Genomic DNA, 72,089 nt, shown 5'->3' with positions numbered 1-72,089 from the left:
ATACTCAAAAACTGTGTTTACAAATGTCATGTTAAGATCGCCTCGTATCGTTCTATGTGACTATTTACCGTGCGTCTAGTTTTGGTCATTTAAAGTTTCTTTGGAATTTACCCCAGATTTATTTTAAAAAATAATCTAAAAATTTCCAAGTCGAGTCAAGTACACGACACTGAAGACAGCCTTACAGTTGAGATCGAAATACGCGTACCTGTCAAAGGATACAAACTGTAGTGGAATCAAATAGTATAGTACTAAATTCGGTATTTTATTGACTGATAATTTCTGAAAAAATCCTTGATGTTTCTTTGGAAGCATCCTTAAAAAAATGACTGGGAAATCTTATTTATATTCAGATGAAATAGCTAGTGAAAATCATGACAAAATGCATACAAAATAATACAAAAAGTAACACTTATGGTAATGTCACGAGCAATGCAAAAAATCTCCAAGATGCTCTTGAAGAAATTCCTTGTCAGATTTTATGATAAATCGATCTCATATCCCCTATTTCTTGTTAAGTTTCTCTTTGTTTTCTTAATTTTTGTTTGGTTTTTAATTGTTTTTGTTTCTGGTTCCAGTTTGGTGTCTTTTTTTCAGGAATGAACTAAAAAGTTCCAGTGCTATACCAGTCCTGGTCATGAGTTGACATGGCAACGGGTCAAAGGAATTGCATTTTTTTTTTTACTAATGCAATTGTCCAGGACTCCGACGCGTTCGTGCGAGGAAAAATTCCATAAACTTTAAAGATAACGTTAGGAAATTGTGTGTTATAATTTGTATAATGAACGCCCATAAACGCGCAGTATGCCGGGATAGCTAGGTTCTAATGTAAAAAAAACGAATGGATTAATAGTAAAAATTCTATTAATCTTTGTCGTTTTACTCCTAGTAAAATTGTGGAGAAAATATTCAGAAGGTAGAAAATTCTGAAGGAACTAAACAGAACTTACCTGAGAAAACTGAATATTGCCGATGTTAGCTAGAAATTCCCGAGTCAATCTAAATATTTTCAGTCGGTATTGAAAATTCTTGAAAAATAATCAAAAGTTCATTTGAAAATCGTCATTTCAAAATATCCCTAAAATTTTGTTACAATCCCGTAAACATTCAAGTGGTTCTTATAAATACGAATTGTTTTACAAATTCTTTTAATTATTCCCTACAATTTACAATGAATCATGACACAAAATATCAATGGAAATTCGATCAAATTATTTTCCAGAAATAATGGAAGCAAAACAAAAGTTTTCTACGAAGCTCATTCATGTATGTTCTGCATGGGTCATGTCTATGTGGGTTTTTTCTTTATTTCTTTAATAGAAATCATGGAAAATGGGAGAAGGAAGGATTGGGAGCAATTCTCAAAATTGTTTTTCAATTAAATTTCGGGCAAGTTAAAACGGCTGGGGTTACATGAAATGTAAAATTTTACTACAGAAACATTGTGCTAAATAATGTAACAAACTTTAAGGAACGAAAAACCTGCTAACACTTATTGGCATCATGTTTAAAACTTAGTATTCCATTTTACCTTATGGCAGTAAGAACTCATATTTACAGAAAAAATGTCGATTAGTTCGATTAATCGAAAAATACTAGTCGATTAATCGTGATCGATAATCGGCATTCTTGGACTATAATCGATTACCAACTAATCGATTAATTGAGATTTTGCGACAACCCTAAGCACACGGGACGAGGTACGGGCTGTCCTCGACGGTACACGTGATCCGAAGAACCGCTCACTGGTACTTGTGGATGTGTGGTTGGTCTCTCACTCTCTCTGCTCTTACGCTATACACACACTATAGCCGATGAACACACTGCACTGCACACAGGTAGCACACGGGACGGGGTGCAGGCTGCTTTCAACGATGCACGTGATCGGAAAAATCCACGCGTTGGCGAAAACGTTTAACAGTTTTGCGCAAAACTCGATTTAACGGCAACACAATGGCTTCGCCGAAAGTGTTCCGCTTCCAAGCCGAACTAAGGCTTTTCACTGCAATAAACACACTTTGCACTAACTAACAACCAAATATTTGGGAAGAACGGGGGTGAACCCGGACACACGAGAACTATCGACTGTCTCGCACGGTAGCTCAACAAGGAATGATCTGCTTAGATTTATCAGCAACTTTGGAAAAAACTGCTCCACTGACTGAAGTTTTTAATAACAATTTACTTTGAACACAATACTTTTCTATTTTTCAGCCATAAAAACGGTAGGCTGCATTTGACGTTTCGTGAGAGGGGAATCTGGGCTGCATATGACGTTGATATTTTTCCTCTTCGCGAGTCTCTCTCAGGTTACTACTAGAAGCATCCAAACGTGAAGATTTTACTTGAAAAGAAATTTCCAAGAATTTAGCAAGCTCTTGTATTTTTTATACATTATTTATAGAACCAACTGACTCACCCGAGGAAGGAGTTTCCTTTGGCGACGCCAACGAAGATAGTGGTGAAACTTGTTCCTCAAATGGCATTACTTCTGAAAGATCCGTTACGAGAGCGTTCTGGTCACCGGTAATGGAGCACTTCACGCAAATTTTCATCTTTTCCGTAATCCACCGAACTCCCTTCGAATGAAGCTTACTGATGAGGCCTTGGCTGATCGATCGTAGATTTGTCCTTACTGATTTGTGGCCGTCCAGTCCGAAGGGGTTACAGCATAAAGAATTGTATTCGTAATATTGAACTTTGTCCATTTCAACAGCTTCGGGAAAACTTTTTTCACTTTACAAAAAATAATAACGAGGAATATACAGCTGATAGACAACACTTGCACTTTCTCACTGCTCTTTGTTAGTTTTTGGTAAACTTATGATTCTCAAACCATTTCAACGCTTTAAACTTGAATTGTTAAATACCTATTTGTCATATTGTCTACCCATTTATTTAACTGTCAATTTTGTAGTTACCTAACAGGAAAAAATTGCCTACATACTGATTGAAGAAAACTTTGTTTCTATGTAGTTTCGTTCTTAAGAAATTTTGTTTATGAACTTATTAATTTGTAAATATATGGTTCAAACAGCTCATCCTAGCAATATTTGATCATGTTTTAGGAACGAAAAATGAGCGTATTGAAAAATATTGTAGGATTGGATCTTATTGATCGCTCTTTTCAAATATACTTTGTTTGAAAGCTGGAATAGCTAATCGGGTTTTCATTATTTGTTTTCATAAACAGTAAAAAATGTCCTGGGAAACTGATTCCATTTCAAAAATTTCATATTTTTGAGATAATTTGAAACCGGTTCGACAAGTCATGATGAGTCTTGAGTCATGATTTTTAAACGAAAAGGCATGTATGGCAAATTTTTGCATTTTTTACAAAATTGACCATAGATCAGGAATTAAAGAAAAGTACATCCTAAAAGTTACCAGAATTAAAGTTTATAAAGTTTCTTTCTTAAAAATATTTTATTATAAAATTTCCGCGAGTTCGGGCATAGATTTTCCAGCTTTTCTTTATGAATTTCCCCAACGGTGAAAAATTTTGTGGAAAACTTTTTCCAGTTCATATTTTTTTTTTGAATTCTGAGAAAATTTGCCTAAATTTTCATATAAAAACTTTGTTTCTACAATGTTTCGTTCTTGAGTTATGATTTTTCAAAGAAAAGTCTTATATGGCACATCTGGACATTTTTCACAAAATTGGCCATAACTCAAAAACGAAAAAAAAGTGCATTCCAAAAATTTTAATGATTAAAGCTTATAAAATTACCTTCTCGAAAATATTCTTTTGAAAATTTTCCACGAGTTTGGGCATAGTTTTTCCGGCTTTTCTTTACGAATTTTCCCAACGGTGGAAAATTTTGTGGAAAACTTTTTCCAGTTCATATTTTTTTTGGATTTTTGAGAAAATTTGCTTAAATTTTCATATAAAAACTTTGTTTCTAGAATGCTTCGTTCTTGAGTTATGATTTTTCAAAGTAAGTAGTGTCAAGGGAAAACAAAAAATTTCCACCTGAGTTTTCCGGAAAAATAGGCGACCCTGAATTTTTCTCAATTTTTTTTTATTCATATATTTATTCATATATCCAAAAGTTTCATGAAAATCTGACACCCTTCGGCCCAAACCCGTACGGTAATAAAAAAAAATCCCCAGTAGCGTAGCTAGGGGGTGCGGTGGGTGCGGTCTGCACCGGGCCGCGAGCTCCTGGGGGCCCCAAAATTGCAGGGCGGAGTTCTCATAACATTGAAAGTTCGACATAGCTTGTTGGAAACTGACAATTTGTAAGATCCTAAACAGATAATGAACATGACAATCATAATTTTTGGAGAAGACTAGGATTAGCGATGTACAGGGGCGCCTTGAGTATCCCTTTTTTAATACTTTAGAGCTAAGTTTAGAGTGGGTCTAGGGGCCCGAGGGACCATGGCTTTTGGCCTCCACAGTTTAGGGGCCTACACAAATATTTGTTTAGTAAGTTATTTTCCTTGGTATTGTTCAATCGATTCCACTCATGAGAAAACTGAGACTTCGATAAGCGACGTCGGTGGTGTAGTGATAAGCGTGATTGCCTCTCACCCTAGTCGGTGGGGTATCAATTCCCGTCGACGCCGTCTGGAATTTCTGAGGTATAAATTCTCTGATCACGGCTTCCTTCGCAAGGGAAGTAAAGCCGTTGATCCCGGCTCAAGGTTTGTTGGGTTCGATATGCAGGGTCTCAGGTGTGTGTGAAGGCCTCCCTGAGCGTCCGTGTTTAGGCTCAGAACCAGAACTAAGCTGACGTAAAACTACAACTGATGTCAAAAGGTGTCGGTTGACCAGAAAAAGAAGAAGAGCCTTCGATGAGGGCCGCTTTTGGCTTTACCTCCTGTAGATACTTAAGTAGGCTCAAATACCTATTTTAGAAATGTTGAGTCTAATTACGTCTTTGAATTTATAAATATTTATTTCATGAATTCTTATTTCCAATCAAATCTATCTTAGTTTGTAATATGATGAATGAGTAAAGGCCTAAAAGTGTACAGTTTTTTAGATTTCAAAATAATGAATTTTGTAAAATGTGTAAGCCAAAGATTTTGATTTTTTTTTAACTATTTAGACTGATGCAAATACTAATTTTCTTTCATGTTGGAGACCACTTGGGAGGCCCAAGGCCCAAGGGTGCAAACAAATAAAATACATAAAAAGGGTAATTTTAACAAATTTTAATTTCATTTTTTTTTCTTGAAATGTGACAGAACAATACGCTTTTCGTGTTTCAAGGTTCTTCTTGGGGTCGTTGTTTTATGGGGTTATTTGAATTTAAAACGTCAATACCCTGATATGGTTGAACAGAGCAATGAATCTCTTTTGGTCTCGTCTTCAAAATTTTCGATTTTTTGAAGTAAGCGGTGGCGAAAAAAAAAAAGAAGTATCAGCCTTAACTCAAAATCAATCCTTCAGAAATTACTACAGATATTTCTCCAGGGTGGTGTCTGCTATAAAGTATACCAATGACTTGTTGAAATTATTTTCGGAAGTATTTTGATTATTCTTACAATAATCTCTTATACTGAACAATCCGCAATCCCCCTCCTGCTCCATAAAATTTACTGTTGATCAAAATTTCTTCAGGTATTATTTTGTGAATCATTCTAGAACACCAATAAAAAATCATCAAAATTTGTTGTCGGTTGACCTTAAATAATTCATAAGGATATTTCTTTAAAAATTTCTCCTGGCAATTTATACGAAATTTTGCCATGAATTTTACCAACATTTATTTTTTGTTAAACGTTTCGAGAGATTTCGTTAAAAATACGAGTAAATTCGTTCAATAGTTCGCTTAGAATTCTTTCAGGAATGTTTGCAGAAATCCTAACATGATTTCTACAGAATTAAGATTAACCATAAATCTAGGATTTTTTTTCCAGTGCTTTCTTGTAGAAACTCTAGAGAATGTTTTGAGCAATGCTATCAGGATTTTTCCTATTAATTTCTGAATGATTAATTCGGGTATAAAATCACTCTGATAAAGCTAGTAATAATCTATCTGGCGTTCCTATATGGACGTCAATTCATTACGGGATTAAAACAAATTGCACAGAGATTCCGAATACGTCTAGTTTATTTCTTTTCAAAGGATTATTTAAGACTGCCTACAGGAATCATTCTAGGAATTCATCAAGATTTCAACCAAGAATTTCACTAAGACGACCTTTGAGCATTTTCCCTTGAAATCCACTGAATGGATTTCTTGGTGTACCTTTGGCCAAGCCCGTGGTTTTCGCAAGTATTTCTTAACCATTAACTCCAAGGATTCTTCTACGAATTATTTTACTTATTTCGAATATACCCCTCATTTATTTACTGCGATTTTTTTTCTGGTATTTATTTTACATATTTGTGAGAATTCCTCAGATAAATGGAAATCTTTTGGGATTTGTCCTTCATTTTTCTCCAGTGAGCTCTTTTTGAATTTGTTCATTATTACAAGGAGTTCTTCAAGTGGTTAAAGCAGAAATTTTCCCAGAAACACCTTAGTGGTTGTACCTGTTTTTAAGCATTCTTTCAAATATCCTTGCAAAATTTCTTCTATGACTTCGTTTACAAAAAGTTTCGAAAAATTTAAGAATGTAAGGAATTTCGACAGAGTTCAAGAAGTTCCAGATTTTTACTGCAGACAAATCTGTGCATGTTTTATTTTTCATAGAATTGGAAAATTTCTCTATAAGTTTGGCTGGGAATTCCTCATAAAATAACATAGCATAGCCTATTAAATCTGCATAAAAAAACTCCAATAAAGAATTTATCAGTGATTTGCACAACACTAGAATTTCTGAAGTTTGTCCAGCGATTTCATCAGACATGGTTCAAGAATTTTTCACGAGTCTTCAGGAAGTTCAGCTATGGATAACCGTAAGCATACTACTTAATACCGTACAATATACAGAAAGTTATCCAAGAATGTCTCTAAAAATCCTTTTAAACAGAAACATATACAAACTTATGAGGCAATCGTTTCACTTTTTTTTTTTAATTCCACAAGACGTAGCAGTAAAAACTATTTCCTGGACGAAACTTTAGTTACGCCCTGGTATTGGTGATTTCTCACCGGCAGAGATTATTTTGACCATTTAATCATCGATTTTTTTTTTACAAATATTGGGTTTGCATTTTAAACTTGTAACCTTCTGAGTTATTGAATCGCCAAGTGGCTCGGTAGCTTAGTTGGTAAAGCACTCATCTGGCATACAAGAGTCGTGGGTCTGAATCTCACCTGAGCTCATGAGTTTTTCGTGATGTCACTCATAATTCATCCATCTTTACCACGCGTAATGGAGGGGCCCCAAAATCTGGCTCCGCACCGGGCCCCAAAGACCCTAGCTACGCCACTGACGAGCTGTTTGTTTTTCAACGGCTAATAAGATATTAATACATAGCAATTATTGCTGAAACTTATTTGAAACCTGAATCCAAACTCAAAAGAGATTCAAACTTTTTTGTTTATCGTAAAGATCGACTGGATGGGGCAGGTGATGGAGTTGCTATCATCATTCGTCGACGCATAAAACATCAACGTTTTACGTCAAAAAATTTTTTTTAAACTTTGTGTGTTTGTGTTGAAACAGAGCTTGGTGAATATACTTTCATAGCTGCCTATTTGCCTTTTCGATACACTGGGCAGCAAATTAGTTTGCTTCAAAATAACTTGCAGAAATGGACTCGCGATAAATAAAAAAAATTGTCATTGCTGACTTTAATGAAAAACATCGCTCATGGAATAACTCACAAAGCAATTTCAACGATAGAATTTCATTCGATGAGTGCTCTTCAGGATATATCTTAAATTAATACTCTGATACATGTTTTTCCTCTTCTAGAAACTCTTCTACGATTGATTTCAGCTTAAGATTCAAGCCACCTTTGTAGCAAACTGATTACTCATGCTAATTTTGAATTGAGGCCTATTTCGTTACTGATCAAGTCTTCACCCAGTAAACACACGATGGTGTGTTGATGGGATATAAGAGTACAAATGTGGAGGCGATATACGTAATCTTGCATGCAGCCTTATGGCGCATGTACATATATCGCCTCCACATATGTACTCTTATGCCCTATCGTATACGAGTTTGTGTTTACTGGGCAGGCTTTTTCCATCAGACACATGATGGAAATTCTGGCTACGTCCATGCAAGGTTCAAGTGCCTGGCCGTGCATTGTGGCAAAGCGAAGGCAATTGCAGCCTCTCATCAATCATGCACGAGCTATAAATTCACAGGAAACGTCTTTCACATTGTATCTGGGATCTACTGTGAGGGCTGGAATCACGACGAACGACGAGAAAGACGGACGCGGTATTATGAATATAAACAGCCAATTTAATCCTGTTAATAATGAAATACAAACAGAGGAAAATGAGGCGTGATGTGAGAAGCTAAGCACTAAATCCATTTTGTGGAATGTACTGGAAGCTGAGCTGCATTCATAAGTATATTAGCAGATTTGTCGATCTTTAGAATTGTTGCATACGGTACGTGGTTTCGAGAATATCATTTTTTTCTGGCTATATCCACATCCAAAGTCGAGTCTAGTACACGACACTGAAGACGGCCTTATAGTTAAAACAATTCGAAACCAGCAATAGCAAAGGAGTAACAAAGATTTAGTAAATTTTCTATGATTATTAACTGTCATATATGTCTAGGGTAAATGTGACAATAATGGAGGTACTAAGCACGATTGAACTTAATTTAATCGCTCAAAATTCAAGAAGCGCAAATAATGTCCATATTATTGTTGGGAAATAACGACCATCTACTTAATGAGAAAAATGACTTCATCGCAGTAACCGTCTGCATGTCAGTGAAAAATAATACCTCCACTATTAGTACACTGTTCCTTTAGTTGCGGTAAATTTTTAATTTGTGTTCCTATAGTTGCGGTAGATATCATCTTGTTTCTAATAGTAAAACGATAAATTTGTATAGTTCTATCGCACAACATTAAAGGTAGGGATGTTATCTAAAGCAGCAACACGAATTCAGACGAAAACAGCTTAATTTTCACATATTTTAATCGCTAGCAAAAGCTATGCAAACGTTCATTTTACCTGCACTATGTGGGTAAAATAAACAACTGTTGGTGGTCAAATGAACATCTTGCCAAAACCGTGAGCAAAACAAATATTTTTGAAAATTTTCATTGCTTTCCCGAAAATATATCTATTAATGGTTGTAATACATTCAAAAAGAAATTTAAAAATAACAGAATTGACATCATATCATAACGATATTTACCTCACTGAAAAATCTCAACACCTCCGAGCAAAAATTTACGTCAGTTCTAATTTTCAAACGTGATTTTCTAAACTCTTAGTTTTCGTTGATATTTTCACTTCAATTGACCTCCGTATCAATCTGAACACTCCGATTTACGCTCTAAATCGTCCGTACATGATAAAAATTCATTAAAATTTGATTTTTCTCGATAAAAGGCGCGGTGTTCATTTTACCACCACTTCCCCTATTAAGCATTTTAGGCATATCCAGAGTTCGGTTTGATTGTCGATCGGGTGAGGACGCGTTTGTTGCGCTCCGGTTCTATTCGATATTTGGTGCACATCGGTCGCGAGTAGTGGAACTTGTTAAGCTAAGTCTGCGATTTTTTTTCCGGTTGCTATGATGTCGTGTTTGAGTCGATTCTATGTATTTTGGGACATTACAAAATCTTATTTGCCAGGGCGTTTGTGTAAAAAAACAATGACCGCCGCGGCGCGCTGTTGGCATCAGTGGTCCGTGTGGTAATATTGTGAAGAGGAAGAGAAGTTGAAGCACAACCACTAGGTGGTTCTAGTAAGAAATGCAGCAGTGAGCACTAGCCTGGGACACGGTTATATGAAAAATTTAGATTCTCGCTCCAGTCCACTTTTTGGATTGCATTTAGGTTTTTTCGCAAGTCGTGGTCTTAGGCAATATTTTTCATCGTAAAAATACCTATTGAGGGTTGTGTTCAGAATTTTTATAAAGGTCAATGGGCGACCTCTGGCGATTTTTCTTTGTAAAAGTAAGTTTTCCCATAGTAAATCCCATACAAACTTTGAACGGCTGGCGCTAAAATATAGTTTCATCGATCGAGCTGAAATTTTGCACAGTTGTTATGGGACCTAAATGCAATCCGAAAAGTGGACTGGAGCGAGATTCTAAATTTTGTCCCACACTAGTGAGCACCCTACACGGTGCTCCAATTACCGTTATTATCAAATAAAATATACCATTCAAACGGCAGTCAGCAGTTGATTCCTTACGTTGTTCTGCACCTCTGGGCCGATTTTGAAAAAAATCCTTAGACAGAATTTTGAGTTACGCCCTTTTGAAGTTTATATCATAGAAATCACTTAAAATATGCCATTATTACTTGTTTAAACAAAGAGATTATACAAAAAAATGTAGTTTTGATTTTTTATCTGGTTTTAGATATTGAAAAATATTTTCATAAAAAAAATTCTAGACCGACATTTGAAAAGGGCCAATGCTATGTTTAGTTTTTACTTATCAACCAATACACGAACAATTATATCTAACAATCTAACTCCTGATAGTGATTTTAGGAAATTGTCCAAAGCATTCAAATATGAATGAATAATTCTTGGACAGGATATGCAGATACGCCCTTTTGAAGTGTATGGAAAGAATATTGCATGGTGAATTCCGTTTCATCTATAATCAACAGTTAGGTGCATACATAATTTCTTATTTCATTCAATTTAGCAAGTCGCACAAAATTTACACGTACACATATTGTCTAGATTGACATTATAAAAGGGCCAAAGTATAATTGAAATATATACACATCAATATAGCTGAACATCAAGTTGATCGCAACATTCGAACATAACATATCTGTATCTACATAATTCTATATTCAATATTCTATTCAATTCTATATAATTCTTTTCTATTCTAATCTGTTCTATTCTATTCAATTCTACTCTACTTAAATTTATTCTATTCTGATCCACCCTACTTGTTCTTATACATATTTTTACAAATGCCAATGTTGTAATCAACAACTGCGCGCAAAAGAATTGAACGATACACTTTCGATGTTTGTTCGACTTTATAGCGCTGACAGGTCTGTGAAACAGCGCTATGCACAGACTCCGACGCCAGCTCATTATGTCAGCCTAGTCCTCGACCAGTTGCATTGCAGAAGTCTTTTACATTAAACATGGTGATATGATGTTTCGAAGATTTTGTCAGACTCTGCTCTTCCCAGCTCTCGACAAACTTGTTCAAATTACCTTTAAAACGAGGATCCAGCTCAAATGAAAAGCATTTAATACAAAATGCTTAAGTTCCTTAAAATACATAAAAACTAACATATATAAGTTGAAACCCTTATTTGGACTTACTGTGAAATAATAATTCAAATCTTCATTTTTATGGATCATATCAAAGCCGTACAAATATCGAAAGAGTACCGTTCCAATCTTTTGCGCGCAGTTGTTAATTTTTACAGTGTCCATTTGTAAAAATATGTATAAGAACAAGTAGGGTTGATCAGAGTAGAATAAATTTAAGTAGAGTATAATTTAATAGAATAGAATAGAAGTATGTATGTATGAATATATAATATAAATAAGGATAAGTGATGTTCGAGTGTTTCGGTCAACTTTGATACAGTCATTATTCAGCTATATTGAAATGTGTATATTTCAATTATACTTTGGTCCTTTTTCAATGTCAGTATAGACAACATGTGTACGTGTAAATTTGGAATCGTTCAAATATTACGTAACGAGGAGGTTCGGTAGTGTTACGGTTCATACATTTTCCATACAAAAGCTGTAACGTGGGGGAAGAAATGGGGTCTCAAATTGGAAAATTCTGCGTTACATTTGAATACAATTTGAATCATTACTTCTATGCAACTTGCTAAATTGAATGAAATAAGAACAACCGCAAAAGTGTAATGGTTATGTATGCATCTAGCTAACCGTTTATTACAGATGGAGCAGAATCCACCATATCCCATATTCCATATTCTTTCCATACGTTTCAAAAGGGCGTATCTGCATATCCTGTCCAAGAATTTTTCATACAAATTTGAATGCTTTGGAAATTTTCCTAGAATCACTATCAGGCGTTAGATTGTTAGATATAATTGTTCGTGTATTGGTTGATAAGTACATTGGCCCTTTTCTTATGTCGGTTTTTATTTTTATTTTTTTGAAAATATTTTTCAATATCTAAAACCATATAAAAAATTAAAACTACAAAATTTTATTATAATCTCTTTGTTAAAACTAGTTAAAGTGGCATATTTCGTGTGATTTCTATCATATAAACTTCAAAAGGGCGTAACTCAAAATTCTGACTAAGGATTTTTTCAAAAATCGACCCAGAGGTGCAGAACAACGTCAGGAATCAACTGCTGACTGCCGTTTGAATGGTATATTTTATTTGATAATAACGGTAATTGGAGCACCGTGCCCTAAAAAAATAAAATAAAAAGAAATTAAAATGAAATAAAAGACCACACACGCATAGTGCCAAAGATGTGTGTTTGTGTCTCAGCGCATCTAATTGCTTTTGAATTGAGTAACTGGCAATGAGAATATATACTAAGGTGTGGAAGAAGAAGCAATGGCTATGTATTAGTAAAGAGAAAAAAACGTAAACAAAAATAACTACGTCACTAATTTACACGGCTTCTTATAGGAGGTCGCTTGCTTGTAGTTGTGGAACATTTTGCACCGTACACGGATGTCACGCACACTAAATGTCTTCTTCCTCACCTCGGTATATATTCTCATTGAGTAACTGGGCGATAGTGATTGGTATGCGTATGATTCGTGTGCGCATGAAGTGCAGAATCAGGATGGAGAGTTGAGCAGATGCGGTGTGGTCTCCGCCAGCGTCATTTGAAGTGAGACAGGTGAGAACGGAGAGCGGGTTTCGCGGATGGAAATCTGAGACTCACTATTCTCAGTCACGTGAGTATATGTATTGGTGTGACCAAAATGAAAAAAAGTTGTGGGCATCTCAGGTAAATATGTGTACGTAATGCACCCCACAGACGCTCAGACGGTTTGACCAACATTGACTCCACCCCCCAGGTTGGTGCTCATGTTGGTGCTATGTTTGACCGTGTGGGATGCTGATTGACGAACCAATCTGACAGTTTGTGAAACCGATTTGACGGTTGGCGAATCTGTCGGCCAAAATCAAACGAGTTTGATTTTGCTCAAACCACCGGTGGGCGGAGCCAAATGTTTGACGAACTGATCGTACCGTCTGTAGTGATATTGCACGAACATCGTCGTCAGCATGTCAAATTGAAGCTTCGACATCCCATGAACTGCTGATGCAGATGGGTGGCAAATAAAAATGCGTGAATTTAAACAGCGTCAACGACATGGTGATCTAGCAAATGTGCGCTACTGTGTTGTTTCTGTATATTCCACTGGGGTTTACTCACAATCTCCAAACTATTTCTTTAGCAAATACACCGTTGATTCCATCAAAAGTTCAATACAAAATTCCTCCAGGCATTGTACCAGGAATCCTTACAAGGAATCAATCAGAAATTTAACCAGGAATTCATCCAGATGGGGATTCCTTTGAAAGTTCTTCCAAGGATTTCATCAGAAGAGTTTCTATCAGAAGTTATTGTAAGGTTTACACCAAGAATTCCATCAGAGATTCTACCAGGAACTCCAACCAAATTTTCTCTAGGTATTCCATCAGAGGTACTTATACAGATTCAATCATTCAAATCACATCAGGAGTTTTATCAGGGTTTCCATTAGGAATTTCTCTAGGGATTCCATCGGAAGTTCCTCTAGAGATTCCATCATGAGTTTTTTTTTATGTTTGATGATGTTTTTTACGGATTTCATCGGGAGTTCCTTCAGGGATTACATCTGGAATTCTTCCAGGGATTCCATCAGGAGTTCTTTCAGGAATTCCACCTGGAACTCCTCTAGGAATTCCATCTGGAGTTCCTCTAGCAATTCTATGAGAAGCTTTTCCAAGGATTTAACCAGGATTTCCTTCAGAGATTCCACCTGGAATTCCTGCAGTGATTCTATCAGGAACTCCTCAAGGGATTAAAACAGGAGTTCTTCTAGGTATTTCATCAGGAGTTCCTTCAATAATATCTTTGGGAATTCCTCCAAGGATCCCATCAGGAAATCCTCCAGGGATTCCATCAGGAGTTCCTAAAGGGATTCTATCAGGAGTACCTCTGAGAGTCAGGATTTCCTCTAGAGATTGTATCAGGAGTCCCTCGCGGAATTCTATCAGGATTTCTTAAGGGCAAATCATAAGGAATTCCTCTATGGATTTTATCAGCAGTTCCATCAGGAATCTTATCAGGAGTTTCTCCAGGGATTTCATCAGGAGTTTCATCAGGGATCAGGGCATCAGGAGTTTCCGTAGGTATTCCATCAGGAGCTCTTCAAGGGATTTCATCAGGAGTTCCTCCAATGTTTCCATCTGGAATTCCTTCAATAATATTTCTAGGAGGAATTCCTCCAATGAATCCTATAGGAATTCTATCAGAAGTACCTTTAAGGCTTTCATCAGAGTACTTCTGGGGATTTCATCAGGAGTTGCTCCAGGGATTTCATTAAAAGCTCCTTTTGAGATTCCATCTTGGATTTTTCCAGAAATTCTATCAAGAGTTCCTCAAGAGATTATTACAGGAGTTCCTCGAGAAATTTCATCAGGATTTCTTCTAGAGATATCATAAAGAGTTTCTCTAGGGATTCTATCAGGAGTTTCATCAGGAATCTCATCAGGTATTCCTGCAAGGATTTATGAGGAGTTCCTATAGAGATTCCTTCAAGAGATTCTCTAGAGATAACATCAGAAGTTTCTTCAGAGATTCCACCTGGAACTCCTATAAGAATTACATATTTAGCTCTTCTAGGGATTACATTATGGATTCTTCTGGGGAATGCATCTAGCGTTCTTTTACGGATTTCATCAAGAGTTCCTTCAATGATTTCATTAGAAGTTCCTTTAGATATTCCACCTAGAATTCTTCGAGGGATTATATCAAAAGTTTCTGTAGGAATTCCATCAAGAGCTCCTTCAAAGATTCCACCTGGAATTCCTACAGGGGTTCTTTCAGAAGTTTCTTTAGGCATCCCATCAGGAGTTCCTTCGGAAATTGCACTTGGAATTTCTCTAGAGATCATATCAAGGATTGTTTATGGAATTCTTCTTGGGATTTTATAAAGAGTTTTGCCAGGCATGTATCAGAAATCCTTCCAAGGATTTCATCAGGAGATCCTATAAGGATCCCGGCCGGAGTTACTTCAGAGATTCTATTAGGAGTTCCTCTACGGATTACATCAGAAGTTCCTCTAGGAATTCCATTCCTTCTAGGGATTTTATCAGGAGTTTCTCCAATGATTTCATTAGGAGTTCCTTCAAGAAATTTCTGTAAGAATTCCTTTAGGAGTTCTTTCGGAGATTCTATCCGGGATTCCTACAGGAATTATATCAAGAGTTTTTTTTCTGGGGATTCTGTCATAAATTCCTCCAGGGATTACATCAGAAGTTCTTCCAAGGATTCCATCAGAAGTTTCTCTTGTGATTTCATCAGGAGTCTTACAAAAGATTTCATTAGAAGTTTCGCAGGGATTCCATTAGAAGTCTTTCCATGGATTTCCTTTGTAATATTTCTTAGATTTCATTACAAAATCCTTCTGGGACTCTATCAAAAACACCTTCTGGGATTCCATCAGAAGTTCTGTTTGAAATTCTATCAGAAATTCTGCTAAAGATTCCTCTAGGAATTCCTCTAGGGTTATTCTACGTTCCATCAGGCTATTTACTACTGATTCCTCCTGTAATTAGAGAATTTTTCAAGGGATTCCTCCTTCAAAGAAGAACCTCCCGGAATTAAGCAAGAGAAGCCTCCCGAAATTCTTCAATAAGGATTTCATCAACGGAATTACTCTAGAGATTCTATCGGGAATTTATCAAGGAATTTCTCACGGAATATCTCCAGAGATTCTTGGGGGTTTTCAGGATTTAATTTAGCAATTTTACCAAAAAATTCTTATAAATATTTCACAAGTAATTTTGGAATCCACCAGTATATCCTCTAGTGACTCTATGAGGCGTTCCGACTAGGATTCAAAAAGGGAATTCCTTCAGGGAATCCTCTGAGAATTCCTTCAGTGAATCCATCAGGAATTGCTTCGAAAACTTCGCTAGGATTTCCTCTAGGGATTCCAGAGGTTCAGCCATGGATTGGATTCTCAAAGGGGTTCCACTAAAAATTCTTTCAGAAACTTCACCAATATTTTCCCGATATATTCTAGAAAAAATCCTTCAGTTCCTTCAGAGACTTCATCAGTATTTTCTCTAACTATTTCGTCCTAAATTTTCCGAGAGTGGAGTTTTTTATGAAATTTTGCCAGGAGTTCTTCCAGAGTTAACACTGAGAATATCAATGGAGTTTCGCTAAAAAAAATTACAGAAAAATCTTATCTAATACTTCACCAGAAGTTCTACCAGAAAATACTTCAATGCTTTTTCTAGGATTTCTATTTTTAGAATTTTTCAGGATTATTAGAAATTCCTCTAGGGTATCAATCAAAAAAATCCACAAGTTCAGAAGACAACTTCAAAATTCAAAAAGATTATTCCTCCATGAATTCCACTGATACTTACCCAGAGGGTTGTACAAAGCAATTCTCTGAATGCCTTCAGGTTGAATGCCTTAAAGTATTTTTTGGAAAATTGCTGAAAAAAAAACATGGAATAATTTATTGTGAAATCCTTGGAGGAATTACTAAGGAAAACACTGGAGAAATTCCCTGGGAAAATTACTAAATACATGTCTGGAAGAACTTTCTAAGGTAATTCCTGGTGGATTCCTTGAAAAAAATCCTCCAAGAAATATTGGATGGAATTGATGGATAAACTTCTTTAGGAATCCGTGGAGCAATATCTGGTGGATTCTTGAAGAAATTTCTTCAAAAATTTCAGGTCGAATGCTTCGTAGGTTCTCTTAAGGGATACAAGGAATACTTTTTGAAGAAAACACTGGAAGAATTTATAAAATAATTTATCGAAGATTCCCTAGAAGAATCCCCTGAAAGTAACCGGGGGTAACCTCTCGAAAAATTGCAAACGGAATTTTAAAGGAATTCCTGGTGAAATCTCGTGTATGAAGTTTTTTTTAATTCTTTTGCTGTACTTCTTGCTGAATTCCCGAAGGCTTCCTGGTTGAATCCCTGGAGAAATTCCCTAATGATTCCTTGGAGAAATTTTGGGTAGAATCACTGTAAGATTTCCTGAAGTGAATCTCTGTATGTTTTTCTGTAGAAATTTTTGAAGGAATTTCTAGCAAAAATCGTGTAGGAATCTTTGGAATTCCTGTCATAATTTCTTGAAGGGGAGGGTTGGTTATTCATTGGGCAATCTCTCTAAAAATTTCTAGAGGAATTCCTGGTGGAAGCGCAGGAAAAAACACTTATAGAATCTCCACAGAATTTCTTAAAGTTTCGCTGGAGGAATTCCTAAATAAATCTTTTGAGGATATTTTGATGGAGTTCTTGAAGGAAGCATTGGATGAATAAATTGGGAAGTTTTTGGATAAATCTCTGGAGGAGTCTGCAGAAAAACATACAAGAACGAATCGCTGAAGAAATTCCTTTTGTTGGAATATAAGGAGAAGTCCTAGGAGAAGCCCTGAAAAAAGTTCTGGTGAAATCCTTATGGGAATTTCTGGTGGTATGTTTATTGAGAAGTATCAAGAATTCGTTATGTTATTTCTGAATAAAGCTAAGTATGTTGTTCCGCTCAAGAAAAGTAAAAAATTCTGCCCAAGAAATGGTCAAGAAATTTCGTACAGTGAGCTCCATTTGAATTGACATTTATTTTCAACTGCGTACTGCAATGAAAGAAAAATGCTTTTCTTGAGCATTTCTTGCAAGAAATTTCCCACGCATCGAAATATGCGATTACTTTTCTGTTGAAGTGCATACTTCGCTTAATGATGGAATCCTTGGATATAAGAGGAATTCCCAAAGGAATCTTTAAAAAATTGTTTAAGAAATCTCCGGATGAGTTCTTGGAGTCAGCCTTGAAGTAAACTCTGAAAAATTACTGAAGAAATCACTTGAGGATTTTTTATCTTTGAAAGAATTATTGGAGGAAATCCTGAATAATTAGTAGAGGAACCTTTTAAGAAACCTCTGGAAGAAAACCACCTGAACGTATGCCTGAAGAATTTTTCCCGAAGGAATTTCTGGGTTATTCTTTGGATAAATTTCTGGAGGAATTGTTGATAAAATTCCTGGTAAAATCCAGGGAAGAATTTCTGGTAGAATCCCTAGTATAACCAATGGTTTTCTGGAAAGACTTCAAAATAGAATTATTAGAAGAAACCACTAAGGACTCTGGATAGAATCTTTGAAGAAATTACCATAGCCATTCTCATATCGATGACTGTTCAGAATAATCCCCGACAGAGATCCCTCATAATTTTAGAGTTCTGCCGGAATAATTCGTGCAAATTATAATTGGAATTCCTCATCAATATAATTTTTTTCCGGTACTTAAATTCTAAATGTTCTGCTCTTCTCCACTACGATTACTGCCGTAAAAATATTTACCCCCACACCCACAGAAATAAATAAAAAAAATAACAATCACATATTCACTAGACTTGCTGAGATCATTCAAAACATGCGAAGAAATATGGTGTTGCTGCAACGAACTTTGACAGTCGATCAAACGATTGCAGCAACATAAATCGGTTTGACTAACTTGGGGGCGGAGTCAATGTTGGTCAAACCGTCTGAGCGTCTGTGGGCTGCATAATGCGTTATGCGCAGTGTTGCCACAAGTACAGATTTATCTGGAAAGGTACAGATTTTCTGATAGTTTTTGGTACAGATTCTGTATGGTACAGATTACAGATTTTTCCGATAAGTACAGATTTTTGGAATTGGAGATTTTTGTAACACAAAATACAAAAGATGCTTTGCTATGCTATTAAGCATTTTAGGCATATCCAGTTTTGGATAAAAAAACATTTGCAACTTTTTCGATTTTCGCTACAAAATAATCAACATTGGTAAGCTAGATCCCAGTTATTTATGGACCGATTTAAATAAAACTTTATACAGAACATCAAAAATAACATGAATTTCAACAAATATTTCTGAACATTTTTTCCAATCCATTTTCTTCGAAAAATTCAAAATTGTTTCTCTGACAATCTAATAGCCCTATACTAAAACTGTCTTGAGCAAACTTGTTCATCCAATCAAAATGTATAACTTTGATGAAGATTCCATGAGGCTATTCCTGCAATTTGTTAAGTTATGTCAATTATAAAAAATCGTCAAAAAATTGATTTCAGTCAAACCAATAATGCTTTTGCACTCGTGGTTGGAAAAATCACTCAAAAATGTATGTGGCCACCATATGCGTTTCTTGTTGCAAAATTTCAAACAATTCGGTTGAGAAAAACCCACTATGCCAAAAAGAATAATGAAAGTGTCCAAGTAGTTCTTCAACATATAAAAAAGAGATTCTAATAATCCCAATAAGCCCAACGAGCAAACATTCATGCGCCACTGCACTTGAATATTAATCACCTTGAATGTTACCGTGCACTGAACGTTGAAATCCCATCAATGGGAATACTTTTATTTGTCTTAAGTTACTCCGCTTCTCCCACCTAGAAGATGCGCCGCGTGTCGTTGGAAGAATTTCCTCAGTTCGCACATTTGCGCGGGAAGCAAAAAAAAAAACACTTTCAAAAGGACAAACGGAATCCAAACAGAATAACGGCGCCAATTGTTCCGAGTGGAGGAACTTTTTTTGCACTCGGACCAACTAACTGCCAAGTGTGACAAGTTGACCCAATATTACAAGAAATGCCGACTTGCTGCAGTTGCTTTCGCAATCGTCTGGAACGACTTTTTTTTCTCGACAAGTCGTCGGAATCAAAGTAGGGTTTCAATGCTAGTAATGGACCCCTTAGTAGCTGAAATTCATTCTAGACGCTTTTCCGCAATGATATCTCAGACGCATATACGTTTTGTGGAGTCTAACAACAAATTCAATGTTTTTATTTCATAGTACGTCTATAATACATACAAAATCATTCGATTTTTCCAGCGAAATATGCATTTGGAAAACTGTTGTCCGAATGCCTATTATGGACCCTCCCGGGGTCCATAATAGGATTGTTTACAAATTTGACGTTGCGTATTATGGACCCTCCATTTGATTCCCATGTAATCCGGCTCGCTGCCGACGAGCCTATTATGGACCCACCTGGAAATGCGTATTATGGACCCTCTTGTGTGGTTTCATTTACAAAACTGTTTAAATATCTGTATTTATGCATCTCAAACCAAATATTTTACCTGAAACTGCTGACTAACAATGTAATCGAAGTTCCGCCGGTGGATTTTCATAGGAATAAAGTTGTTTTGAGTGTTAATTTTATGTTTTTCTGTAGGGGGTCCATAATACGCAAAGGGTCCATAACCGGCATCGACTCCCTAAATTGTCTACTCTATGAAAGATTTTTATTTGTTTTACTTTTCTGTAATTTCTCATTTTTTCAACGGCAGTGGCTAGATAGAAGTGCAGTTTAAACTGTCGTTACAAAAGTACCTAACTGTTTGTACTCAAAAAGTGGCCTGTGTTATTTTCAGCTCAGAATAGACAGATGCAATTGTTAAATCTACAGTCGATGAAGTTGGCTGATTGTTTTTTCCTGCAAATTGATTTCTGAATAGTTCCTCACGGAACTGTGAATTATTTCAATGTTTTTGTATTGCTGCCACAAATTTACTGTTTCAAGCAATTCAAATTATTTTAATACAGAAAAGCTTAACAGGGCTCGTTCGATTTTGGCAACATTCGCTCTTAGCACCCAGGGAAAATCGAACAGTTTTCCAAAATTGTTTGAAAGGTAAAGGCACGTTTTGTATTGAAAAGGAATGTTATTACCTATTTTGATGCGTAGGAAATAACTTGCCAAGTAGCCAAACGGTACTAATTCACCCTGTGTGCTAATAGGACTATTATAGAGTTGACAAAAACCATATACTTGGGTTGTCTGAAGTGATCAAAAAAATATATTTTTCTTTAATTATAGTACGCAGTTGGGAAGAAATTGTATATCAAATGGAGCTATCTTAAGATAATTTGTTGACCCATTTCGGCATGATTTGTTTTACATTTGTTGAACAAAACAGCATAGGTTAGGTAGTACCATACCTTAGCTTAAGCAATTCAGTCAAGGAGAGCACCTACAAATGAGAAACAATGGAATTTCATTCGATTTAGATTATAGACCAATCCAGTTGCCTGCGTAGTAGTGCAATGTTGACAAAATTTTCTTTGTTTGCTGTGAGAACTGTCACAACATTGCTTTTGTTTGCTGTGAGAATCCAAATATAAACAGAATTGCTGCAAAACAACCACTTCCTTGTTGGCCTGCCGTTGACCGAAAGCTCAATGACGTCAAACAAACATCGATACGTTTTCATTCTGAGGATCTCGACTTGTGTAAGATTGATTGTGCGTTGGTGTTCGTGGCAGTTTGCTTGGGGACCTCTATACCCGATGTTTGACTCATGTTGGGTTGACTTCGGATTCAAATCGGGTAGATGTCAGTTCGATGTTGTTGGTCCGACATCGTGTCAAGTATCACCAATGTCGACTGTACTTTTGAAATGTATAACACCACCAAAAAAGCTTGTCTTTTGTCAGTTGTGACTCATTTGAATAAAACACATTACTCGTCAGTCATAGGTGATCATCAATTTATGTTTGAAAATGTGTGGTTATTTTGTTCAAATCCAAGAAAAATAAGTTCTTTTAATTCTAAGGCATTGCAGAAATACTTCTGAGATCACCTTTAGGAGCTTTTCGAATATTCCTTCTTGAATTATTTAAGAATATCACTGACAACCACTGCAGCAATCCTGTCCTTAAGGGTAAGATAAATTGAAGCCAAAGTTCAAATTTTCAAGAGTACGAATCTGAAGAACCAAACATCCGTTTGAGCTGAAAACTTAATCGATTGGTCACCACCAGCTAGTGATCAATCGATTAAGTTTTCAGCTTGAACGGATGTTCGGTTCTCCAGATCCGTGCTCTTGAAAATTTGAACTTTGGCCTCGATTCATCTTCACCTTAATCACTCAAATTTCTTCCAAGAATTTCTGCAAGACGGACTTAGGAACTCTTGAATTCCTTATCGTACTTCATACACTACCCGCACGGAAAAAATAAGTATTATAACACTCAATAGGGCGATATTCAAAACTGGAAAGGCAACAGATGGCTCTTTTTCAGTGGTAGTAAAATCAAAATTCTGAAGCAAAGAAAGCACCACGGAACATGAACTAAACACAAAAAGTTATGTATTCACTTTACACTTGATTTCTAATCAATACTTTTTTGATCCAGTTTCCTAATTGAAAGTAATTTACGTTTTTCATTGTTTTCCATATGTTTTGACAGTTCTTCGACTACCATTCATCCATGCGCTTGTGTTGAAAGTTTGAGAAATTTGAGAATCCAGCGTAGCGTGATCAGTGGGAGGAATACAAACAACAGTGTCGTCGCTCGGCGGCTAGTGAAAGAAACTGAATGTTCGAAAGGTTGTTGCCTGTACTTTTCGTCGCTGGCGCCAACTGTTAGCGTTCAAGAACGAAATAAACAGTCGTTACCCTATTTGAATATTGAATCACCCCCCAAAAAGTTTCGCATCACCTAAAAACTGGTAAATTAACATTGCTATACCTCGAGATCCTTATGATTAGCAAAGAAGTGATCTTCAACAAAGTTGTTCAGCAGTTTAAGAACATCCGGATGGTAAACAGCTTGATTCGTAATTTTGCCGCTAGGTGGCATTTGTGAGCATGTAAATTTGAGCATTTTGCACATGTTCTATCTTTTGATCCACATGAGATATAAAGTTCGAGTGTTCGACAAAATAGGCCTTTTCACAAGACGTTTAAAATCAGCTGATCCGGAAGCTCTTTGACAGTTCTTCTATTAAAATGACAGGCCCGTGTTAGCACTGGTCCTTCGCCGATGTAAACAAATGCATAGACGGACCTGTTACATGAAAAGGCCTATTGCTCAGAAATCAAAGACATTCGGAAGAAAGACAATTTGGTTCGCAATTTTGCTGCTTGGTGGCGCTAGTGAGAATGTAAAATTGAGCTTTTTAAGCATGTGCTATCATGTGACCCACATGAGATATCAAGTTCGAATCTTCGGCAAAGTTATTCAGATGGTCAGGGACATCCGAAAGGTAAACAGTTTGGCTCAAAATGTTGCCGCTTGGTGGTGCTAGTGTGCATGAAAAATTGATAGTTCTTAACAATTTAGTTCTAAATTTTTCCGCTTGTCATAGGGTCGCCATCCGTCCTGATTTAGCAGGACATGTCCTGATTTTGAAATTCTTTTAAGGCGTCCTGATTTATTTTTCATATTTCTAGTTTTGTCCTGCTTTTTCATGCTTGGCGAATACTTTGGAATGTTCAAGATGTTTTGAATAATAAAAAGCTATCCTAAGGGGGGTCGGTAGCCTTGAGGTAACGCTTTCGCTTCATAAGCGGAAGGTCATGGGTTTAATTCCCAGCCCCTCCACAAAAAAAAACCCGTTCAGCCACCAGAAGACGCCGCACGGAGGACCGTGCTTTGGGGAGCACATCCATCCTCCGTCAGTATCAGATGGTGACTGAGACAAACTGACCCACTTCGCAGGCAGCTAGCTTCAAACGACTCAGGAACACGGTAAAACCAGAGTCTTTGAATGGAGAGTTGCGCAAAGAAAACTGACAACACGTTCCCCAATCACAAATCATTTAATTATTCTGGCCACCTATTTTATTGCGTGCGCTTTCCCGTGACTTCACTCAAATGCACTTTCAATTCGAATGTTTTTTTTTACAAAGTCGCAAAGAACAAAATTAAAATTTAGCTCTGGTTTTGTAATTATAAAGTTATAACAATGAAGTGTTTAGTAGCGAATTGCAACAACACATACGACAAACAGCATGAAATAAAAACTTTATCATTTTCGCACGACGAGCAACTAAAAAACAGTGAATTTCTCTTAGTCGTAAATCTGGGTTGAATAACTATTCCCAAGTAACATTTTTAGTTTTTTTATTTACTACAAGCTGTTGTTACCACCATATCGTTAAAACTCATTTTAGAACTTATTATTCTTAATAACCTTAATAAACCTTTGAAAAAACTCCGTTAAGCCCGAAAAGGCCCACACTACAGGAGGTTGTTAAGACTATACCTTAAAACCGTTTCTAAACTTCTTAGTTTTGTATGGTATGAATACATCTACCCTTGTAGTATGCTATAAAACATACGTAAGAGCTATTGTATAGCGTTATTGAGCTCAACTAGCGGTATTAAATCTTTTACGATATCCTAATACACGGAACAAAACCAATGTTAAGAGCTTATGATTGAACAAACATCAACCAATAATTTGTTTATAAACCATAACCTTTTTTTGATATTGAAACCATCATGATGTCTACCGACTCATAATAATCAATTAAAATAATCATATTTTGCGTGGCAGAAAATTTCCTTACGATCGCGTGAAATTCCTGCCAATAAAAATTTACTGGTGGAATGACATAAAATTTTTCGATTTACAGCAACACGCCACAATTACGACATCATTATTGGCTATCCAATATTTTACTCCATTCCATTTTCAGAATGATTTCATGCTCATCTCAATCATAAATTGAAATTTCCCACGCATATTGTAATTATCAATCCGAAACGACGACAATAAAAATGGATTCCATCTAGTTAAATCTTGCTGGTCTTGTCTGTGATGGTTTAAGATCAATTGGTGATTTTTCTGAACAATATAATCATTCATAAACGCATTTGATCTTAAGAACCCATGTGCAAAACCCTCACTGGCTAAAATATTCCTAAATCAGAATATTTGTTCTGCACTAAGACAAATTGGTTTTTTGGGAGCCTTGACTTAAACTTAATGCACTCAGGAAAGCTAGTGCTGTCAAAAAATTAAACAAATCGGAAGATTCAATTTTGTGATGCAATTCATTTTATTAAATTTGTGTCGTTATATATCTAACTGTTTTATTGGAATGAATTGTTAAAATAAAGCCCGTCGTGCTTGATCGGTTGTATTTATGCAGAAAACGGTAAGTGATAAGTGCCTGAAAAATGACAGCTTTTTTCGTGTAGCTCAGCTGTTGTGTCCAGCATAGTTGTCCCACTAGAACGGGAAGTTCAGGCAAGTATGGGAAAAGTATGCGATAGTCTGTTAATTCTTCGAGAGGAATATTTGTCATTTCTATGTTTGCGTTCTGATAAATACATAATTCACTACGTGATTATCATAACCAACGTAATGATATTGATAACCACACGCAGACTGCATTCCAATAACATGCATTTAAGATGGCTTTAACATGACTTAGCGTAGTCTTAGAAGTTTTACTTATGCCTTGACAAGACAAGCAAGATAAGGTTTTAAGTATAGGTTTTAATAGACACTACACAGCTCCTTCAAAATACAATTTATTATCAAAAAATGTGGCCAGCAAATAAGTTTTAACGGGAGCTCTTGTAGATATCTACAAAGCATTTTTAAGTGGGTTTTACCGAAAAGAACGTTTGGCACTTTGCAATGCTTTGTTAAATCTGTTAGGAATGAATACATCTCTAATAAAACCTCCATAAATAACATCTAAGATCAAAAAGCACTGAAATTGTTACTTGGGTTATATAGTTTTCAAACTATCCAGTTTTGTATTTAGTTTATTAAATTTCAGTTGCATTTGAACTATGAAACGGAGCTACAGTCGAATTCCGTTCGTTGCGCTATCTTTAGGTGGGCTTCGTTTTAATTGGGCACCCGTTAGGTGGGCTATACTGCCGTGAATCGCAAGTCAGTCCCATCTGCATTTCCGTCAAAATTGTGTTGAGTTCAGTTTTCAACATATCTTCCAATTTTCTATCAGCTACACTAATGAGGTACTATGATTTGTTCGAAAAAAATAGGAAAAAAACAGCAAGTCAAATTGTCCCATAATGAAAAGTAATCGCATATCAGTCCAAGTACAGATTTCCGCACCGTGTTACACAAAAATGAAACATGTTTTGATCATCTTTATACCGGGTATCCCCGTTGGTTTGACCACATTTAATCTGAACACTTTTTAATCTGTACCCCGCTAATTTGCACATCGTTCAGATTAAAAATGGTTCAAACGTCATTTAGCCCATGGAACGAAGTGATGTGAGATGGAACGCTGTAGAACGGAAAGCAGAATCAAAACAAAACAGTGAAAGAGGTAACCAGAAACACGTTTCTAGGGTGACTAGATGTTCAATTTAAAAATGAACCCCGATGGTTTGCATAAGGTACCGTTCAAATTAGCGGGAGTGCGCGGTATTTTCACAGAAAGATATCGCAGTGAAAAGCAAATTGTGAAAGTTTCATCAAGATTTGAGCTTGTTCCAAACCCCTGGATTTTTTTTAAATATTCGTATGGAAAACGGGTTTAGAAACTTCACAGCCCATTTTCATAATGCCTACTTCTTACAGATGAGACTGACTTGCGATTCACGGCAGTATAGCCCACTTAAAACGAAAGCAAACGTCACTTTTTGACATAAAGCTCGATTTATCAATGTTGGTAGCCCTGAATTTCTATTCTATTTTACATTTTGACAGCTGAAAACTCAGCTCGATTTGTGAAAGTCTTTCACTAGGTGGGCTACAGGTTTTGGGCAACGAACAAAAGTTGACTGTATATATTTCCACTGATGGAGATTACTTACATTACCGTTACATTACATGCAACAAAAAGGAGGTTCATTCACAAATTATAGGCCTCAAAGAGCAATTATTTTGCGACATCGTCATATCACACCGCAACTTAAACCGTGGCAATTTTTTTTATTTCGTCACGATAACAATACTACTCTCGCCCCAAAACGTTATTGTTTATTTTGCTCGATAGGTTGACGATTTGACGGTTCAATAGGTAGACTTGGTTTCAGTCTTCGCGCAACTCTTCATTCATAGACTCTGGGCAAAACGAACCACCGCAAGAGCAATGGACTATGGCTTATGGAAATCGATTGGACTAACAGCAGAGCACTCTCCTACCTGCTCGGTGTGAGAGAGCAAAAGAGTAGAAGAGAGTGAAAGCAGATGAAAATATAGAATAATTAGAAAAAAAGATCTGTATCGGTAAAGAAGATACAGATCAACTGATTCCAGCACAGTAGTGGCCACGAGCATTGAGCTCTCGCCGAGCGGTGTCACGAACACATGCGCAAATTTGCTGGTTGAAAATACTGCCGTTTGATTTTGCTGGGAACAGCTGATCTTTGTTTATATTTTCAACCAGCACTCTTTAAGTAATGTTAGTGACATGTAACGTATATGTACACGAGCGCAGAAACCATAATGGAGCAGTAGTGCCTTAAAAAAAAAGAAAAAAAAGCTATATTAATAAGTACAAACAACAACAAATGGCATCTATCCCGATATCCATGTTGTCTTTTGTAGTTTAGAAATCGACTTCAGCCACATAGAAAGTATGGAATGCATTTCATACCGTATCACAACACCTTAAGGTTCAATCGATGCTTGACGATTCTGGTGTTGTTAAAAGAATCATTTTGGACCCGTATTAAACACAAGCTATCATCTTTGGTGTATTTCCACAGAACTTTATAGCTATCAGAATGAAAGAGCTCTCCGAATAACTCCACCACAGATGGTAGCAAACACGTGAACATAAAACAGATTCCAATCTTTGGTGCAATATTTGTATGCATCGTAATAAGATATTCTCTCATTCTTTTGCCATATTTTTGAACCTCAAAAGAATATCATTTCAAAAAGTTTGTACGTTTGCTGCTATCATGGAAGATGTTCTCAAAAAGCACAATGTGAAATTTTAGTTTAGTTTTTTTTCCTGTGTTGAGGGTACTATTAATTATTGTGACCATATAGTTAATTTTTCAATGTACTTTATATCTATGAAAACCATGGTCCTTAATAATTCTTTGAAAAGATTTTTAGCGGATTTCTTTGAAAACAGATAAATTGACGGAGAGATTGTTGCAGGCTTTCCTGGACTAAGGAGATACATAATCACTTGGCTATAAAGTGAATCCTGAATCCTGTATATACAGTGAACCTGACATGATTCACTTAGACATGGAGCCAATCGGGGGCCCAGATACCCGTAGCGGTAAACGCGCAGCTATTCAGCATGACCATGCTGAGGGTCGTGGGTTCGAATCCCACTGGTCGAGGATCTTTGCGTAAAGGAAATTTTCTCGATTCCCAGGGCATAGAAGTATCTTCGGACCTGCCACACGATATACATATACAAAAATGGTCAATCGGCAAAGAAAGCTCTCAGTTAATAACTGTGGAAGCATTGGCGTAAATAGGGAGGGGCCAGGGGGGGCCTGGCCCCCCCGAACCATGAGTTTGCCCCCCCGAAAAATAAATGGAGGAGAAATGAAAATACAGTTAAAACTAGTTTTAAGTATCAAAAACTTATGATACTAGACGCATTAAATGCATTTTGAATATAAATTTATGGATGATCATTGTTTGACAGGCAATAGCAATATGTAATTTTGAAACGTCACATACTATTTCTTTTTTGCCTTTCTCGATATTGAAATTCATTGAAGCATGTTTATTATTATTATTTATCTTTATTAGAGTGGCTTTTTGCCCTTGGCGAGTTCACCACTTTTAACGACGAAAAGACTAGCCAGATGGGCTAGCCTAGACGAATTACATTGAAAGTTTTCACATATTTAACGTTACTAGTTACAGTTAATACATTCAAACTAACAAGTAAAATGAAAGGAACAATACTACAAGTTAAACTTGGAATTAAACAAACAAAGAAACAACTACAACGTATTTTTCCATGTTTGGATAGTTTGCAACTAGCCACCATGAAGCATGTTTTAGAATTAGAAAGTCTTTTCATATTTTAAAACAAGCTGCGATATTTTGTGATCAATTATCTAGAACGAGTCGTCGTTACAAAAAAAAAATCTCGAAAATAAACAATGGTGCAGTACACTACTCATGTTAATAGTTTGCACTAACGTAAGAACTACACAACATTCACGAGACGCGACGGAGACAAGACATAACACTTATCGTTCTTACAAATGTTTGTATACATTTTTTGCGAACTTTTAAATGTTTCGTATTCAAATTTATGAGCTTTTCGATAAATTTTGACTCCGAGACGTCGGGAACAGATATAAACTGCTAGAAAGTAGACGACAGTGAAGCAGTTACATTCAAATGTGACAGCTGTGAACATTGATTTTTTTTTACATATAGTAAGATAGTGGCGGATTCTTACAAAAAACCACATCGAACCGTGTAAAATCGTAGATGTCGCAACAATTTTTTTTTTCAATGTTATGTTGACACCAATTTTCTGAAGTTTTTAGATTGAAAAGATAATAAGACCATGTTACTATTTGTTTTTGTAGAATAAACGTAAAACCTTATTCATACTGAAAATTGTTTTAAGACACGCATTTTATTCTTCTATAAGTATTTATAATACGACCCTTTTTTATTTATTTTTATTATTTTTTCTTGCGCCAATTTTAAGGCGTCTTACGTAGTTTATATGGACATTACATCATTTTTTTTTTGTTTGTCTTTGTTAACGAGACCAACAGCTTCACTTCCCTTCCAAATGAAGATGGATGCGATCCCAGGTTCTCGACGTGTGTTCTACACCAGCTCCGTCACCACATCAATTCGGTTCAGAGATGTTTTTTTTTCGTTATAAATATCTATATGCATTCATGTAAAATTTCTGTAATTAGAAGACGTTGCGTTATTTGTAAGAAAAATAGATAAAACTTGTTTCTAGATTAATGATAAGATATCAAATGTTTAGGATTTCTATCTCAAATCAAATCAAAGCTTATAAATGCCATAGTGTTCAAGTAAGAGACTTTCACTTCAAATATCATAAGAATCGATTGAGATTTGAAAAAAATAATGGCTATTTGTTGTTTTTTGACGTAAACATTAAAGTTTTTGATCAAACTTTCATTGCATGGACATAAATAAGGATAAAATCTTCTTTGATTTTTTATGTGAGGGTGTTTTTATGCATCATAAGGATGCTTATACAATACACCTAAATTAGTTACTACATAATTGCTTGGAATAAATTTTTGGCCCACAGTGTGGCAAAAGTTCAAATCAGCGGGCCAAAAGTTCGACCCATATAATCTAGCAGAGAAATTTACAAATTACCCCAGATTCACATATTATCTTCAAGTTTAGCTAAATTTGCTTGATAGTGCGAAGAAAGTCACCAACATTTCACATTTTTACCTAGTTTTGCGAAAAACGGTTTTATGAGCTTTGGGCAACTTTTTGATGAAAAATTAGAGTGAATTTATAAGTTTAGAGCCTCACCGATGGGGCAAAAGTTTGTTTAAGATAATCAGCGAAATTAAAGCAAATATGTTGAAGGTTCACTGTATGGTATTTATATTCAACTGCTATTGTTTTTATAAAAAATTTGATTATACCACTAAGGTCGAACTTTTGCTCTGCCTTACTATGATTGGATATTAATAAATCCATGAGCAAAATACCTTCCATCCTGTTTTCTTCAAACAACTGTTATCGTACGAATTTGCTGACGACAGCTTTATTTGAATACAAAAAAAACCTTCAATCCTTCAATTTGATGGTAGCCAAGCAGCTTAAGGATTTAAAGTTCCTAACAAAAAAAGGTATTACAGTCAAACCTCCATGAGTCGATATCTGAAGGGACCATCGACTCATGGAAATATCGAGTAGTGGAAACAAATGCTTTGGAAAGCAGTTTGAGGGGACCATCGTAGTAACCATGAAATTTTGGTTTTAGTATGGTTCCATGAGTCGATATCGAGTTATGGAACATCGACTCATGGAGGTATCACTGTATTCAATCCTATGTACAAATTTTGGTTTCGAGAGGTTTAGAGAAATGAATCGTTTGCTACAGAAATGCTGAGCAACAATAATCCATATTTTCAAACTAGCAAGCATTTTTTTCTTCAAAGGCTTGGGTGAGACATTTAAATCTTTATCTTGTTTTATAACTTTGCAAATATCTAGTTCAAATCGAATTAAAAAAAAGGTAAATCCTGATTATAATCTGTTTATAAATCCTTGTATTCTATTCGAGATCTATAAGTTTGGGTTGAATACGTCATTTTAGCAATATAAAACGAAAACATAGATTTTTAAATAATTTTTTACTATTTTTCCATAAAAGTGACATTTAATATCTAAGAAAGTTGTTCAGTCGGTTTTAGACGATTTTTAGGTTTTGATCTACCTCTGTATGAAAGTGCGCCACTATAATCGGTTCATAAATATAATCGACACAAGCATTGTTAACCCTCTATAACCCAACCCCGCATTTAGACGGGGTACACTTTGGAATTTTGTGTATTTTTTCGTAGCTCGGAAATCAAAATGATTTTATTTTTGGCTTATACCTTGACTCAAAACACGCATATAAGAAAAGTTGTTTAAGACTTTTGAAACTTTTTTGTAGTTTTAGAAATTGTTTGAAAAATTGCATTCTTATATAACCTACAAATGCCAGGGCTTCATTTAACGTGTAATGTAAAAAATCGTACCTTTTATATTTTTCTACGATTAACCAATCACAAAAGAAGAGCCTGGTGGTATTAAAATCATTTCAAACCTGTTTTTACGTTAGTTACACGGAAAATAAAATACGCTCTGGAAAAAAATTAAAAATTTAATATTTTTCAAAATACCGTAGCAATTCAAATTTTTATTATTGCCAAAAATCAAAAACTAGAAAAGGCTTCAAGAAAAAATGAAAAAAGCTAGGGATGTTCAAAAATAAAAATTATAAAAATCAAAAACCAAAATTTTAAAATTTGCGGATAAAAATAAATAAATGCCCAAATCGTGTTCAGAACGATTTTAGATAACGAAAAATAATACTTAAATCGAAAATAAAAATTTGGGTATTAGAGGGTTAAGTTATCTAAATCCTTTATGACTTTTATCTCTCATGAGAAGGGGCCGTGGCCCCCCTCAAGTCTGATGGCTTTTTACGCCCATGTGTGGAAGTGCTCATAAGAACACTAATCTGAGAAGCAGGCTTTGTCCCAGTTGGGACGTAACGCCAGAAAGGAGGAGGATGGAGCCAATCAAACATGAATCACTGCAAATCAATCTTAATCTTGAATGTTAAGTCAATCAGTCCTGAATCACTTGAACATAAAGCGAATCAAACTTCATACTGTTGAATTTGAGTGAATCAGATATGAATCACTTGGATATGGAGCGAATTGAATTACTGGGAAATAAATCACTTGAATATAGGAAGTGAAACAATCCTGAAACACATGAATATAAAGAGAATCAGACATTAATCACTTGGGTAATATGAAGTGAATCAACGTGAATCACTTGAAAATAAAGTCAATCAATCTTCATAATCACTTGGTTATGAAGATGTTCCGACTTGAATAATTTGAATATGATGTTAGTCAGGCCTGAATCACTCACACATAAAGTAAATCATACCAGAAACAATATGAATCAGATCTGATACACTTGAATATACAATGGATCAGATCTGAATTACTTAAATTTGATATGATTCTCTTCCAAAATACTTTCACTTCCAAAAGCCAAAGGCATTCTTAACAACATTCTGGACAATCTATCTTCTCAAAATCATGAGATTTATTTTCCACAACTGGATACTCGATATCTCGATATCGAGTTGAAGAAAAAGTTGGTTTTCATGGCTACCTTTGACCGCAGTAACACTGATAATGTATTTTATAATGGAATCATCCCTTTAATACAAGCTCAAGATGCTCAATTTCACATGCTCACTAGCGCTAGCCTGCGGGATAATAACGAATCGAACTGTTTGCCGTCCGAATTCCTTTGACTGTCTGAACAACTTGGTCGAATACTTGAACTTGCTGTTTCATCAGGATCACAATACAAACTAGCTTAAAATTTTCATCTCAACATGTTCAATACCGCCACATAGTGGCAAAATAACTAAGTAAACTGTTTGCTTTTCGGATTTCCTTCACTTTCTGAACAACTTTGCCAAAAACTTGAAAATTCTTTCTTATCAAAATCATGAGATAAAACTAGTATAAACTACTCATTTGAACATGATCAACAGCGCCACCTGATGACAAAATTAACAACATTTAACAAACAAATCCACCATGAACCTCGTAATCGATGCTTGTTTTCCTCAAACGAAGAACCAGTTGTTACACAAAACGACAAAACGAATGTTGGGCACCATTTCTAAAACTATGCTTTGAAAGGACGGCTCAAGTTGTGGACAAGGTTGGAATAATTGTTCTCCTAAATCATTAACTCAGAGCAATCAGAAGACCATTATTGTTCGGTTCTCTGCGACATTTCCGAAGAGCATCGTTTACCAAGCGACTTCCCTAATTTCAAACAGCCAGAAACAACCAGTGTTGATAGACTCACACTCAAAATCTCAATCAATACGCTCTCCCGTGAGAGCAAACTCATTAGAGATCTGCTTCGCTAATCTCACGCTTGAGATTTTGATGCAAAATCAACTCAATCAAATCAAACTGTAAAAAATGATTCAATCGCAAAACCCGGCAAAAACTCGTGAAATCCGTATGCTGTTGTCTACTTTAGAAAGGATTAACGTAATTTTACCAGACTAACAAGAAATTATTGCCGTGTGTGAGTAAACTGTAGAAATACGAGACAATGAGTTAAAAAGGTGATCCAACTCATGCATGATTTTATGACTGCTGAGTTGACATGAAAAATCTCAAGCGTGAGTTGTGAGAAATTGAGTTTTTCGCAACACTGGAAACAACAGCTAAAAGTACAGAGTGGACACACAGAAAGTCATCAAAACAACATAATTTAACCTTTGCCATCCACAGTACCGTGAAACGGGGTATCATTGATCAGATGGATAATATTGATGGCAGAAGTACGAACATTTACGAAGTTTTATTAAAAGCTTTAGATTGTTTTAAGTCATCGTCCACAAAACCATGGCTCCGATTGTTGTAACCTCGATGCATCCACGAGAACCTCTTGTAGAACAGACCATGCCTAGTTGACCCACTCTAGAAAAGGCTTTGAAATTCAAAAATACGGACTCGTTTGAAAAAGTATCGCAACACTCAGCTGAATTTTGAATCAGGGTAATTGACGGATTTCACGCCAACTCGACACGCGATTGGCAGCACCCCTTCAGAATTCAATGAAACTTTCTGGATGTCAAAAGTGTGTGAAACTAAGATACTTTGCATATTTTGTTTTTTCAAAATCGATCTAGACTAACATTTGGAAAGGGTCAAAGTTTTTTCTACTTTTTTTTATAAACCCGTATAACTCAAAAACGGTAAGACCTACAAAAAAGTGTTGTATGAGGGACTGTCGTGAAATTTCCTGAAGTTTTATAAAATTAAAAAAAAAAAAATTTCTACACTGGAAAAAAATGATTCAAAACTTTAAAGTCGATTTTAAAAATCGGCCACTTCAGATTTTGATCATCCTTAAGCAAAAAGTTTCGTAACTAATTTAATTGTAATTAAGTCGTCCATACATTGCAAATTGGGCATATTTTAGAGAAAAAAGTTTTTCTAACATCGATTTTTCAAGTCCAAAATGAATATTTTATTTTTATTTCGCTTTAAATAGTCTAGTATGATCATATTTTCATATTTGAGTTTTAATCACAAAATAGATCATATTTGTTTTATTGGGAGTAGTTAAAAGAAATAAAACGGAATTATACAGAGTTTTTTTTTTAATTAAATTCAATTGATCTCGCACCAAACCGCTTATGAGAAAATCAACTCCGTCTAACAATCCGATGGGTTTTTATGGTTGGAAAGATATCCCAATAATATTTAATTTCTTATTTGGTCAAAGCCAATCTGTACAGGTGTCTGGAAAGGGTCAATATTATGCTTATGATAAAAGTCGTGGTTTGTTTTTAATTTTATTATTGCTATATATCCTAAAACGCAGTATCTGCACATGAATATTTGCATTATTTTTGGGCTTTACTGAATAAATTGAATATTTTTGGTTCATCCTAAAATATATCATAGGCATAAAACAATGATATTTTTGGGTACCAGGGAGAGTTTTAACCTTATCAAAAAATTCCACCAATTCCTCTGACATTTTAACATATTGTTCATTAGATATATAACAGAAATTTAATTTGATGATACATGTATCAGTTTGTTTCACTGCCCAGTCGAATAGTTCTCGCGGAGTTGCGATTGTGTTTTCATAGTATTTTGCAAGACTTGCTCTTTTTGCCATTCGCTTGAGAGTGCCACCAATAGCTTCACAGGGGCCTTTGCCGTGGGATGTGACAAAAAAAAGTGCCACTCTGCTTCCAATCCATGTATTTTCTTGAAATTACATAAGCTGAAAATTTTGTTTTTATTTTTATAATAAGCTGCAGCTCCATCTGACTTAAAAATAACTTTTGATTTGGTTAACAAAATTTATCAATTTTGAAATAAATAGCTGAACTGCCTGTGTCATGGGTCTGATATTATAATAAAACTAACATTTTCCAATTTATTATCTTTGTTATGGTAAATCTAGAATAGGTGTATCGTTGCTTGGGAATTATTGCAGTGATATCCTTGAGCAGCGTTATGATTTTCAGAAAAGTCGCTAATTACCAGTATTTAACCTTGTTTTAACTCTCAAACCCCCAACGTCTGACTTTTCATTAAAAATGAACTTTAAAAAATCATAACTTGGCTAATTATTAATCAATTTTGGATCTTTTGGTCTCAAACAAACCGCATACTCCTCAAGATTTATTGTGTTCCGGAAGAAATGGGATTGGCCACTTGGTTCCGGAGTTATTCCTGATTCAAATGGTATATTCGTTCCGGAAGTGATAGTTCTGTTAGATTAGCGGTAAGTAAAATATTCATTGTGTACTTTCTATAAGTAAAAAGCTGCCAGAAGGTCGAATGACATTGGTTCTCATTGATTCTGGCCATTTCGGATACCCGGTCACTTGGCACCGGTTCCTGAATGTACCCAGAGAGGACATTTTTTGAAACTCAAAGAATACTACCGTGCGACGGCTCAAAATTCCTGATTTTTTATCCGGAACATCATAGATATAATGCCAAAGACCAATATGAGGTTCTGGCCACATCCGGATACCCCGAAATCGGTTGCGGTGGGGCCTCAGTGGGACACTTTTGTAATCTTACTCACTCATATCGTGCGACGGCTCAAAATTCATGATTTTTTCTCCGGAACATCATAAATATAATGCCAAAGACCAATATGAGGTTCTGGCCACATCCGGATACCCCGAAATCGGTTGCGGTGGGGCCTCAGTGGGACACTTTTGTAATCTTACTCACTCATATCGTGCGACGGCTCAAAACTCATGATTTTTTATCCGGAACATCATAGATATAATGCCAAAGACCAATATTTGGTTCTGGCCACATCCGGATACCCCGGAATCGGTTCCGGGAGGGCCTCAGTAGGACACTATCGTAATTAAACTTACTCATATCGTGCGAAGGCTCAAAATTTATGAATTGTCATCATGAACATCATAGCTATATTGCCGTGGACCAATATGAGGTTCTGGTTACATCCGGATACCCCGAATTGTTTATCCAACAGCATCACTCCATAAATCAATATGACTAGATACTTGAAATCTTAGCGAAATGCTGAGGCTGGTTCGAAGGAAACAGAACCTGGACTAGGACACAGAGCCTGGACGCGGAAGCAGAACCTATACGTGGAGATATAGCCTGGAGGCTGAGCTGTGGTCTGGAGGAAGAGCATGTCCATGAGCTGTAGCATGGACGAAAATCTAATATAGATTTGAAGGTCAATACGCGTTGAACAAATTCAGCGTGATGCGAATGCTGACCCATCTAAGGAACTGGTCAACAGTGTTGAAAGGAACTTGGTAGTCTGGAGAAATTGATGCTAGGTAAATTTGGATGGGAGGAGCTCACGGAAGAGCTTGGCAACTAATTTCAATACTGTCGTTAGCAACTATAGTAAGGGATACAAGGTGTAAAAAATGGCTTCATTTCAACAACATTTATGAAAGGGACTCTATAAATTTTGATAAGGCATAGTGCCGTTTGATGTTGGCAAAGATGCAGAAAAAAATCATGTTGCCAATATCGAACCGTGTCAAAATCAAACAGTTGTTTTTAAAAGACAATTTACACCGTCTTCAGCCAAAGGCTGCCCAGACTGAACATTCACGAACATTAGGCAACGGACAACACGAAACACCCAGTGGCCCAGTGATGAATTTTTTGTTTGACGAAAAGTTTCCACCGACTGGAGCGGGAATCGAACCCACACCTCGTGACACAATACGCCTAGACGACTGACGCCGCTAACCGCAAGGCCACGAAGCCCACCATACTTTTGTATTTATAAACACGGATCAAATTTAACTATTTTGAAAAAAAAGACACAAAGAAACAATAAGATAACCAAGATCGGGGACTAACCCATGATGTATTTTTTTGTATATAAATTTCAGTGCAAGTCGGACTCGATTATTCGGGATTCGATTATCCGGAATTTTAGACTCTATTATCCGGAGTACGATATTTGATATTCTTGTTTTTCAGTATTTGTGCATAAATTTGAGATAATTTAGTATTGCACTATACAATATGAATGGTTTAGCAGTTTTGGACGTAGGTAAGAAAAGGGGGTTTGATAAAAAAATTTTTTGTGTACGTTGGTCAAAAAATGTTTTTTTTTCTCAAGACCCCCAAATGTTCCTAGAAATAATATCTTGCTACGCCACTCCATCATATAAATATAATAACGAATGAAAAATATTTGAGTTCTTTATTCGCAGATTTCAACTTTTTTTAGTGATTCGATTATCCGGAGGATTCGATTATCCGGAATGAAAAACAATCGATACTCGAGTCCGATCTGTAGTACCAATAGATAATTTAGTTGCATTGTTTAACTAATCTTAATATATCTGTAGATTCAAATACAAGTCGGACTCGATAATCGAATCGCTAAAACAACATTTAAATCCGCGATAAAAGAAATAAAATAGAAACACGGTTTTTTATCGTGTTTTTTTATGTTGACAAAAACGGTTAGCCAGAAATGTCAAATCGATATGGATCCAAAGCTATCTCAATGGATTCAACGAATATTACACAGAGTGCCTATGAGTCTTATCAGAATAATTCTGGAGTAATCGCATGTTATCGGAATATTATATTGATCCATGGCATAATAGCAATGATGTGCAGCATAAAAATCATGAATTTTGAGCCGTTGCAAGAGATGAAGGAGAATATTTACAAAAGTGTGCCACTGAGGTCTTGTCGAAACCGATTCCGGGGTATCCGGCTGTGGCCAGAACCTCATATTGGTCTTTGACACTACAGTGAAACCTCCATGAGTCGATATTGAAGGGATCATCGAGTCATGGAACAGCAATCCTTTGGAGAGCTGCTTCTAGGGACCATCATAGTAACCATGAAATTTTGCTCTTAGTATGGTTTCATGAGTCGATATCGAGTCATGGAACAACGACTCATGGAGGTATCACTGTATATCTTTGATGTTCCGGATAAAAAAATCAGGAATTTTGAGCCATCGCACGATACGAATTAGTAGGATTACGAAAGTGTCCTACTGAGGCCCTCCCGGAACCGATTCCGGGGTTTCCGTATGTGGCCAGAACCTCATATTGGTCTTTGGCATTATATCTATGATGTTCTGGATAAAAAATCAGGAATTTTGAGCCGACGCACGGTATGAGTGAGTAAGATTACGAAAGTGTCCTACTGAGGCCCTCCCGGAACCGATTCCGGCGTGTCCGGATGTGGCCAGAACCTCATATTGGTCTTTGGCATTATATCTATGATGGTCCGGATAAAAAATCAGTAATTTTGAGCCGTCGCACGGTAGTATTCTTTGAGTTTCAGAAAATGTCCTCTCTGGGTACATTCAGGAACCGGTGCCAGGTGACCGGGTATCCGAAATGGCCAGAATCAATGAGAACCAATGTCATTCGACCTTCTGGCAGCTTTTTACTTATGGAAAGTACACAATGAATAATTTTTTTACCGCTAATCTTGAAAAATCTAAGAGAAGTATCACTTCCGGAACGAATATACCCCATTGGAATCCGGAATAACTCCGGAACCAAGTGGCCAATCCCATTTATTCCGGAACACAATAAATCTTGAGGAGTATGCGGTTTGTTTGAGACCAAAAGATCCAAAATTGATTAATAATTGGCCAAGTTATGATTTTTTAAAGTTCATTTTTAATGAAAAGTCAGACGTTGGGGGTTTGAGAGTTAAGGAGTCTTTTTTGTTTCGTAGAAATGCAGACTGTTATTTGCAAATAAAATCAGCTTATCAACTTTTTTCAGGTAGAAAACAATACAAACATATTCATTATTTCTTATTCATCTGGCGTTTAACGCAGGTACGTTTAGTAAGATTTTTTTCACAAAACTTTTTCTAGAAGAGAATTTAATGGTATGGATAAGGTTGTTACTTTTCAATGTTTGCAATACTGTTGTGATACCTTTCAAACCTTTCAAAATCCGTCGGATTGTTAGACGGAGTTGATTTTCTCATAGGCAGGGGCGAAGTCCATTGATTGCCTGCATTTAAAAAACATAATCACTGTATAATTCCGTTTTTTAACTATTGTCAATAAAAAATACAATCTATTTTCTGATTCAAACTCATTTATCACTTGAAAACACAATCATCTTCTTCTTCTTTCTGGCGTTACGTCCCCACTGGGACAGAGCCTGCTTCTCAGCTTAGTGTTCTTATGAGCACTTCCATAGTTATTCACTGAGAGCTTACTATGCCAATGACCATTTTTGCATGTGTATATCGTGTGGCAGGTACGAAGATACTCTATGCCCTGGGAAGTCGAGAAAATTTCCAACCCGAAAAGATCCTCGACCGGTGGGATTCGAACCCACGACCCTCAGCTTGGTCATGCTGAATAGCTGCGCGTTTACCGCTACGGCTATCTGGGCCCCTTAACACACACAATCATATTTGACGGTTTAAAACAAAATCTTTGAAAAAATAAATTTCAGTTTGAGACTTAAAAAATTTTTAGTTAGGAAAACTTTTTTCCCTAAAATATGCCCAATCTGCGACTTTTAGTAAATTTAATTACGAAACTTTTTGCTTAAGGATGATCAAAATTTGAAATGGCCGTTTTTTTTTCAAATCGACTTCAAAGTTTTGAATAATTTTTTTTCAGTGTAGAAAATGTTTTTCAATATTTTTCTCTAAAACGTCAGGAAACTTCACGAAAGTACCCCATACAACACTTTTTTGTAGGTCTTATCGTTTTCGAGTTATACGGGTTTATCAAAAAAGTTTAAAAAAAATTGACTCTTTCCAAATGCTAGTCTAGATCGATTTTGCAAAAAACAAAGTATGTAAAGTATCTTAGTTTCACATAGTCTTCACACCCAGAAAGTTTCATTGAATTCTGAAGGGGTACTGCCAATCCCTTTGTCGAGTTGGCGTGAAATCCTTCCCATGACACCATGGAGATACAGAGATGATCTCGGTCTCTAGTAACAATGGATGTCATACTAATATTCTTTCCCTTCCTCGATGACCGTAAGGACCGTACATAGGTGACAAATGTTATCCTAAGTAAAAAAATCGAATGAAATTTTTTTTTTTTCAAATAAGCCCAAAACTTACAGGAAACAAAATACAGTATCCAAAACGTCTCATCAATGTTACCCCAAATTACGGTACCTACCTTTTCGTCTATGCACTTGTTGTGCCGATCATCGTCACTCTGTGATGATGATGGTAGGACCCGTTTCAGGTAAACAAGACAGACAATGGCTACCACCCGAGCAGTGAGGGTGTGCTCCCAGTTTGAAGTTGATCGGCTTTCGTTCAGTTGTTAGCTACCAGCATCAGGAGCCATTATGTGGTCACTCTCAATGAGGAGCACGTCTGCCCCGGGTTAGTAGTCCGACTGATCCCACATTCGTTGCTTTTCTAAACAACCGCAACCGGTTAGCTTTGTTTGGTTTTGTAATTTCTATATGCTTACCTACCGAACCAATCATCTGATACACATGCTTCGGGATGTGTATAGGAAATTCGTGCTTTTTGAGGAAAAGTAAGACTACGTTTTTGTAAGCCTTATGAGGCACAATACAATGCATTTGAAGCTGTAAACGAGGATTTTGTTTCTTACGAATCAGTGGCTTCCAAAACACGTGGAGACGCATGGTAGCTTGTGGGAGTACTAGATATCGCTAGCCAGAAGAGTTACCTTAAATTGCATGATGAATTAAACAAATTCCTCCTAGATCACCTCTTGGGATTTTTCAAGAGGTAAATGCAAAAAGAATCAACTGAAAAGCTATTCGTCAGAAGCAGCAAAGCTTCTCGTCAGAAAATGGAAAGCTTCTCGTCAGAAGCTTTCCAGTATCTGTTGAGAAGCTTTCCAGGTTCTGTCGATGAGCTTTCCAGCTTCTGTCGAAGTTTGAATAAATTCTGCAGGAGTGCTGCCATTTGCGCTTTGAATGAGAGCGGGAAAAACATTTTAGGTAAGCACATCTTAAAGCAAACCCCGTAACAGACCATACGTGGTTAATGCAAGGATAATGTCCATCCCTTTCCAGTTAAACTTTTTCTACGCAACCGAAAACTTCCCCATAGAAAGGAGACAAACTGTTAAACATATGTTCCACATTGCACTCCGGAGCAAAACCAAACTTCTAGTAAAACAATGGAAAAGTTTTTTCATCATAAACTTCCCCTTTTTCTCCACCAATAGAAGCTGGCAAAAAGTTCCAACACACCACCCAGAAAAAGGCTTACCTTTCTTGTCAAAGGGGGCATTGTGATAAGAGTCCCTCGCCCCCTCCAAAGCCTTTGTACCGCAAGGTAATCCGAAAGGTATACGGGGATTCAACACGTTGTTGCTAAAACCCTATGTGTGATGTGGTGTATAGAATGTACATGTGGTAGGTTAAAGCTTTTGTTCGGACAGACGATTTTATAGCACAAGGGTTCGATCTGTATTCGCTTCAGGCCCAGAAACGTGACTGCTACTGGTTCATGGAAATGCCTTCCAGACAAGTGCAACGATTTCTCTTCTAGAGCTTTCTATATTTAGTTGTCTTGCATTCATCCGCAGTAAACCGTTCAATTCTGAGATTCCTTCCGGAGAAATGAAAATAAATTATGTGTCTTCTTGTGGCGTCCAAGATGGTGCTTCCTTCGGAGATTATTTATCTTTTGCTTTGTATTAAGACTTCATCCGAGGTAATCACACCGTCATTTAGCATCATCCGCCCCCGTGAGGAACTCTGTCTCCCCGATTGAAAAATTTTAATTCAATAGTTGAGCTCATTTCAAACGAATTCAGAAACCCAATTCTGGAAGGCTGAATTTAGTGCGATAGATTTGTCTAAGTTCTTTTATGAAGATAAAGACCCCCATTGCAAAACAATTAGATACATTATATGTTAATTTAAAAAATAAAACATTTTGTTATATGTTTGAACATACATAATAAAATCTACTGCATTTTAATGATATTTTTATCGGGATTGCTTCATTGCTCTATCGCCATTCAACCGATAAAAATGCAATCTCTAGGTGCAACTTTTGCACAAAACACTCAAGCGCCGAAGAAGCGTCTGTCTTTCTGTGTCCGACAGATGACGGCGGAGGTAGCCAGCCAACAGCACACTCCTTGGAGTGAAAAGTTATGGACAGTTTGTGAACGAAAGGAAAATTGCAATTTTCAATTTATATCAATTTGAGACTCCGCTCTCCCTTGTGCCGGTGCTCGGAGTTAATCGATTTCACTGAACATTGAACATTGAGCACGGAACGAGTAACACCTTTCGCTACTTTCCAGCAAAGTGCTGCGATGAGATTATTATAGATCATCCCTGATGCAGGTTGGCCATAATCGCATCAAGCAATGAATGGTACCTTTGAGATAAGAATCAACAAAGTAGAAACGTGTGGGTGGAACGAAAACTGTATGATTTACTTAAGGACTGTTCATTTTATAAAGTGGACACTTTGTTTATGCTATATCTTTTTTATTTATTGATAAAATCGTAATCGGTTTTCTGTGTATCGTTGACCTATTATTCTAAAATGCTATGAAAATATAAAATCTTTGAAAATGCTTTTGGTTGAAGAGCTAAATAGTTTTTCCAAAAACTCTTAAAAAAAGCTATCCGTCAAAGTTCAACATTATTTTTCGCAAAACAAAAATCCTTATTTTTATGAACAAATTGTATGTTTGTATCCCTTACTATTCTACTAAAGGTAAAGCTTTAAAAATATCAATTATATTCCACCATTCTATGACATTAGGTAACTTTAGTGATTTACCCATTTATGGCCAAATTTGCTGATACACCATCCTTTCACTCCCAGCAAAAGAGAAAAGTAAAAAGCGTGTTCAAAACTAGTTTGGATTACTAAAGAAACTATATTAGTATAAACGAAAGCTAAATCGTGAGATTAAACTACAGTCTTAAGTATAAATTTTACTGTTTATGGTCGTTTTATTAAAAAGTCTCATACTTTTAAAATCATGTACGCATATTTATCGATCTACAGCAAATTGTAAACAGTTTTCTCCGAATTTTTCAATTGGTAATCTCAGAATAACATATTATGAAAATAATATGTGGAAAATAAAATCGATTTTATTACAGCAGTGTTGCCAATTTTGATGATTGTCAATGTACTTTGATAGGTCTTCTAAGAATAAAACAATTGTGTTTCTGTTGTGCTTTGAATGTGACGTGGGGACTTACTAAGTAACTCTATGAAGGCGTAAGTTATTTTTCATATTAATACTATATTAGGACTTCCGTCAGGACGTACTTTTACACAAAAAATTCTACTCATATCAATTCCCATCAAATTTAAAAAAAATTCTTTAAAAATATACGGGAAAATTGATTTTATTATACCTGTAAAATTGTTGCTCCAAAAATAACTTGATTTTTTCCATCAGGCTTCTGATTGATGATGCTTTCAAAGAACAAGTCTTTTTTGAAAATAGAAAATAAATTATCGAATTTTCCAGCCAATTTCTTACAATCATTGATTTTGATAACCTCAAAAAATCGACCGATCTAATCGTTGTTCCATATTCGTGTGAAATTTAATTATTTTGGAGATTTTTTATTATCACAACATTGTACAATACTAGTCGAACGATGTGCAAAAAACCGATTGAAATTTCATTGATTAATAAGAAAGATACAGCATGCACAAGGTGTCCACTTTATAAAATGAACAGTCCTTAGAGCAGTCATGAGCATGGCTTTTGCCTGCTCTGGAGACTCCGTATTTCCATCTCCATCAGATTCGTACATCATTTGGTACATAATTGGTAGAAGGCAAGACTCCAAAATGAATCTTACTTTTAAGGTTAAAATAATAGCGTGGAACGAGCTCACCATTTATTCATTACTAGGAAAACAGTGGAAAAGTTGATGAAAAGCCTTTTACTCTACTAGCTACAATCACCCTGGCCATGGACGTAGCCAGGTTTAAATTTACCTCGGAATTCCTATGAAGATTCCTCCAAACTTCTTTTGGAGTCTTATAATTCCTCAAAGTAGTTACGAAAGCTTTAGCACAGCCAGATTCCTGCATTAACTATTCCAATGGTTAACCATTTTTTAGTTATTTTCACCAATTATGCAACTGAGAACTTCACTACTAACACCTCCAGGTTTTTTTTGTAAGTCGTTCAACTGGACATGACAGCTCGATTGCCACCACTTTAAACTCTTTTATCGCAAATTTTATAACTTTTACTATTTTTGACGATTCTGAGTTAATACCGTGGAACGTTATCAAATCATAAATACTTTCGACTAACTAAAGTCAACCCTCCATGAGTCGATATTGAAGGGACCATCGACTCATGGAAATATCAAGTCATAGAACAGCAATACTATGGGAAGCCGTTTGAGGGGCCCATCATAGTAACCATGAAATTAAATTTTTAGTATGGTTCCATGAGTCGATGAGTAATGGAACATCGACTCATGGAAGATTAATTGTAAATAAGATCTGTGAGATTGTTCTAGGAAGTTCGAAAAAAAATATCAAGTTGTTTTGTCACATTGAGTATAACAGTCACATTGAGATTATGAGCCTCGTAGTGTAGTTATGAGCCTCGTAATGTAGTAACAATGAAATTTCAATCAGAATTATTTTCTGACTATGAACCCAGTACACCCGATTCTGTTTTTGCACGGATTTTTTTTTACACGGCCGTGCAAAAAAAGTTTCCATACAAATTTTTTTTGCCAAAACCTTATTTTTACATGAAACGTCGAGAAATGATGTTACTTTTTTTACACGGTTTTTGAAATTTTGAACTGAAAACTTTTTTTGCACGGTACGCATCCCCCGTGCAAAAACAGAATCGGGTGTATATGATATGAGTTGTACAAAATGTTAGCTTCAAATATGCACTTTTGAGTTCTTGGTGATTTTTAGAAATGTTAGTATCCTCCCATACTGCTATAAAATGCACAATTGCAATCCCATTAACTCAATGCCTACTTTTGTCGAATGTTACCAATATGCAGTTATGGGCAGTTTACATAATGGACTAGGTTGTTCCGCTTTTACACTTTTCATTTGTTATCTCCAAAATTTTTAATAAATAAATGAGAATGTAACCGGAATCTGTCATGATATTATTTTGAGTGTATTTCCCAAACTAAGTATAAGTATTTTTTGTGAAATCACTTCAACATTTTCATTAATGGATTCTTTTTGAAATTTATCTGATTTTCTCAGACCTTACTCTTGCTAATTTTTCTGATATTTTATTTGAAATGTTTCCTGAATTCCATAAAAAACTCTACAATGGGAGCTATGATTAATTGTGAGGAATATTTCTGAATTTGTGTGTCCGAAGATTTCTCAAAAAAAAACACAGAAGTACTCTCATAAGCTCATTAGAAATTCCTGAATGTATTGTCATGGGTTTATTTTTTTCAAAATCAACACAAGCAGCCACACCTAACATTTCTTAGAATCATCAGTAATTTGTCTAATTTCTCCAAAGATATATTGAAACATTTCTTTAGAATACTTAATGTCTTTTGTCCACAAGGTTTCTTTTTGCCAGAAGCAGTATTGTAAGCAATTACGGTAGTCGCAACATTCTCAATTACATTCGGCAGCGCTTTCCTTAAACATTCAAAACATGAGCGATCAATCGAATGTCGGAAAAAAAATGTCAATCGAATGCCTCTGACCTCGACAGCTTCGCTAGTAAACGTTACGGTTATGTTCGTTTCTATCATTTTTCGTAGTAGGCGCTGTTTTTACTGTATGTGTGTCACATACGACATAAAAAGCAAGAACAAATATTCATTTTGTTTATTATCCGATACGTCTGAAATAGAAATTATATGCAAAACTGATGATTGATGCAAATGTCATCGTGTCAGACGACATTCAATCGACAGTTTTTTTTATGTCTTTCTCGATGTTCATTCTACCGCTTGGCAACGAAACGAGTGTCGCAAAGAATCTTGAATGTTTACAACACTGGCCAGTAGATTCTCTAGAAATTCTTACATAAACGTTTCCAAAGAATTGTCTTGGAATTTTTTTAAGGCCATCTTGGAAAATCCTAGACATGCTTGTAGATTCTTCAGAGAATTATTCGTGGGGTATATCGGTTTTACATTTATGTATAGGTATTCCACTAAACACCTCAAAGATTTATTATTACTTATATCAAATCATCAAGAATTTTCCTCTGAAATTATTTATAGCTGTTCCTAATAATTTTCAAGTAGTAATCCTTAATTTTCGTTCGCTGCAAATCTCTTGAAATTTTTCAAAGAATTTCCCAATGCAAACGGTCAAGCTTCATAAAATTACTTTCACTATTCTAACAGAAAGCCGAGAATTCAAAAACGCTCAATCATAACCAAATTCAACATTAAAAGCTGAAAGTAATACAGTACTGGACAGAATAAAGTACGGATTGGTCGTTTTTTCATACACAATGGTCAAGTTTGGAGGCTAAAAGGCTTCTAGAAGTCCGGTTGATGTGAGATGTTTCCAAAGCTTGAAATTAAACTCAAATATTCCGAGCTGAATACTCACAGATTTTCATAAACAAACTGTTAAGTTATCACAAATCTCAAATCTTGTCAAAAATGATAGAATGTGGAATAAGGAATATTTCTTAAATGGAAATATTTAGAGTTATATTAATATATATTATTATACTAATATACTTCTGCAAAATTTTGCAATTTGATAAGACACCCACGTTGCATTGCGTTGCGTGGTAACGGAGTATTTCGTAGATTGCATGCTGAAAGCGGTCATGTTGGTTACTTTACCACTCTTACTCCAATTACTTATGGAAAACTATTTTGGAAGAAATAGCTGTCCAATCAGAAGTCAGAGATGACAAGACATGACCATTTCCATTGCTGGCCACGCCCATTTTCTATTGAGGAGCAATATCTGCACTGATCCCACTGTGCAACGTGACGCTCAACGCTTACCCCCATCATCAGTGTTGCGCCTATGAGGGGCGAAGTGAGAGAAAGAGAACGATGACAGTTCGAAATGGAAGCTTTGCTATCGTTGTAGTTTTTTGCCATAATAAACACGTTTTAGTTTGCTTTATAAACCGTGGTGCGATTATCATTATTTTCCCGGCCGAATTCCAATTCCCAAGAGGTTTTGGGCCCAGCATTCGCGTGTGTCGGGAAAGTAGAAGCATTAACCTAAGAATGCTAATGTCGCTACTGTTCCTGTTACCAACATCTAGTTTGCTGACCTACGGTGCAATCTATTTTCGATCCGTAAGGTCGAAATGGCGGGCATGACGGTAGTTTTCAAGGACGGTGGCGTGAAAGTTTTCAAAGACGGAAAAGTGGTTGCTTGTGGTCAGCGTCGCGGAATGCCTTGAGGTTACGCTTTCGCTTCATAAGCGGAAGGTCATGGGTTCGATTCCCAGCCCCTCAAAAAAAACCCGTCCAGCCACCAGAAGACGTCTCACGGAGGACCGTGCTTGGGAGAGCACATCCATCCTCCGTCAGTATCAGATGGTGACTGAGACAAACTGACCCTCTTCGCAGGCAGCTAGCCTCACTAAAATCAGAGCTCTCTCCTACCTGTTCGGTGTGAGAGTAAAAGAGTAGGAGAGAGTGTAGATGTAAATATAGATAAGTTGAAAATAGATCTGTATCGGTTCAGAAGCGACAGACCAACTGATTCCGGCACAGTAGTGGCCACGAGCACAGAGTGCAGTGAAGTGTACTGCGAGTCTTGCATTGAGGCAAAGCAAACTCGGAAGCCGTTTTCCGAAAGCTCGGAGAAGAGATCATCTCGGGTTTTGGAAATGATTCACACCGATGTGTGTGGGCCAGTAACGCCGGTGGCTCACGATGGCAGTCGATATTACGTAAGTTTCATCGATGATTGGAGCAGATTCACCATGGTTTTCCGGATGCAATCCAAGAGTCAGGTGCTGGAATGCCTCAAGCTGTATGAGGCGATGGTTTCAGCTAAATTTGAGCGAAAGATCTCGCGCATAAGATGCGACAACGGGGGTGAGTACCGAAATGAACATTTTGAGCGTTTTTGTCGTAAGAAAGGGATTCAGATGGAGTGTACCGTGCCGTATACGTCGGAACAGAATGGCGTTAGCGAAAGGATGAACCGGACGCTGGTGGAAAAGGCACGGGCGATGCTCTTCGGTTCCAACGTCGACAAGAGATTCTGGTGCGAGGCCGTTGAAACGCCGCTTACTTGGTAAACCGTAGTCCAGCGAGCGCCCTTCAGGATGGGAAGACTCCTTCTGAGCTGTGGGAAGGTCGCAAACCTGATGTGTCCGGATTACGCGTCTGGGGTAGTCCTTCGTACTGCCATGTACCGAAGGAACATCGTAAAAAGTTAGACAGCAAGGCTTGGCAAGGTATTTTTCTTGGATACCATTGCAACGGCTACCGTATCTGGGATCCAAGGTGGAAAAAGGTGGTAGTACTACGCGATGTGATCTTCGACGAAGCTGGAACTGTAGACGAGCCAAACGAACAAGGGAAGCTACCAGACCTGGTGAGGATCAGACGACCGCCGATCGATACTGAGTTGGAAGGCAGCGAGGTTAAAGATGTGGGAACGTTTGATGAGTTTGAGGACTGTGAAGGAGCAACAGGCGGCTCAGATTCAGCAGGGGCATCTGGTCGAGATACAGCAGGGACATCAGGAAATCATTTCAATTCGGAGAATGAATCAAGAGTTGCTGATTCGAATGGTCACAGTGTTCGGAAGCGTGCACCACCGAAATGGCATGATGATTACGATATAAGTTGTGCTTACGCTCTAAGCGCAATGAATTTTGTTGGAAGCTTTCCGGGTACTTTGGACGAAATGAAGAAGCGTGAAGATTGGCCGCAGTGGAAGGCTGCAGTCGACGAGGAGATGAAGTCTCATCAGAGAAATGGCACGTGGACGTTATGCAAGCTGCCGGAAGGGAAGAGAGCCATATCCTGCAAGTGGGTTTTTCGTATCAAGCGAGGTGAGGACGGCGGTGTTGACCGCTACAAGGCCAGATTAGTGGCACGTGGTTTCTCCCAAATATTCGGATACGACTATACAGACACGTATGCTCCAGTAGCCAGATTGGATACAGTTCGAACAGTTCTTGCCGTTGCGAATCAGGAACGTCTCGAAGTCCATCAGATGGATGTTAAAACGGCATTTTTGAATGGGAGACTTCGGAAAGAAATCTATATGACGCTACCAGAGAGTGTAGAAGGACGACCGGACGGTGTTTGCCGACTGAATCGCGCGTTGTATGGCCTGAAACAGGCATCCAGGGCCTGGAATGAGAGATTCCATGAGTTGGTAACTAAACTTGGATTTCGTCGTAGCGAGAACGATCGTTGTCTATACGTGAGAGATGAAGGCGAATCGAAGTTGTTCCTGTTGTTATACGTCGACGATATTCTCATTATTGGTCGGAATCTGAAGGACATCGTTAAGGTTAAGAAGCATCTAGCAGCAGAGTTCGAGATGTCTGCCCTAGGGCAGGTCGGAAACTTTCTCGGTATGCGCATCGAGAGAGATATACAGACCCGCGTTTTACGGATTACCCAGCGTACCTACCTGGAGAGCCTTTTTCGCAGAATCGGAATGGAAGAATGTAAGCCGGTGGCGACACCGATGGAATGCCGACTGAAATTGAAGAAGGGTGTGGAGACGGAAAGGACAACTCAACCGTACAGGGAGTTGATTGGTTGCCTAGCGTATGTTGCACAAAGTTCCCGACCGGATTTGTGTGCAGCGGTGAACCTGTTAAGCCAAAATCAAAGTTGCCCAACCAACGAACATTGGGGCTACGTGAAGCGTATCCTGCGCTATGTGAAGGGAACACTTGACATCGGATTAGAGTTTCGAGGAGGCGAACGTGTGGAAGCTCTCGTGGCATACTCCGACGCGGATTGGGGTAATGATGAGAACGACCGGCGATCTATTTCCGGCAGTGTATTGCGAGTGTTCGGCGGCACAGTGATGTGGTTAACACGGAAGCAACAAATCGTTGCATTGTCGTCCACCGAGGTTGAGTTTGTAGCATTGTGTACGGCAGCATGCGAAGGCATATGGTTGCGTCGATTGTTATCTGACCTGGGCGTAACTGTAGAAGGAGCTATAACCTACTATGAGGACAATCAGTCCTGCATCAGAGTGGCTGAAGAACCGTAGGACAGTCGACGGCTGAAGCACGTTGATATTAAATATAATTTCATTCGCGAGTTGGTGCAAGATGGACGGATTGCGATTTCCTACATTCCGACGGAGAAGCAGCTGGCAGACATAATGACAAAAGGGCTGCCTGCCGGAGCTTTTGGACGTTTACGTGAAGATCTAGGATTGCAGAGATTGAGCAAGGGTATTGAGGAACAATATCTGCACTGATCCCACTGTGCAACGTGACGCTCAACGCTTACCCCCATCATCAGTGTTGCGCCTATGAGGGGCGAAGTGAGTGAAAGAGAACGATGACTGTTCGAAATGGATGCTTTGCTATCGTTGTAGTTTTTTGCCATAATAAACACGTTTTAGTTTGCTCTATGAACCGTGGTGCGATTATCATTATTTTCGCGGCCGAATTCCAATTCCCAAGATCTTCTCCGTTACGAGGAAAGGAAAGGGTAGTTATTAATTCACCTTTAAAGCACACCACGATGCGGAACAAGAAATTCAACCACTCTTGCCTCTTGCACAGTTCGAAACGAAGTGGACGATCAAGGCTGGGAATTGTCCTCAGATACCCGCTTATCCTTCGCTGTGACCTTCGGCTTCGAGGTCGCGAAATTCTCAAAATTTGGATCCAAAACTTCAATGTCATTGCGACCTCTCTTTCCAACGGCCGCATTAGCACGTTAAGGTAAATTCTCTCCTCAAATTCGGTAGGAGTGGAGTGTGCCAAGCCGAACGGGAAAGGTCATTGGATCCTGAAAGGATTTTGGGCAGGTCGATGTCCGCCGAGAGACATAGCAAATATGCGCGCGTTGACAATTTGGGCTGGCTTGGGATCTTTTCTTAGGCACGTGTAACTGCTGTAGGGAACTCATTTATGCAAACGTATGCCAATGCTACAGAAGGAACAATCTAATACGGTGAATTTATTTTTAATTTATTGAGAAAAACGAACGGACATGCAGAACTATTCAATTGGAAACATTTAACTAATATATTACAGGGATAAATCTTAAATTAGAAAGCGTACTTGTTACAATAAAGCAAAATATAAATACCATGGAACGAGCTCACCACTGTTTAGTTTGTTCTTCTCTAGGAGAACAGTGGGTTCAAAATTTGGCTTCGCTTGCTTTGATACCCTAATCAACGTCGAAGACTTATGACAAAACATTCCATCGCAGGCAAAAATATGTGTAGCATCCTAACGCAATACGGTTTGCCATGCAATAACGATAAAAATGTAAGCCTTGCATCTTGATAAATTTCTCCCACCGAGCTCCATTCTGCTGATTGAGCAACAGAAACGAGGAGGAAAATTGAAAACACCATTTTCCACCACTAACACTGTGGCTGCTGTCTGTCTCGCACACCCAACTTCTGGAAGACGATGAATGAAGATCCACTTGAGGAGAGCACCAAGAAAAAAAACTGAAATATCCTTTCAATCATGCCGGCAGACATTGCTGCGGAATCACTTCTGAAAGATTTGTTCCAGCTGGTTTTCCACTTAATCGGCCGGTCATCAATCGTGCAGCGATGAAGATATTCACGTTCATCGCGAAGTTGTGCTGCATGATTTTAACGTCTTCTCGTCGTTGTACGGTAAACGGTAAACATTCAATGAACCTCAAGTACAAGTCATCCGAAGTTTCTGTTTTTATCGGCTTTTTGCCGAGTTGTTGGCAAAGAAATAAATTCCGATCGTTTGAAAATTTTGCTATTGGCTTTGAGCCGAAACCGGCAGCAGCAGTAGCAGATGGCGCCAGCCGATGGAAAGAAACAACTTTTTCACAATCTTCCGTTCAAAATGGATTGATTGACTGCGATATGATTTTCCGGAAAGACTGCATCATAGGATTTGAAAAGTTTTAAGTGGCTTCGTTTCCTTTTCTTACCAACATTGAGCAGTGGAAAAAAGGTAGAATTGTCTGAGTAATCACATGAAAGTAGTCCTGATGGATGCACGGTTCGATATCGTGCCCATTTTACCCAAGTTTCTCATATCAACAGCTCTTTTTTTAGTATTTATCGTATTATGCACAAGGAAACGAAAAACTTTTGTAATATCGTTTTCTATACGATAAAAGTAAATGCAGATATTCAAATTGATCGCACCGAACGGTATCATGCTAATTATAACCATATTCCCCATTTTGATAAGATTTTCGATAAGATTCTCCTAATTAATTAATAGTTAATTGATTTTAAATTTATTTAGTTACGTATAAGATAATAGGGTTCTAAATCCCTTTCCCAATTTAAGTACCAAACGCTTAAGTTTAGGCCAGAAGCGCATGTTTACTCAATTCTTAAATGTTTTTCGTTTGCTAAGGACCAGAATTTTTTTCTAATTTTTGTAATTTTGTAACACTTCCTGGTTTAAACTCATAATTTGGGTGTTATTTGATTTCCGTGTCCTTTCCGAAATGTCAGTGGGAAAAAAAACCCAGTGTTAAAATGTCATATAGGAACAACACATGTGGTTTTTTATCCATTAAGCAATTCCAATCCAAAACCAATCCAAATCCAATCCAAATCCAAATCCAATCAAATCCAATCCAAATCCAAATCCAATCCAAATCCAATCCAAATCCAATCCAAATCCAATCCAAATCCAATCCAAATCCAATCCAAATCCAATCCAAATCCAATCCAAATCCAATCCAAATCCAATCCAAATCCAATCCAAATCCAATCCAAATCCAATCCAAATCCAATCCAAATCCAATCCAAATCCAATCCAAATCCAATCCAAATCCAATCCAAATCCAATCCAAATCCAATCCAAATCCAATCCAAATCCAATCCAAATCCAATCCAAATCCAATCCAAAATCCAATCCAAATCCAATCCAAAACCAATCCAAATCCAATCCAAATCCAATCCAAATCCAATCCAAATCCAATCCAAATCCAATCCAAATCCAATTCAAATCCAATCCAAATCCAATCCAATCCAATCCAAATCCAATCCAAATCCAATCCAAATCCAATCCAAATCCAATCCAAATCCAATCCAAATCCAATCCAAATCCAATCCAAATCCAATCCAAATCCAATCCAAATCCAATCCAATCCAATCCAAATCCAAATCCAATCCAAATCCAATCCAAATCCAATCCAAATCCAATCCAAATCCAATCCAAATCCAATCCAAATCCAATCCAAATCCAATCCAAATCCAATCCAAATCCAATCCAAATCCAATCCAAATCCAATCCAAATCCAATCCAAATCCATCCAAATCCAATCCAAATCCAATCCAAATCCAATCCAAATCCAATCCAAATCCAATCCAAATCCAATCCAAATCCAATCCAAATCCAATCCAAATCCAATCCAAATCCAATCCAAATCCAATCCAAATCCAATCCAAATCCAATCCAAATCCAATCCAAATCCAATCCAAATCCAATCCAAATCCAATCCAAATCCAATCCAAATCCAATCCAAATCCAATCCAAATCCAATCCAAATCCAATCCAAATCCAATCCAAATCCAATCCAAATCCAATCCAAATCCAATCCAAATCCAATCCAAATCCAATCCAAATCCAATCCAAATCCAATCCAAATCCAATCCAAATCCAATCCAAATCCAATCCAAATCCAATCCAAATCCAATCCAAATCCAATCCAAATCCAATCCAAATCCAATCCAAATCCAATCCAAATCCAATCCAAATCCAATCCAAATCCAATCCAAATCCAATCCAAATCCAATCCAAATCCAATCCAAATCCAATCCAATCCAATCCAAATCCAATCCAAATCCAATCCAAATCCAATCCAAATCCAATCCAAATCCAATCCAAATCCAATCCAAATCCAATCCAATCCAATCCAAATCCAATCCAAATCCAATCCAAATCCAATCCAAATCCAATCCAAATCCAATCCAAATCCAATCCAAATCCAATCCAAATCCAATCCAAATCCAATCCAATCCAATCCAAATCCAATCCAAATCCAATCCAAATCCAATCCAAATCCAATCCATCCAATCCAATCCAAATCCAATCCAAATCCAATCCAAATCCAATCCAAATCCAATCCAAATCCAATCCAAATCCAATCCAAATCCAATCCAAATCCAATCCAAATCCAATCCAAATCCAATCCAAATCCAATCCAAATCCAATCCAAATCCAATCCAAATCCAATCCAAATCCAATCCAAATCCAATCCAAATCCAATCCAAATCCAATCCAAATCCAATCCAAATCCAATCCAAATCCAATCCAAATCCAATCCAAATCCAATCCAAATCCAATCCAAATCCAATCCAAATCCAATCCAAATCCAATCCAAATCCAATCCAAATCCAATCCAAATCCAATCCAAATCCAATCCAAATCCAATCCAAATCCAATCCAAATCCAATCCAAATCCAATCCAAATCCAATCCAATCCAATCCAAATCCAATCCAAATCCAATCCAAATCCAATCCAAATCCAATCCAAATCCAATCCAAATCCAATCCAAATCCAATCCAAATCCAATCCAAATCCAATCCAAATCCAATCCAAATCCAATCCAAATCCAATCCAAATCCAATCCAAATCCAATCCAAATCCAATCCAAATCCAATCCAAATCCAATCCAAATCCAATCCAAATCCAATCCAAATCCAATCCAAATCCAATCCAAATCCAATCCAAATCCAATCCAAATCCAATCCAAATCCAAATCCAATCCAAATCCAATCCAAATCCAATCCAAATCCAATCCAAATCCAATCCAAATCCAATCCAAATCCAATCCAAATCCAATCCAAATCCAATCCAAATCCAATCCAAATCCAATCCAAATCCAATCCAAATCCAATCCAAATCCAATCCAAATCCAATCCAAATCCAATCCAAATCCAATCCAATCCAATCCAAATCCAATCCAAATCCAATCCAAATCCAATCCAAATCCAATCCAAATCCAATCCAAATCCAATCCAAATCCAATCCAAATCCAAATCCAAATCCAATCCAAATCCAATCCAAATCCAATCCAAATCCAATCCAAATCCAATCCAAATCCAATCCAAATCCAATCCAAATCCAATCCAAATCCAATCCAAATCCAATCCAAATCCAATCCAAATCCAATCCAAATCCAATCCAAATCCAATCCAAATCCAATCCAAATCCAATCCAAATCCAATCCAAATCCAATCCAAATCCAATCCAAATCCAATCCAAATCCAATCCAAATCCAATCCAAATCCAATCCAAATCCAATCCAAATCCAATCCAAATCCAATCCAAATCCAATCCAAATCCAATCCAAATCCAATCCAAATCCAATCCAAATCCAATCCAAATCCAATCCAAATCCAATCCAAATCCAATCCAAATCCAATCCAAATCCAATCCAAATCCAATCCAAATCCAATCCAAATCCAATCCAAATCCAATCCAAATCCAATCCAAATCCAATCCAAATCCAATCCAAATCCAATCCAAATCCAATCCAAATCCAATCCAAATCCAATCCAAATCCAATCCAAATCCAATCCAAATCCAATCCAAATCCAATCCAAATCCAATCCAAATCCAATCCAAATCCAATCCAAATCCAATCCAAATCCAATCCAAATCCAATCCAAATCCAATCCAAATCCAATCCAAATCCAATCCAAATCCAATCCAAATCCAATCCAAATCCAATCCAAATCCAATCCAAATCCAATCCAAATCCAATCCAAATCCAATCCAAATCCAATCCAAATCCAATCCAAATCCAATCCAAATCCAATCCAAATCCAATCCAAATCCAATCCAAATCCAATCCAAATCCAATCCAAATCCAATCCAAATCCAATCCAAATCCAATCCAAATCCAATCCAAATCCAATCCAAATCCAATCCAAATCCAATCCAAATCCAATCCAAATCCAATCCAAATCCAATCCAAATCCAATCCAAATCCAATCCAAATCCAATCCAAATCCAATCCAAATCCAATCCAAATCCAATCCAAATCCAATCCAAATCCAATCCAAATCCAATCCAAATCCAATCCAATCCAATCCAAATCCAATCCAAATCCAATCCAAATCCAATCCAAATCCAATCCAAATCCAATCCAAATCCAATCCAAATCCAATCCAAATCCAATCCAAATCCAATCCAAATCCAATCCAAATCCAATCCAAATCCAATCCAAATCCAATCCAAATCCAATCCAAATCCAATCCAAATCCAATCCAAATCCAATCCAATCCAATCCAAATCCAATCCAAATCCAATCCAAATCCAATCCAAATCCAATCCAAATCCAATCCAAATCCAATCCAAATCCAATCCAAATCCAATCCAAATCCAATCCAAATCCAATCCAAATCCAATCCAAATCCAATCCAAATCCAATCCAAATCCAATCCAAATCCAATCCAAATCCAATCCAAATCCAATCCAAATCCAATCCAAATCCAATCCAAATCCAATCCAAATCCAATCCAAATCCAATCCAAATCCAATCCAAATCCAATCCAAATCCAATCCAAATCCAATCCAAATCCAATCCAAATCCAATCCAAATCCAATCCAAATCCAATCCAAATCCAATCCAAATCCAATCCAAATCCAATCCAAATCCAATCCAAATCCAATCCAAATCCAATCCAAATCCAATCCAAATCCAATCCAATCCAAATCCAATCCAAATCCAATCCAAATCCAATCCAAATCCAATCCAAATCCAATCCAAATCCAATCCAAATCCAATCCAAATCCAATCCAAATCCAATCCAAATCCAATCCAAATCCAATCCAAATCCAATCCAAATCCAATCCAAATCCAATCCAAATCCAATCCAATCCAATCCAAATCCAATCCAAATCCAATCCAAATCCAATCCAAATCCAATCCAAATCCAATCCAAATCCAATCCAAATCCAATCCAAATCCAATCCAAATCCAATCCAAATCCAATCCAAATCCAATCCAAATCCAATCCAAATCCAATCCAAATCCAATCCAAATCCAATCCAAATCCAATCCAAATCCAATCCAAATCCAATCCAAATCCAATCCAAATCCAATCCAAATCCAATCCAAATCCAATCCAAATCCAATCCAAATCCAATCCAAATCCAATCCAAATCCAATCCAAATCCAATCCAAATCCAATCCAAATCCAATCCAAATCCAATCCAAATCCAATCCAAATCCAATCCAAATCCAATCCAATCCAAATCCAATCCAAATCCAATCCAAATCCAATCCAAATCCAATCCAAATCCAATCCAAATCCAATCCAAATCCAATCCAAATCCAATCCAAATCCAATCCAAATCCAATCCAAATCCAATCCAAATCCAATCCAAATCCAATCCAAATCCAATCCAAATCCAATCCAAATCCAATCCAAATCCAATCCAAATCCAATCCAAATCCAATCCAAATCCAATCCAAATCCAATCCAAATCCAATCCAAATCCAATCCAAATCCAATCCAAATCCAATCCAAATCCAATCCAAATCCAATCCAAATCCAATCCAAATCCAATCCAAATCCAATCCAAATCCAATCCAAATCCAATCCAAATCCAATCCAAATCCAATCCAAATCCAATCCAAATCCAATCCAAATCCAATCCAAATCCAATCCAAATCCAATCCAAATCCAATCCAAATCCAATCCAATCCAAATCCAATCCAAATCCAATCCAAATCCAATCCAAAATCCAATCCAAATCCAATCCAAATCCAATCCAAATCCAATCCAAATCCAATCCAAATCCAATCCAAATCCAATCCAAATCCAATCCAAATCCAATCCAAATCCAATCCAAATCCAATCCAAATCCAATCCAAATCCAATCCAAATCCAATCCAAATCCAATCCAAATCCAATCCAAATCCAATCCAAATCCAATCCAAATCCAATCCAAATCCAATCCAAATCCAATCCAAATCCAATCCAAATCCAATCCAAATCCAATCCAAATCCAATCCAAATCCAATCCAAATCCAATCCAAATCCAATCCAAATCCAATCCAAATCCAATCCAAATCCAATCCAAAATCCAATCCAAATCCAATCCAAATCCAATCCAAATCCAATCCAAATCCAATCCAAATCCAATCCAAATCCAATCCAAATCCAATCCAAATCCAATCCAAATCCAATCCAAATCCAATCCAAATCCAATCCAAATCCAATCCAAATCCAATCCAAATCCAATCCAAATCCAATCCAAATCCAATCCAAATCCAATCCAAATCCAATCCAAATCCAATCCAAATCCAATCCAAATCCAATCCAAATCCAATCCAAATCCAATCCAAATCCAATCCAATCCAATCCAAATCCAATCCAAATCCAATCCAAATCCAATCCAAATCCAATCCAAATCCAATCCAAATCCAATCCAAATCCAATCCAAATCCAATCCAAATCCAATCCAAATCCAATCCAAATCCAATCCAAATCCAATCCAATCCAAATCCAATCCAAATCCAATCCAAATCCAATCCGAATCCAATCCAAATCCAATCCGAATCCAATCCAAATCCAATCCAAATCCAATCCGAATCCAATCCAAATCCAATCCGAATCCAATCCAAATCCAATCCGAATCCAATCCAAATCCAATCCAAATCGACGCTACAGAGAAAGCAGAGTGAACTGAAATTGAATGTTAATTATCAGTCATCGGTTAGCGTGGCGGTTTCCATGTACAACCACCCGAAATCAATTGAAGCTAGAACAGTTAATCAATTCAGGATCAAACCAAATGCCTAATTGGATGGTGGTGCTAATGAGCTAACCAGTTTATCTATCGTGTCTCTATCTCTAAACGTAATTAATGAGATAGAGATTCTATAATCATAATCATTTCGTATCACGGTCACGTATCTATGGTGAAAGTTTCCACCATATCACAACGATAAGACCTTTATCAAAATGCCCAACTTCGTTTTGGAACGGGATGCTAATGGACTTAGAATTCGTTCTGTGGTAACTTAAAAAAAAACCCTAAGAAGTTCAATGACATACCTTTGCACAGGCATGACGACTTGGAATGCCCAATTGAGGGTCTGTCTGAGACAGACCTTCATTCATGTGGTGCAGTACAAGTTCAACGAAGCCGAATGGCAGAAGATGGCCAAGCTCTCTTAAAATCCCATAAATAATCTTGTTGAAGTGTAAAATTGTTATCGTTGTCTCCTCTCAACCGAAAGAGTGAGTATCGGAATTTTACAGCTTGAAAGACGTGTTCCCATCTACATATACCTTTCATTCCATTGCGAACCATACAAGTCCAGCATGAAAATTCACTGGTTGTATAGGAAAAGCACAAAGAATAAGCTATCTGAGAGGGAGCAAAACAAAAAGAAAATTGTGAAAGCGAGGGCTTCTGTCGGTACGTGACAACATGTTTCATCTGTTTGTCTCTATGGCTAATGCTGTCTTCATTGAGGTTTGCTCCATTTTGTTCAGTTTCAACCATTTCTGTTCGAAGGCTTTATCCAAGGCTTTATTAAAAGTATAAAAGACTTACCTTGAAAGAAAAAACTACATACAGAACTTCTTTACTCTAAGTTCTGAAGAAAAACTACAACAGCACTATTTGATCCAATATATATACAATAGAAACCATGATAAAAGAACGATAGTAAAACATGAAAATAGTCATTTTGAACCATACAACAAATGGTAAATCAAATTTCCACCGTGATTCGAAAAAAATGGAAAGCATTATATTAAACCACATGAAGTATATTTATCAATAGAGTAGTAAAGCTGGTAACCACATTAACCACAGAAGAGAAAAAAAAACAATGTAATCACTATAATTCAGTAGGCACGAATGACAGCGCCGTCAAACGGTTTTCCAAGAATGCCTGTTCAGTTATTATCATGGCTTGCGGTGAATCACAGTCCTTTAATTTTTAATTCTGATGAGCAGTTGGGTTTAATGAAAGAGGGTTAAACTTCATTCAGCCTAGAACTTATGTTACGTAATAAAGGCCAACTTGACATGGAATGTAATATATGTAATTTTCAGTGAAAACTAGATGCATCGTTCCTTATATCAAGATAGCTTTTATTACATAATGTAATAATGTCTTGTAGAAACGTAGCATTGAAGTCAGCCATCAAATTGTTTTGAAAGATCATTAGTCACCGAAAAAACAGTATCGGTTTTCCTCATTTTTACTATCAAAGTTTCCCATCCCTTATTTAAAATGTCAAGCAATATAATAGTTCGGTGCCACCTACGTCCTCTAAGTTACTCGTGGACCACCCTCTCGAGGATAATCCCTTGAACCAGAGCAACCCGGTCGCCACTCCCGCTCCGTTTGGCAATTAATTAAAATTTACGACATCGTGCGCCATTAGCGTGTCATTTCTGTCAGATCCCGAAGATCGCCATAACCCCACAGCGGCTGGACGGAAGCTGCTTTGAAAGTGGGAAATATAATAAGCAATATATGCACGTCACACCGAAAAGCCAAGACAACCAAGGTCTTTATAGAAGGGAAACTTTAACGGGGACTTATTTCAGCGACGACATTCCGTGGAGCGAATTATCACCACGGAGATTTATGCGCGCGTTCACTATCTAATTATGTCGTTGGTATAACGAGTCGTGACTTTCGGTTGGCCTGTCTGTAAGCTGCAAGTGGTTTTTCATCTTTAGCAGTACCTAATGGATGCTTCCCTTGAGAAAGCTTCGTTCAACGCCATTGATTTATGAGGATGTAAAGAGTTCAATTTCTTCTCAATGATTTCTTTATCAGGCATTACACTTAAGACGAAATTAAGACATAGTAGTCGGGCTCTGAAATGGGTATCACTTCTAATAGTAATACTAAATTGGTACCGAAGCTTGACAGATTGCAGTACACTTTGTTAAACCTTTGTTCCATAAAATTTTGGGAAAATTCAAAGGACATGAAGGTCGTCTTCGTCTTTCGTAGTATTTTAAGCGAATGAATTGTAGATATCTTTACCCAGACATGAAATGAAAGAGGGGTGCTAGCTGGTAGCGATATCAGTCAGTAGCCTGCGGTGTGGAGCAGTAGCCTTGTGTTTTGTAGTGTCACTTTGAAAAATATTTTAAAGCAAACCTAACATGACAAATGCTATTATATGTTGATAATAATTTGTATAAAATTATATCTCTGGATAGGTGCTGATTGTAAATCATGTTTCGACATTTGAATCAATCGTTTTTGTAATATAAAGGGTTCATTCACAATTTTCATAACGCTAAAAATAGCCATACAGTGAAACCTCCATGAGTCGATATTGAAGGGACCATCGACTCATGGAAATATCGAGTCATGGAACAGCAATCCTTTGGAAAGCTGCTTCTAGGGACCATCATAGTAACCATGAAATTTTGTTTTTAGTATGGTTCCATGAGTCGATATCGAGTCATGGAACATCGACTCATGGAGGTATCACTGTATTAGACACCCACTCATCCCCTCGTAACGCTTTTTGTATGAATATTTCACAAATTTTGTATAAGCTGTAACATCACGAGGATACCAACCCACCCCTCTAAGGTGACACGGAAGACCGTGCGATTTTCCTTATCTTTTGTCTCACTCTAACAATTTGTGGTGTATACCACCCTTAAACCGATAAGCTGCTATGAACTAATTTACAATGACGTCACGCTGCTTCTTCCATCGGGAAGAACCCCTTTTACTGCGGGCCGTGTTTACAAAAAATGAACGATTTCGTTGTGCATTCATCCACTTCATGTTCATCCGGTGAACATTCGTCGTCCGGATGTCATTTTATGTAAACATTGCCCGCATTTAGAGCAGAAAAGAAAATGAAAGTCGAGGATAAAAGAAGACCGTGGATAAGTCCATTGCGGCATCAGAATATTGTGTATAGAATGTGCTATCCTTTGCTGAAGATATAATGCCCTTTTGATCGATTTCAATAAATAAAGCGGTGAGCCTATGCTCACTCTCTTATTGCTTCAACAGCTGTACCGTGCACCCGGGGGTTTTGAATTTGAACGGTACCTCATGCAAACCATCGGGGTTCATTTTTAATTTGAACATCTAGTTACCCTAGAATCGTGTTTCTGGTTACCTCTTTCACTATTTTGTTGTGATTCTGCGTTCCATTCCACAGTGTTCCATTTCACTCTACCCAAGTAAACAGTAAGCACGATAATGCGGCACGGTAATAGCATTATATGCGCATATAGGGTAATCATTTGATGCATGTCAGTTTTATATGCGCATATACAGTAAGGACCCGATTTTGTCAGCCCCTCGATGAATTTTAGGCTGACAAAATGGGTTACCTTACAAAATCGGGTCATTTCATTTTGTTCCTGTTTTTCAAATTTTGACGTGTTACATGGTTACATGGACTTTTAAGAGGGCAATGGACATGGACATAGCCAGTTTTTTCTTGTCAGGGGCTCCCTTCTCCCTTATATTGGTCATATCGATTTTTTTCACTTTTAATAAAAGGCATTGCCATTGCCTCCTCTGGCTACGCCCATGCGTGCATGAAATCAAACATCATCATAAACTTTTATGTGAACGTGGTAAAACATGACGATTACAACTTTTTGACAAATTTAAAATAGGCTGACAAAATCGGGTCAAAAAGCTGACAAAATCGGGGGTAGACGAAATCGGGGGCAGACAAAATCGGGGGCTGACAAAATCGGGTCAGTACTGTAATGCTATTATAATGCCAGAAAAGGCGAAATAGCGTGCCATTATAGTGCCAAGATATAACCGTGCTTCTCTGCACCACTAATGCTGATATAAGACCACGTGAGAAACGTCAGTTGTTTTCGCCAGGTTTTTAGGGCGAATATTTTGTGCTTTCGCGTACGCAGCCAGAGAGCTTTCGGGTATGCGGCCAAGCAACTGGTACATGAGGTAAATAAATGAATGAATGAAAACGGAAACCTCTAATAGTATGCAAAAAATGTAATAAAATGATACAGATAGTACTTCTATATCAGAGTATTTGTTTTGGTAGTTTTCATCCCTCTGAGGACTTGCAATTGCCACATTTTGATCCTCGTTTTATGATGATAAAATTTCTCATTTTGCGTCTCGAACCTGCGACACCCGTATTGTTGAGTTGTTGTCCTGCTCCTTTGCTCCTACGGCCACGTAAGATGAATAGTATTGGAAAGAAAAGTTACCAATCACTTTTCCCCGTCATAAAACCTGCAATTGTAGTAGTGAGAAGATTTATGTTTGACTCCCTCTTACCACTATATGCAAACACAAAGCACGTGGTATATCTGTCAAAGCACTGGATGGCATTTAATCATGCCCTGTATTCGAATTTAAAGCCAATATAGTGCTTATTTAATGCCTGTATGCATCAGGCTTAGAAGCATTAATGATGCTGTAATAGGGTTTCTATGCAGCGGAAGTGCTGTTATAAGGTGTGTAAGCATTTGTGGTGCTATTATAATGCATGTACGCATCTATGATGCTGATCAAGGGCTTATTATTAGTGCTTATGGTTTTTTTTTGTTGGGGGTTGAAACTACTGCGTCCAATATTTAGAACTATTGCTTATGGTTACTTGGGTACCACGCTCCATGAGCTAAATGACGTTTGAACCATTTTTAATCTGAACGATGTGCAAATTAGCGGGGTACAAATTAAAAAGTGTTCAGATTAAATGTGGTCAAAGTAACGGGGGTACCCGGTACTGTTGTTTCTTAAAACCCCTAAAAAAAAGACTAAGTTCAATTACAGGTTAATGAAAATAAATTTAATCATAAAATATTAAACAATTATCATCAAAACTTTGTGGAAGCAAATCTCGAGTTTTAGTGAATTGATGAAGCTGAAAATTTATTGGGTTGTGCACAACATATATAGAATCATAGCGATGCATTTTTCGCATCGATATATCGGGTGGTTCTTGAGATTTGCTTCTAGAAATGGATAGGGTGATTATGATGACGTCCCGTGCGGCCTTAAGTGTTACGAAATTTGTTAATGGGCCCAAATAAATTTATTTCGAACAAAACCGAATGAATAGGGTCCTAAAATGTTTAATGAAATCTTGTTTTTATTTAATATCACAAAAGAGCATGTTGCTGCTACTACTTTTGCAATTTTCCCGCTCAAATAACGACTATATCATAATTAAACTACAATTTAAAAATTTGGTCTTTAAATGAACCTTGAAACTTTTGATCATGTTTGACGTTCGCTTAGTCGACAAAAACACTACAATGGTTACAGTTCTAACTCTGGGGTTGTTCCTATCTGACATTTCGAAGAGGACACGGAAAACAAAACACATCCCAAATTTGAGTTTAAACCAAGGGGTGTGATAAAATCTTAAAAAGAAACATAACACATGTTTTTGGACTTAAACAAACGAAAAAACATAAAAAAATTGGGTGAACAAAAAAAAGGCTTGGTAATGCTGACTGCCCGAATAAAAAATACAATACAAAAACAATATAACGTATTGTAACAGTAACATTCAATATATTGGAAATACAATACAGTATATGTAAAATGACAATACAATTACAGTACAATATATTGTTTTGAACAGTTCACTGTATGGTATATGAGATTTTTGCAATATAATGTATGGGTGGTTAAGTATCGTAACAATACAAATATAGATATTTTCTCATACAAACATTTTGAAAATACAATACGATATAATGTTCATGTATTGTCTTGATTAGCAATTCGTGTATTGTTGTACAATACAAAAACAATTCAACGAACTGTATCATGGTTGCATTCGTCGTTACAGCTAATGTCAAGTGACTTCTAAAAACTACTTATTAGACCTGTTCACATTTGAAAAAATGTCTGGAAATGTACCGGTCAAGCAGTATTCAGAATTGTCATGCCAAGAACAATGTCTGGTCAAATTTTCAGCTCATTTGATAAAGATTTCAGTATGCTTCAAGTTAAAAATGTGTTTTTGGGCTAATTTCAAAGTTTGAAAAATCATAACTAGCATGTGGAAAGTCAAAACCACTTGCTATTACCACTATTTGAAAGCTTATTCTATTCTGTTAAAGTTTGTCGAACACGCTAATAAGATTAAATTGAGTTTTAACATTGTTTGATCCAAATTTGTTCTCCACAGTACCTAGAAATTACAGTTTTCTCAATATACATGGTATATAAATCACCCATTGACATTATTTTTTCAGGCCCTAGTCAACGAGAATCAAACATAATACATTTATGAATTCATTGACCATGAACAGTTTACATGTTGCTTAAGGCAATAAATTACAATAAATGCCCAAAGATCGAACACCGCGTCGCAACCTGATGATAGTTAAATCATGCATGACACATGCACCGAAAACGAATGAATTGAACAAGTTAGCATTGCTTTTTCTTTCCGAATGATGATTTTTTTGATCGCATTTCACTGATCATTTAGAACGATTTGAAAACAATCATTATCATCGACTGAGAAAAGGCAGTGCTAACGTGTTCATTTTTTGTGTTCTTTGAGGCTCACGGTGGTGCTCTTGGCTCACCCACAGTGGATTTACAAATGTGCTTCATAATTACCTATTTTTTACAATTTATTTTCGTAAGGTAAATGATAACTTTGAATGGGATTGACTTTAAGGTGTGCATAGTCATCATGTCTGGAAATTAAAAATCAGAAATTTTCATACAGGCATGCTTTTCAGTAAAAACACTTCGCGAAAAACAGAGATTTTCAAGAACCTCGAGATACAAACCTCAACCAAACTATGTCAAAACTTGCTCCAATCTTAAAATCGTGTTCGGCAAAAGTTCGTTGAATTCGATGAACTAATATGTAGAGGTATTTCCGATAAAATGTAATGTTTCGTTCGATAGTTATGATTTTTAAAAGCTTGAAAATAACCCAAAAACACATAATTGATTTGAAGCACACCTAAATTTACTCTAAATTGAGTGAAATTTTGGCCAGAAGTTCATTTCGCAATGAAAAATCAAAGTATTAGTTGACTGGGGAGTTTCCAGACATTTTTGAAAATATGAATAGGTCTACTACTTATATTAAATTTTTGAATATTTTTCACCCAACATTTCTTACTTTCTGAACTTGTTATGTTTATTTCTTTCAGCAAAGCTACATAGAAAAAAGCAACAGTTGTTTTACGCGAAAATAGGAATTTGACAATAGGACAAATAGGAAACAGACAAAACCTCTAGCGCTTTAGGAGTGCATTTTTTCGGGTTGGTGTCAAAGGAGACTTATCTTGAATTTGTTTGTTCTTCAATTTGATGACAAAAGTTAGTTGGAAATTTCGCCGCATAGGTGGCGCTGCGATGCAAACTTTTTTGTTTTGCGTCCTAGAGCTTTCGCGTCTTCGGCAATGTTTTAGAACGTGTAAAAATACGACAAGTTGTCGAAGACACCAAAGTTCTAGGACTTCAAATAACAAAGTTATAGTAATAAATGTGTAAATCACTTAAATTTTACTGTTTTTCTACTTTTTACGTCAAAACCGTAAAATGTTGAATTTTAAACACCATGCGTTGCCTAATTTCGATAACATGCATTAACTGTATGAAAAAAAATGTCATTTTTATAAAAAAATATTTGAATTTTTGAACAAATTATTGTAAAAATATCATAATTTTTAACATAATTTTACTCAAAAAGTTGCAAGATTTTGCAAAAACTTATCAATGTTCCGAAATACGCTATACTTCATCTACCAAATGTCAAAGTTTTCCGGATGTATATTTTGATATATTTGAGATATCTGAATTCAAAATAACCACCTTTTTCATATAAATAGAATAGACTTATTATTAATTTTATCATTATACTACAAGACACATTGCGTCAGTCAAGTTTTATTAATCAAATACTTCTTGTTAGTCAGGTGTTTCAGTATCTAGATATTTTCATATTGTTGTTTGGCTCTTTTTTCATTTCCAGCAACTGTCTAATTAGAACCTCGGTGTGGCCTTCTATGATTCATTTTTTACATCCTGTTATGACCGTGTCGAGACAGTTATCTATGATATAAATCACAATTTACAAATCACAAGTATTAAAATAAAAGTATTTGATTAACAAATCTTAACTGACGCAATGTGTCAAAAATCTTGTAGTATAATGATAAAATCAATGATAAGTCCATTATATTTATATGAAGAGATGATTATTTTGAATTTAAATATCTCAAATATATCAAAATATACATTCGGCAAACTTTGACATTTGGTAGATGAAATATAGCGTATTTCGGAACATTGATAAGTTTTTGCAAAAACTTGCAACTTTTTGAGTAAAGTTATGTTAACAATTCTCGCATGACTTGTGATCTCGCCCTAAAAGCCATTGGTAACCGAGTATGTAGCTACTTGTTTCTAAACAAATGAATGGACCAGGATGAAAACTATCACCACTGGAGATAGAGGAGGATCTTCTCTTCATCGTAGCATTGTTTAATAACGTGTAAATCCATTCGTTTGCTCAATAACAACAAGCTACACACTCGGTTACCAATGGCTTTTAGGGCGAGTTCACAAGTTATGCGAGAATTATGATATTTTTACAATAATTTGTTCAAAAATTCAAATATTTTTTATAAAAATGAAATTTTTTTTCATACAGTTAATGCATGTTATCAAAATAAGGCGACGAATGGTTTTTAAAATGAAACATTTTACGATTTTGACGTAAAAAGTAGAAAAAACGTAAAATTTAAGTGATTCACACATTTATTACTATAACTTTGCTATTTGAAGTCCTAGAACTTTGGTGTCTTCGACAACTTGTCGTATTTTTACACGTTCTAAAACATTGCCGAAGACGTGAAAACTCTAGGACGCAAAACAAAAAAGTTTGCATCGCAGCGCCACCTATGCGGCGAAATTTCCAACTAATTTTTATCATTAAATTGAAGAACAAACAAATTCAAGATAAGTCCCTTTTGACACCAACCCGAAAAAATGCATTACTTAAGCTCTAGAGGTTTTGTCTGGCTAAATTCTACTCTTGGCCCAGTGTGCAATGTCTGGTGAAATTTTCAACTAATTTGATAAAGATTTCAGTATGCTTCAAGTTAAAAAGGTGTTTTAGGGCTATGTTGTGGGGCCCAGATAGCCGTAGCGGTAAACGCGCAGCTATTCAGCACGACCAAGCTGAGGGTCGTGGGTTCGAATCCCACCGGTCGAGGATCTTTTCGGGTTGGAAATTTTCTCGACTTTCCAGGGCATAGAGTATCTTCGTACCTGCCACACGATCTACGCATGCAAAAATGGTCATTGGCATAGTAAGCTCTCAGTTAATAACTGTGGAAGTGCTCATAAGAACATTAAGCTGAGAAGCACGCTTTGTCCCAGTGGGGACGTAACGCCAGAAAGAAGGCTATGTTCAAGCTTTGAAAAATCATAACTAGCATGTGGAAAATCAAAACCACTTGCTATTACCATTATTTGAAAGCTTATTCTATTCTGTTAAAGTTTGTCAAATACGCAAACAAGATAAATTTGAGTTTAAACATTGTTTAATCATGATTTGTTCTCCACAGTACCCAAAAATCATAGTTTTCTGAATTTCTATGGTAGAAAAAACACACATTGACATTAGTTTTTCAGACCCTAGTCAACAGGAATCGAACGAAATAAATCTATGAATTCATTACCCGTTAACAGCTTACATGTTGCTTTAGGCAATAAATTACAAAAAATGCCCAAAGATCGAACACCGCATCCAATGAATGAATAGGGTCCTAAAGCCCTGTCCCGATTTTAGTGCCAAACGCTTAAGCACAGACAAACAGACGTAACACTTAGAACAAATTTCTTTAAAATCCATCGCCCAGTTTACACCATCATCATCTGGTGAGCATGTTGCACGAAAAGGTGTTTCGTGCAACAAGACCGGCAGATGGCGGTAGTGTGAAACGTCAAACGCGAAGAAAAACGATGCGCGCGCCTCTGGTTGTGAGATTTGTAACATAGCGAATTTGAAATGATCGTTAAATGTGTGGCTAAATATTTGCCACATGAATGTGCAAAGTATTTGTTCACGGCAACTTAGTAAGTTCAATGAGTTCACTTCCTGTTTTCACAACGGAAAAGTTGATTTGATTTGTTTGACTTAGACATGGTTGACTAACGATATTTCTGATGATACTATCGCTGTAGAAGGTTTCAAATTGATTAGAAATGATCGCAACTATGGCAGAGGGGGAGGTGTTTGTCTTTATTTTAGAAGTAATCTAAACTGCAAAAAAGTTTCTGCTTCAGATTTATTTGTGGGGCTGGGTGATGCCTGTAATACTGAATTTTTGTTTGTCGAAGTATCAACAGGGGCTGACAAGTTTTTGCTTGGAATTTTCTACAATCCTCCACGTGTCGACTGCTGTGAACTTATTTTTCAACAGTTGAGTGATCATATCTTAAAGTACAAAAATATTGTTTTAATAGGCGATTTCAACATGAACGTTAAGAAGGATTCTCCAATAGTCAATCGTTTTTGTAGTGTGCTTGATCATTTCGGGTTTACATGCGTTGGAAATGAGCCAACTCATTATTATTCTGGCGGAAGTTCTCAAATAGATTTGATGTTCACAAACGATCCTGAATTTATTCTCAATTTCAACCAAGTGTCCGGACCTGGATTCTCGGCTCATGATATAATATTTTCTTCCTTAAACGTAGCTCGATCATGTTTCAGTAGCGCAGTATTTTTTCGTGATTACAAACACATAAATTTTGAATCTCTAAATCACACTTTAACTACAATTGATTGGTCAGCTCTTTACTCTATCAATGATTCTAATTTAGCTTTAGACTATTTCAATCAAGTAGTTTTATCACTTTTTGATCATTTCGTACCTCTTCGTTCTAGTAAGCTTGTCAGACATAATAAATGGTTCAACAATGACATTTCTAGAGCAATGGTAGAGCGAGATTTAGCGTATCGTGTTTGGAAGCGGACTAAAGGTCAAGAAGAACACGCAGAGAAAACAATTTTAAAATCAAATATATTCTGTATCATTACAACAATATATCTGTATTGTTTGCCGGCTTATAATTGCCTTTTATTGTTTCAACAACAACTCGTAATTTGGTTTAAAAATATTTATTGTTGAATTTGACAGCTGGGTTTACTGTGGAGCAACAACATTAATTTTTGATTCAACTCTTTTTTTCTTTTGAAACAACAATTTTTTGTATTGAAATAAAACCTATCGTTTTTTAAACAAATAACAATGTTTTTTGATGTGATAATGTTTTTGTTTGAAATAAAAACTCATTTTTGTTGGTCCCTGATACGAACGCGCTGTTAATTAAATCAATCAATGTAGTTACAGTAGACGGAATTAGCAATCATTATGTACATGAATCATTTGTGCGTCATTGGGCTTTTGAAAACTACTATCAGCGCGCCGCATGGCATTTTCTTGTCACTTTATGTTTAGTTTATCATCCCTACAGTAAGGGTACGTACAAAGTAAGTAAGCAGACACGAATAATCATTAAGAAAATAAAGACCCAAAATCGATAATAATAGAGCGACCCAAAGATGCGGTCGTAAATCTTGGCGACGATGAGTCGTTGATAGTTAAGAAAATAGAATTGCGATAAGCAGACTGAGAAAGTAAAATTGCCGGGTACAGATGCAAGTGCGTCATGGCACAGTAAGACCCAGGCAGAAAATTGTAGTATATAAGACCTTAGGTAAGAAATAAAGTCAGTTCTTAGCTTCATCTCATGTGAGTCGGTCCTTGAAATCCGAAAGCACCATAACACACTTCCTCTTGTCAATGTTCGGTTCGACCCAAACATTTTGGTGGCTCCAGAGAGGAAAACTAGTTAACTCATTATCGGAAGTGTCGCGACGTTGATGGTGTTGTCGGCGCCCAAAGATCGACAAGTGTACGGGATTTATCGTGAGTGAAATTAGAACTCCGGCAGTAAATCTGTCGTTATAAAGTGAAAAGTAAAAGTGAGAAACCTCATAAGTCGCTGAGCCGCAGATGGTTGCAAGAAGTGAGAACTGAGAAGAGTTCTGAAACGTGATAAAAAAAAAAAAATTGACTTCTTAAGACGCCGTGTCGCAGAAGTAAGGAACAATCCAGAGTGCCCAAGCGAAATATAGTGCTAGTTGTTAAATCAGAAACAGTGATTTAAAGACAAAGTAAATAATGACAGAAGCAAAAGTGTTTAGATTTGTGGACAATAAAAAAGGAAATTGCCGTTTGTGTGAGGAGACCGATAAGAAAGACAAC

This window comes from Aedes aegypti, chromosome 3 (assembly GCF_002204515.2).
Source record: "Aedes aegypti strain LVP_AGWG chromosome 3, AaegL5.0 Primary Assembly, whole genome shotgun sequence".
Lineage (NCBI taxonomy): Eukaryota > Metazoa > Arthropoda > Insecta > Diptera > Culicidae > Aedes > Aedes aegypti.
The sequence above is the reverse complement of the archived record's forward strand: the minus strand, read 5'-3'. Positions refer to the sequence as shown.